The 70,589-nt window shown below is 53.5% G+C and overlaps 1 protein-coding gene across 4 annotated transcripts; it reads right to left on the reverse strand.

Annotated features, from left to right (window-relative positions):
* Positions 1-5,460: 5,460 nt before the first annotated feature.
* ADCYAP1R1 (ADCYAP receptor type I) lies at positions 5,461-45,174 on the reverse strand. 4 transcript variants are annotated; one of them, XM_059932733.1, is made up of 16 exons: positions 45,109-45,174; positions 43,494-43,599; positions 31,824-31,931; positions 29,646-29,666; positions 28,361-28,402; positions 25,936-26,045; positions 25,197-25,294; positions 24,583-24,715; positions 23,582-23,735; positions 23,089-23,149; positions 22,418-22,487; positions 18,540-18,631; positions 11,684-11,767; positions 8,340-8,469; positions 6,875-6,916; positions 5,461-5,649 (listed from the first exon to the last, which is right to left on the reverse strand). In XM_059932733.1, the coding sequence occupies exons 1-16, from the start codon at positions 45,157-45,159 to the stop codon at positions 5,461-5,463; spliced, it is 1,491 nt and encodes a 496-aa protein (XP_059788716.1). In that variant the 5' UTR covers positions 45,160-45,174. The 4 variants fall into 4 exon arrangements, with proteins under 4 accessions (XP_059788716.1, XP_059788714.1, XP_059788717.1 ...); XM_059932731.1 differs by having other exon boundaries at positions 11,684-11,764; positions 45,109-45,159; XM_059932734.1 differs by lacking the exon at positions 11,684-11,767.
* Positions 45,175-70,589: the final 25,415 nt, after the last annotated feature.

Here is a 70,589-nt window from a genome sequence, read left to right on the forward strand (position 1 = left end):
GGCAGCAGCAGCAGGCAGCAGCTTTGCATCAGTTCCATGACATCATAAGGCCTGAGACCCCTTTTCTGGTTCCTCCAGCCTCAAAAGAATTCTATGAGCTGCCCAATCTCTTCTTTTCTAAACTTATTTTCTGATTCATCAGCCAAAATGATCTTCTGTAGCTAGCAACTAAAAATTCTAATATAAATATGGGTATTGGAAGTTGTGAAAAAAATCAATAGAACCTCAAGGAAATGGGGGTTACCTGGAATTGGTTATCTGGTCTGGCAGGGGCTGATGACTCGGAATGTCCAGAAGAATTAGGGGATGGGACTCTGGCAGCCTGTGGTTACCTGTGGAATGAAATGCTCACTGCAGGCAAGCTTTGGGGATAGCCGGTGGCCACTCTCAGAAAACAGTATAAAGGCCATGAAGCAACAAAGACTATGAGGTGAGCTGCTTCCATTTCTAGGAACCCAAAACATCCAAGTGACCTCGATTCCACTCAGGTTGCATGATCCTTGCAGGTCCTTTTGAGGTCAGGACTTTACTCTTCCAAGTCCATTCTAAGGTCACTCAGGCCCATTCTCATACCCTTCCCTTGGACTTGAAAAGGCCACAGGACCTTGTAGACTGGATTACACTGGGGGATCAGATTTCCTCCCCTTCCACCTCCTCTCCTCCCTGCCCTCCACTTCTGCCAAGTTACAGCCACCAGGAAAAAATGATAAGACATTTATTGAATCATCTATAGCAGTTTGACATTCTTAAAATCCCAGACAAGGTTGTGAGCACAGCGGTAGCAGTGAGGTCTGTGGGGCTTATCTTTATTGTGGGAGATGAGACCCAGGTGGGCCCGGCTCCCACAGCGAGCCTGGACCACGTCTGGGATGCCAGAGGCGTCCCCACTCCAGCCCTCATGGGGGCAAAGCTACAGAAGACAGACATAAGACAAGACACACATGGCCAAGCACAGACACATCCCAGGACATTGAGTTCAGGAAAAGGAGAAAGATGGGCACACAGCCCACTTGAGGGGTGTCCCAGATTCTTGAAGGATTCCCATGGGGGTGGCATGGAAACACTAACATTACCCACATGGAAGTCTCCTCATTCTATCCCAAGAACAAACGCCCAACTAATGGGAATAAACCTGGAATTCTGTGTCCATCAGAGCCCACAGGCCTCCCCCTCCACCCCCCAGTGCTGGTGGTTTTACATATGGGGCAAAGGTTAACCCAGGAGGGCTCAAAGCAATTGACAAACAGCATGGGGTCCCCCTTTCAGAGGTCTTCACCCCAGTAACCAGCTCACACCTGTGTAGTTTCCAAAGCCCTTTCACATACAAGGGCATCTCACCTCAACCTTACCCCTGACCTGTGAGGCAGACTGAAAATCACGTCCACCCATTTCTCAGATTAGGAAGCAGAGGCCCAGAGAGGTTCTGTGCCTTGGAGCACAGAGCAGGTGGTAAAGTCAGGCTAGAACGCAGGTCTCCCCTCACCACACCGACTCCACTGTTCCTCCTGCAGTCTGGAGTCCTGACAACCTCTGTAACCAGAGCCCTTCTCCTGCGCAAGGCTGAATGTTTTCTGGTCGGAAGCTTTATTGGGTGTCTTGTTCAGGCTCACGTGCAGGGTGGCACATATTGGCAGGCCCATTTCCCCATTCAGGTTTGTAAAGCATACTGGGTCCCCAGATGGTGCAGGCACTGTGCTAAGGCCACCTGTCTGTGTTTTCTCATCAGCCGGATGGGGAGGTTTGACCTGCAGGTCTCCAAGTTTCCTCCCAGCTCTAGTATTTTGTGAGTTTCCCTAAAGATACATGAAGGAGTCCAGGCCAAACAACAGATCAGTGGCAAAGCTGGAAGACGCCCAGGTCCCCTGCTCCCAGCTCAGGGCTCTTCCAGAGGCATCCATGGGCACTGGGCCCAAGTAGGAACTTACGATGACGAAGCACTCCTTGCTTTGACTCTGAAGTGGCCTTGAGCGGATCAAGGGTACTCACAGAATTACAAAGAAGCCTCCTGTAGCTTTCCTTCTGGGAAGGGAGAGGGTCAGATGAAGGAGGTGGGTGATAATGGACTTGAGGGTACTTCAAGGCTTGGGCCCCGGCTCCAGCTCTCTGGCCCTATGCCCTAGAGAAGCCGGTTCAGGGAGGGGTGTGGGTTAGGGAAGGAATCACTGCAGGCTCCTGGATATGTCAAGGAGGGTCATGGAGCTGCTCACTGAGACAGAGAACGTGGCCTGGCCTCAGGCACGGTGGGAAGTCATGAAGTCTGTCGTGCTGGGGACCGCCAGAGAGCCCCTGAACCCCGATTCCCACACTCTGACCCCCTCACAGTTTCCCTGACAGGCTCAGCATCTTTGACTTGGAGTCCCATTTCCCCCAGGGCTAGAGTCTCTCTCTTGACACTGCGTGACAGGACAGTCATGACAGAGGATGAGAGATTTCTTCATCCCAAGGAACACTCGGCCTCCCCTGGGTGGGTTCTGTCCCTTAGGATTGCACAGAACAAAAACAACCCCTTTCTAGAGATACGGAGTCAGATAACTCTGCTCCTCTCCAGCCCAACCGTTCCCAAGGCCCTTCGGCCCCTCCTTACTCAGCATGATTTCCTACCTGTTCCTGGTCCAGGTGAATACTGCAATCCTTGCCTGGGGCCCATTCCCAGTAGATGGCTGATGTTTAGACGAGAATCTCAGAGATACAGTGGGCTCTAAAAGCTAGCTAGTCTTATTGCCCATTTTACAGATTTGAAAAAACAGGTCAGAGAGGGAAGGGTGGTACCCAGACCTTATACTGTCCCCCCACTGCCTGTGACCCTGAAGGACAGCTGCCTAACCTCCTGGAGCATTCAAAATACATCGGGTGCATCTGCTCACAAGGCTGGCAATAATTTGTTCAGAGACAAAGAGCAACCAACAGGAACCTGGAACCTCTACGAGGATGCGGGCCCACAGCTCAGGGGGCAGCATGGCATGGAGATTCGGGGTAGATTTTGCTTTTGCTATTTTGTGATGATATATATATAAAATCAAACCCTCTTCTTCCACAGTGAAGCACACCTGCTGGTGGGGGCGAGGATGAAGAAACAGGGTCCAAACTCAGGGTACCGCTCCTAGGATCTGGGGGTAGCCATTGCCCACCCAGACGTGGCACCCTGCTCCAGCCGGGACACAGCTGGGTCTGCACATCATGCCCTGTCCAACTGTCCCTGGCCTGAGCCTTCCCTCTCACTGTGGTGTCCAAATGGAAGAGACAGATGTCCCATTTCTAAGAAAGGGAAAATACACAGCATCCAACCTCCCTCCACTCACACACAAACACAGATGTTTCAGAACTGTAGATGATACACCTAACAATGATGCACGCCCTTTTACCCGCCTTGGCTTTGAACTGGAGAATTACTGAAGCACAGAGCCTGGAGAAGCACTAGAAGTCGCCTCATGTCACAAATGGGGAAACTGAGGCCCAGAACTGGGAGCACTGTGTCCACTATCTCAGCAGTCTGAGCCCAACTGGGGCAGATTGTGTGTCTCTCAATCCAAGCCTGTGAGTCCTTCCAAGCAACTCAGGTCTCCCAACAGGATCTCAGATGCAAGGACCTCAAATGCAAGGACCTCAAATGCAAGCCACGTGTGCAAGGTAGTGTGACCTCAAATGCAACACACGTGGCTCCCAGACAGAGGGAAGGAGATCATGAGGCAGGTAGGTGTAGGGTGGGAAGGCCGCCACACACTCCATGGCCAGCCTGAGTCACCGTGTGTGCCTGGAGCAGGGAAAGCAGGCCCTGTCCTTCTCTGGCTTAGCCAAGACCCAGGGTCCACAGTGCTTCACTGGACATGGGGCTTATCTCTAAACCAAGCACTAGGCCCTTCTCCAGCCACTTCGAAGGCCTCTCCGGGAACACGTCCCTAAGTCCCCTGGGCCTCTTCCTCTTTATAAAACCAAGCAAAGCAACATTCCCCATCCTCCCAAACTCTCCAAGTGTTCCAGAACGTGCCCGTGAAACAAGCCCACAAATACACTTGGAAACACCACAAGCTGACACAGATGAGGTAGGCCCCGCACATGGGCCACGGCATTCTAGCACTTTCCTCCACCTGCCCTGAACCTGGTTCTGCCCCGTTTTAAATTCTTAGGGTGTGGTCTGGTAACTTGTGGCTGGGCAGCCAGGACAGGAGTTGGGGTGCAGCCGCTCCTCCCATCAGCAGCCCCTGCTAACAAGCACGGCAGGTGTGGCTTCCCCTCCCAAACCCTAGGACACCTGGCATCCATGCTGACTCAATGTCTAAAGCACACAGAGGGAAGTCTTTGCAGAGGTCTCTGATTTCAGTAGCTGAGCCCAAGCCAGAGAAAGCTGGTGACTGGGGTTCCTCGTGGTCCATGGGGGCGGGGGATGAAGGGGAGCCCTGGGCCCTGGGCACATGGAGGTGTAAGGTGCTTCGCGATTCACTGATATCACAGAAAGGTGGCTGGTTCACCCCAGTCATGGCTTTGACTTCAAGGGGAACTGGGAAGGGGGAGGGCTTAGGGGCTCTATATGGTGAGTGTAGTTGGGGAAGAGTTTCTCTGAGGCATCCACCTCTCAACGTTCTGCAACTGATGCCTGGGGACAGGAGGGACAGAAGGGAGGCCACCAGATGAACCCCCGCCTACCTTGAGTCAGGGGTAAAATAATGGAGGTGGTGAAGGTCTTCTTCCATGGGTCCCTCCAAACTCTTTCCATCTCCATTCCAATCACATCCACTTTTCTGGCTCCTGGCAATATTTCTTGGGCCAAATGAAAAGCACCAGAACTTTCTCTGGCCTTAGCCCCACATCCAAACTGAAGTCTCTGACTGGAAGAGCCCTGGAGCTTTCCCACTGTCTGATACCCAGGAACTGGGCACCTGGACACCAAGATGGTGGGTGAGCACGGGTCTCGCCTGCACCGAAAAGCACTCCAAGCTGGACCTCTGGCAGCCTCAGGGACTGGGCCGGGCCTAAAAAGGGCCGCGGGGTGGCGAGTAGACTCAAAGAGTCCACACCGAGAGTCAGACACTGCAGGGGGGCTGTCGGGCAGGGCCCGCCCCACATCCGCCAAAGCAAGGTCACCAGCCTCAGCTCAGAAGGCCTCCCACACAGGGTCAGGCGATCACTGAGGCTGGTGGGGATGGGGTGGGGTGGAGCTGGGGACCTGCCTGAGGTGAGCAGGGACACAAGGTAGAGGGGTAGGGATGGGATGACTTTCCCGAAATTAAGGAGTATTTACATGTCTGGGGTCAACGCCCAGGGGCCCACGGTGGGCGGGGCCAATGCCAAAACGGGGAGGGGAAATACCCATCTGCACCCTGCATCCTCCTCCCACCTCGGGGAGCTGGGCTCCCAGCCCAGGGCCGGCCCGAAGGGAGAGAAGAGGCACAACACGCGTGGGCCGGCGCCCACCCACCCGCAGCCCCAGCCGCTGTTCCGAGGAGAGGAGGGGGCGGGGTGGGCTCAGGTGGCCAGGTTGTCGGCTGGGAGGCCAGACATGCGGATCTGGGAGCTGCTCTTGCTCAGGATGGAGAGCTGGGTGCCCCCATTCACCCCACTGCTGGCCAGGGACGGGTGCCGGTGCTTGAAGTCCATGGTGAAGTAGCGGTTCACCTTCCAGCTCCGCCACTTCCGCTTGATCTCCGCCTGCACCTGCGGGGGGCAACTCGGGCGGTCACTTCTGGGCGGACACCCTCTCACACCTCACCTGCCCGCCTGCCTGCCCTGGGGTCCCTCCCAGGCGGGCGCTCCCATTAACAGTGGCTGCAGATGAGGATCGCCTGGAGAGCTTTAACAACCCAGATGCCCAGGCCATACCCCAGAACAATGACATCCAAAAATCTCTGGGGTAGGGCACCCACATGTTTTAAAGCTTCCCAGGGGATTCCAATACGCCGTTAGGGTTGAGGATCACTAAATAAAGCACCCTTCTGGGCGAAAACCCCCCCGTGTTGCTCTCAGCATGGTGTGTACAGGGCATGCCCAGTTTCAGCGTCCACCTACCCACCCCCTTCGCCAGCACCTTCGTGCGGTGCAGGCACCCTCCACCTCCAGTTCCAGCTCCCACTTCCACCGTCGGTCCTGACAAGCTACTTGTACTCCCAGCCACTCCCTGCAGGGCCCTGTCTGCCTCTCCATATCTACCCCTATCTGACCCTTTTGTAGGTGGTCTGAGCTAATCTTCTTATTTCTCAGACGCAAAAAGAGGAGGAAGCCTGCCATGGTGACCCAGCCAAGGCCCAAGCACTTGGTGCAATGACTTCTGCCCGCTCTCCAAAGCCATCCACCCATTCAGCCCCCATCCCCATCTCAGCATCTGTTCTGCACTCTGCTCAAAAGCCTCACCCTAACAGGCCTGGAAATGGAGCATTACTAGAAGGTTCCAAGCCGCTCCCCAGGGTCCCTCAAGTCCCACTCTTACAGGGGATGGGTTTGGACAGGCAGGCTGGCCTGCTGGGGGCAGTGCTGAACTTTGGATAGTTCCCCACTCAGCACCCCTGCCCATCAACAGCCTCAGAAACTGTATGTACCATTTCCTGTGCCTTGTCCTTCCTCACTTTCAGTTCGCCCTGACTAAGGTGTGTCTTATGGTGAGAGCCCCCCAAGGTGGGTCTGCACTCAACAGTTGGTGCCTTTATGGAGGGAGCTCGGCTCCGGAGGCTGGGCCTCAGCTGCACAGCAGGCAAAGCGGGAGAGAATCTGGCACAGGGTGGAGGCCGTCGGGAGACGCCAGCACAGCTGCCGCCCCCCTCCTGTAGGTGCTGGGAGTCTGGCAGAGTCCAGGTCGGGAGGATCAGCCCTGTGCGCCCAGCAGGCCACAGCCCTGTCTGCTCCCCAGCAAGCTGTACCTCCACTGCTAAGAAGGCCAGGATCTTACCTCCCCATTCAGAAAACAGTAGAGAACAGCCACCACAAAGCCCTAGGGAGAGAAGACAAACAAAACCTGAGAATGCCAGCAAGGAGCCCTCCACCCGGGGTGTGTGGGAGGCCGCAGCAGCAGGGAGTGACACCAGGAAGCAGAAAAATAAGATGATCTGAATGCAGGCACCTGCCTGGGAATCTGCGGTAAGATGGGAAAAGTTCTGTTCCACCAAGATGGCCACACCCATGAAGCCAAGTGGCTGGTGGGGGCATTCCCTCCCACCGACAACCCTGGCTTTGGATCTCACGTTCCCTTGGTCAAATCCTTCCCATTCCCAAGGGCCAGCTCTAACCCACTTCCTAGAGGAGGCCTTCCCTGCATGCCCAAGAGTGTCCTCTGGGCTCCCCAGCCAGCCCGCAGGCCCCCTGAGGGCAGCACTCCTACAGGACAGAGCAGACCTGTCTGTATCCACCACCACCTCCCCACTCCACCCTCCCTCCGCCACACACCCTTGTACGCAGAACACACAGAACACCACGGAAGTGCCTGGGGCAGAGTAGGTGTTCGGCTCTTCTACACATATTCTTGACTTATATTCTGTGCATTTAGAATTCTTGTGCTGAGACAGGAACCCCAGGCTCTGACTCCCAGGCTGGGGCTTTGTCAACAAACCTCCCAGTCTTCCCCAGGCTAAGAACCCGAACAGGTAAAATGGCTTTGAATTAAAATGGGGGAAGGGAGAGAGTCCAGTCAGATACACAGAATAACTTCGTGACCATCAAGGTCAAATACTCCTCTAAACAGCTGGGCTAGGGAGAGGCGCTCTATCCTGGGGACTTTCAAGAGAGCCACCCACCGCCTTCACTGCCCCACTCACGCGCCCACCTGTTCATTTACTCACTATGCATCCTCGCACTGACTCACTCACCCCTTCACTCACTCATTTACAGCCCCGTTTACTGATTCCTTCATGCACGGACTTACTAGTCTCTGGCTCTCTCATTCCCTGGATCACTTATTTACATATCTGTTCGCTCATCCCCTCTGTTCAGCTCATTCAGCTCCCTGTGATCAGATCCTGTGCTGGGGATCTGTCTTACTTGGGTAAGACAAAGCTCCAGCACTCATGGGGTGCATGTTCTACAGGCTGAAGTCAGAAGTGGACAGAGAGGTCTCTTGAGGCCACTCCGCCCACCCCCGGGGACGATGGTGAGGGGCGGGGAGCTGCCGCCTTTGATTGCCCAAGGGAGGCCTGGCTCAGGACACCCAGACGCAGCAGCAACATGAAAATATCAGCATGTCTTCTCGTGGGAGCCTAGAGGGTGGACAGTAGAAAGGGCTCTCCCAGCTCCCTTCTAATCTAGTACTATTATTCCAGAGGTGGAACCTAGAATAGGTTAAAGACGTAGAACCACCAACAAGGTAGAGGCCAGGGCCCTGGCTCCCCGTGAGTTCTGCCCTCCACACACACCACGCCTACCTGGAAGGAGCCCAGCCCCAGCTCAAACACAAGTCTCTCCCTCTTGCTGACGTCCTCTGGGGAGAAAGCAAACACCGTGTAGTGGATTCCAAATAGTGGGATGAGCAGCAGGGTGGACCGGGCGAGCCGTCTGTGGGGAAAGAGCAAGACATCTGCTTCGGGGGCCGCCAGGGCTTGAGGCCAGAGCCATGGAGGGCAGAGAAGCCCAGTCCCAGCCCCTACTCTCCCCCAGAGCTGGGGCCCCTATCCATGGGCTCCCTCAGGATTCTCTCCCGGTGCGTGGGGCCAGGGGGAGATGGTAGCCAACAGAGCCCAGGCTTCCAGAACTCCCTGGGAAGTGCTGGGGAGACATCCCCCTGTCCGCAGGGCACCCATCCCTCTAGGCCATGCCGGTATCCTGTAGAACCACTAAACACGCACACGTGAGTATGTGATTTACACAGACCCTTTTTGGGAGGTGCGAAACCTTTGGGAAAAGTGAAGTCAGGGCAAAACCCTGGGATGGGATTTGGAAGGACAACATGATGTGTCCTCAAGCAAAACAAGCATTCTCCTGCTCTGAAAAGAAGCTCCCTGTGCCTGGAAAGAGCAGCCCCTAGGGGACCACAGAGACAGTCGGCTTTCCTGAGTCTGGGGCTAGCCAGGCACGCTCGTGGAGAGTGAGGGAGAGGCGCTGATGACAGGGAGGCGGGTGGGGAACACTGGGTAGACCACAGAAGGAGAGACTTGGGAGGGGTCCTAGGAAGGATTTACTGACTCCGAGCATAAACAATCACCATCTAGCAGGAGGAACCTGCCACCTGGGAAACTAAGTCGGGGGAGGGAAGGCTGTCTGCTCAGGTGGGAGTAGAACGGGCAAGGGAGAAGCGGCCCAAAGGACCTCAGTACTCCCTGAGGCCACCTCTTCTGAGGTTCCTCTGACTGCAACTGGCTCCTAGGCCCAGTGGGGTGGGGCTCTGGTCTGAGAGGGTGGGGCACAGAAGCCACTGGAAAACATCAGGAGTAGGCATGGCGACATGTGCTCTTGTGGGTCCTGCTCTGGGGGGAGGGCGGCTCCCAGAGGGTCTCCAAGAGGGGGACCCCGTCTCTGCCCACCCCAGCAGACTGGCTCCCTTTGGATCTCCTGGAAGAGCCAGCCCCACCCTACAGGTGCAGTCCGCCCCCTGGGCCCTCCTAGCAGAGCTCGGCCCACCAGGGTGGGCAGCGGGGTATGGAGGTGGCCGTTTGACTTGGGGCAGTCACACCGTGTGCCCCTCCCTCCCTCCTCTCCATCCCAGCCTTTCTGGGAGAGAATGTTCTACTGAATGTGGGGCCTCCGGATTTCAGGAGAAGTAGAATCCATGGAGTCTGAGTGATGCCCTTGGCTTACCAGCATCTACTGAAAAGGAAAGGATGGGGAAGGGGAAGAAAGAAAAGCAGGGGAGGGGACACCGCGGAAGGGGAAGGAATAGCCTGGGGAGACCTTCAGGTGGACCAAGGCTCAGTCCTGGAAGGAAAAAGCCCCTCGAGTGCCCAGTGCCCACCAATCCTCCCCGTGCTCACAGACTGCCCATTCTACAGGACCTGGGGGTGCCTGGACCAGAGCGGGCGCCAACAGGATCTGATCGGGTCCAACTCAGAGCCCAGCTGAGTTTTGGGGTGGTCTAGCCTTTCATCTGTCTGTCCTCTCTCGGATGTGGCTCTTTGAAGGCAGGCATGGTACCTCACTTAACTGTCATCTGCCCTGGCCAGCACATGCCATGCACAGGGCTCACACTCGGAAAGTGCGCGTCCATGAAGGGATAACCACTCGGGCCCGGGATGAACACCTTGGAGCCCTTGACACTGAGCATGACCTGGGAGCCCAGGTCCTGCTCATGCTCATCTCCAGGCACCCAGAGGGCAGCAGGAAGTGTTGGGTGGAGAATGAAAGTCCAAACAGAAGAGGAAAGTGGTCTGGAAACGCAGGCATGTGGACATCTTGGGGGTGCCTCTGTGACCCTGCCTAAAGGGGTTACTTTAAAAGAGCAGCTTAACTGAAGAAGCTGGGGAGGGAAGGCAGCCCTGGGATGTGCCTGCGGTCCCTGCCTTCTTGCCTCCTCTCCCCAGAATGGACCTGTTTCCAGGGATCTGCCCCTGAAGTTTGAAAAGTGCCCTGGAAACCAAAAGGCCAAACTTCTCCAGCTTTTGTGGTGGTGGTGGATGGGACGGGTTTGGTACATGAGAAACACAACCTTTCAGGTCCTTCCCAGCCCCAGGCAGATGTGGCAAATGCAGCAGGGCATCCCACAGTATAGTGCAAGGGCAACACTTTCCCTCCCCTGTGGCCCCAATGCAGCCCAGGAATAATCAGGGACTTCTGCCAGGGACCCAGGGCATCCCCATGACTCCTTTTGGTAGATGGGACAGTGGAGGCAGGTGAGGAAGTCACTAGGTCTCAGAGTCCGAGGACCTCTGTCCTTCAGAGGCCTTGGAATGGGAACATATGGTGTGAACCTTGGAACCCCGCGTTGAGGAGTCACAGACTCACGCTACGATCTGATTAACCCAGAGAGACCGCGGCACAGGGCCTTAGCCTCTGTCTTCCTGCCCCAAGCAGGCATCACTGGGCAGAAGAGGCCTAAAGAATACAAAGAAGAGCTCCAAAGGTCAGAGCCCCCCAAATTCCAGTGGGCTCCCCCACTTAAAGGGATGTCCAAGTTGGAGCTGAGGCTCCAGCAAGAGATAGATGCCCCAGGGACTACTGCTTAGGACTCCCTGGGTCCAAATCCTCACCCTGCCAACTGTGTGGCCTCGAGCGAGTCATTTCACCTCTCTGTGCTTCAGTCTCCTCACCCGTAAAATGAGGATAATACAAGTACCCACCTAATAGGCTCGTGTGGGGAGTCAGTCACTCAGCACGTTCGGTGGGAGTGAGGTGCATGAGGTGAGGGTCCCGCCCCCTGCAGGAGGACGGTCTAAATGAACTCAAGCTCAAGGCCCTTAGAAATAATTTGGCAGTTGCAAAGATTGAAACCCAGAGAAGTGGGGATTTGCGGAGGACCACACATCACGACAGCAGCAGCGGCGGAGGCTTCAAAGCTGCTTCCCGCTCAGCACCGGCCGCGCCCCAGCTGCCCCACAGTGGCCACAGCCCCATGCCCGCAACCTCCCCTCCTGCCCCAGGCCACGAGGTTGCAGAGAACTCACAAGACACACAGATGTCAGCATGCAACAGCTGGGAAAGGGCTTGGGGCTGGAGGCACAGGCTCGCTCCCTGCTCTCCTCCAGCCTGGGCGGACGCAAGCTCCGGGCGGTGGCAGCAGCAGCATGCGTCCCCCTCCCGTCCAGAACAGCCACGCCACAGCCACGCCACGCACACTTACAGAGTAATGGTGGACAGTTCTGACATCTTGCAAGAGTGCTGCTGAGCCCGCTGTGGCCTGCAGTAGCATTTCTGCACGCAGCTGCTGGGTGTGACAAGATGGGCATTTCTGTCAGCTGCGGGCACTGGGCAACGAGAAACTGAGGTGGGACTTAGGGTGACACGGCTCACAGGGCGGGCGGAGAGGCCCAGGGTGTAGAGACAGGGCCGGGGCATCACGTGAAGGAGAAGGGGGAAGCCAAGGGCCGAGACGTGGTCAGCTCTGGACATAGAAATACACACCTCTACACATATACGTGTGTGCACGGACACACAGGCACATGTGAGCCCTCACACTGGGAAACCGACAGGTGGTGGGGTTCGGGAGGGGGCGAACACGTGTGTTTGGAAGGTGGGGCCTGACTGGGGCTCACGCAGGGGACCAGGAACTGTCTCCAGAGTCAGCTCCAGGCACAGAGCATGGCCTTGACGGAGATCCCTCAGCAAGATGGGCAGCTGGAGACTCACGCCATGGACCTCACGCTGGCCCAGCCCTGGAATCAGGCCATTTCTGCACTTGCTTGTGAAAACCAACTGGAGCGTCCACTGGTCTTCCCCCACTCCCTCCCCTCCCGCACCTTCCTCTGACTGAGCCCCCGGGTACCTCAGTGTGGGCCTAAGGGGAGCAGAGGTAGGATGGATGGAGCAGACCCATGAAACACTACACATCCACCATGTAAGTTAAAATTAAGTGAAAAATCCACTTCCTGGGTTGCCTGAGCCACACTACAAGGGCTCAACAGCCACAGGTAGCTACTGGTTCCTGTGCTGGACAGCACAGATCTGGGGCATTTCCAACACTGCCGAGAGTTCTACTGCACAGTGCTGGCTAGACTTCTCGATAAAAGTTCAGAGGGCAGGGGCTGAAGGCTGAGAGAGCACCTTTCGGGCTCTGCCCCACCACCTGCAGAAACGAGTCACCTTAAGGAGCCACCCACAGGTGGGCCCAGGATGCTCGTGCAGCTCTACCTGGCACTGGGCGAGGCACAGAGCTCTGCCTCCTCAGAGAGCTATCAGGCTCAATCTCCACCTCTTCTAGCCCCTCACGGTCCTGCTTATGCTTCGGTTGGCCCAACTCATTTGTTTCCATCTCTGACAAACATGGAAGAAATGGAGTGAGAGCTGTGTCATCTCGTCAGACTGCAGGAGAGGTGCCCATTTCACACACCCTCCTCAGGCACCGTGTGGCCGAGCTCCTAGTAGCTGCCGGTGAACTGATCAACCTGAGGGGGTCGGATGCAAATGAGAACAGATACGCACAAAGAGGCCAGACCTTTGGCATCCATGGATTCGTAATTTGTGATTCCCACTCTTTAAGAGTAAGTCTGAAGGTCCTTGACATGTAGTGACACGTCATTTTGCTGAGGCGAACATGTGAATCACACACTTCAAAGATGGGGCAGGCCGAGGTCCACCCAGCATCCTTGCCTCAGTTATGTCTGTGGTTCTCTCATTTCATTAACAACATGCTTCAATTCACACCAGACTGTGAGATGGGCACTAGTGAACCATTATACAGATGGGGGATGTTATGACGCTCTGCTACCCAGACCAGCAGTATCAGTACCACCTGAGAGCTTCTTAGAAGTGAGAATTTCAGTGGCTGGCTCAGACCTGCTGCCTCAGAATCTGCATTTTAACAAAATCCCTAGGTGCTCCACCTGCAAATCAAAATTCCAGGAACACTGTTGTGAGGAAGTCATGTATTTGAGAAGTTTTTCATGTGCCTCAATGAATGTCAAAGGTCTGTTTTGTACACATACAAACAGACAGATGGACACATATAAGTATGTTTTCCTCAATAATTAAAAGAGCTTAATTGGGTATTTAGGAATGGAAGCCATTCTAGTCTTCAAATTTATTCTCTACCTTGCCCAGATTGAAAGGTTGACTACTCTCTCCTACAGCCAGTGGCCTGACCCCTCAACCTTGGCCTGGGTGAGCCACAGAAATCAGGGTCCAGGAGCCCGAGAGCCCAAACCTCAGATGTCACTTCCTACACACCCAAACTCTAAAGCTTCAGCTGTTCTCCTCTGAGACCCCCTTTCCCCAAACCTCCAATGTGACTGTTCAAAAGGATCCAGTGAAAAGAAACAAAAAGGAAAATGGGTGGCAGAAAAGCCAGAGACAGGCATGAGAAAGAAAGACGTCAGAATCTCTGAAAAGTCCCTTGTTAGTGAAAAATAGAAAAGAAATTCAATCAAGAGGAAGAGATAAACCTAGGCTGGTTGATCAGCTCAGTTCTTATTTGGATCCAAGGGAGGATAAGAAACTCAGACAAGGGTAGCGGATGGGGGCTGCTTGGAGAGCAGCGTCAGCCTGAATGGGAAGGCAGGAGAACCCCACAGTAGGGGCACGGCTCACACCCACATCTGGAAGTCAGGGAGCCCTGGCTCCCAGGCCTGACTCCGCCAAAGCTTTGCTGTGTGTCTGCAGGAAGGTCAAAGCCATTTCCAGGTCTCGACACTGCCATCTATAACCCAGGGATGCAGCACCTGGTTTCTTCTGACCCTGCTTTGGTCTCAAGCTAAACTCCACGAATGCTGCAGTGCCTTCTGCGTTCAAGGCTGCCTGGGCTGTAGCCCCAGGATGCTAGACAGAGACCCCTGCAGGGGAACCCTTTGTGGGCAGCACCCGTCTATTTCACCCTGATCCTAGTGGTCAGCATAGCACTGGACACTCGGCAGGCCCACAGAACGTTGTGACCTGAGCTAAACATTCTCCGTAGGGTCCCTCCTGGTGCTAAGATGCTGTGTACCCCCAGAGCCCCGGCCCAGTCCCCAGGGAGGCACTCCCCACCACACTGGTACTCCAGCCAGCAGCCCAGTTCAGCAGATCTTGGAGTTTCCCTGCCCACCCTCCTTCTCCCCCACCACTGAAGACCAGCCAGCCCTCAGTGCCCCTTGCCTAACCTGGGGGGTCGGGGCACCTGAGCTCAAAGCTTTGTTTGGCCAATGACTTGCTGATTTTAGGTGTTGCCACTTTCCTTCTCTGGACTTCAGTTTCTCCATCTGCAAAATGGGGGCAAACATTCCCTACTGCCAATCCCTAACAGGAGCTGTCAGGATAGGGTGCTCCCAGACAAGGGAGAGAGTGCTTTGGAAGGAGAAGATAGAGCCCCATGTGAACTGGGAGCCTTAGGCTGTGGGCTGAGTTCCTGGACTGAGAGCTTCCCAGCTGCACTTCTGCCTAGACATGGAAGAGTCTGTCTTCACAGGCGAATGTCATCCCTCGACACTGGGTAGGTCACAGCCCTGCTGAGCTATATGCTATTGGGTTGGCCAAAAATTTCGTTCGGGTAACATCTTACGGAAAAATCTGAACAAACTTTTTGGCCAACCCAATACATCACGGTGTCTGTTCTCCTTCCTTTACCCCAAGGTGCCGTGGGGACCTGCTCTGTGGGGTGCCTGAGGGAAATACAGATGGGGTTTCCCTCCCCGACCCCAGACCCAAGAGGCAGCTCCCAATGCCCATGGTGCAGCAGGGAGAGCACTGGGAATAGAGCCAGCTCCCTACAGGGCCAGGCCTGAGATGCTCTCAGCACAATCAGTGTCTGCCCTGAAACCTCACCCTCCTTTTTCTCAACCAGTTGGCTTCTCACAGAGGTAAACTCTGGTCCCCAAGACAAGGCAGGCTAACCCTGACCCCAGAATGGGGCTGAGCCCAAACCCTCTGCCCCAAACCAAGTCAAGCCTAAGCGCAGGCTTAGCCCCGACCCAGGCCCACACTCCATGCCTGGCCACTGCCCAAGTCCTGAGCCCAGCCACTCCTTCTGCCAGCCAGTGAGAGAATGGAGGTGGCTCAGGGCCACTGTCCCCCTGCAGGAGCCCCAGCCCCCAACAGGTCCCTCTGCGGCTGGGTCAGGAGCGCCGTCTTGGTCTATGGAGAAGGACAAACCCTTATCATCTGAGCAGCTGGAACCAACCTACAGGAAGGGGAGTGAATGCTGGTCTGAGGGCACAGGCAGGGGGTCCTCTCGGGCTTTCTTGGGGATGCCCAGGCTTAAATTTGTTCTGGAAACAGAGGAAAAAACCGGAAAGCTGTTGTGGGCAGATGTGAAGGGATATCAGCCCAACACATAACTCTGTTGACACAAGGGCACTCGGACGCAGCCCTGAAATCTCCCTCTCCTACCATGTCATGCTCCTTTTTTAATCCCCCTCATTGTCTACCCACCTCCCCACCAGCAGCAGACACCTCCCAGCTCAAGGCACTCCAGGTGGGGCAGTTTTTTACAAGGCTGGAACCCACTGGGGCCTCTTCTTCCAGGAAGTCTTGTTTAACACTATCTTCTTGCCTGTAAAGTCTTTGAGGGTAGAAATGATGGTGCAGTCAAGTTCGAAGTCAAGGATCTGCCTGCATTGTGGCTATGGCTTCACTCTTTCCTGCTGGATTCATCTACCTTCACTGATAACTAGTTCCCTTGGCTGTAAAATGGGGATTATATTTAATCCAGATTTGCTGTGTGGGCATTAAACGTGCATGTACTGAATGGCAAGTGTTTTTAAATGCTCTGCAGTTCTTAGCGGCATGGCCACTTTGAATGTCCCTCACTTTCGCCAGTAGGGTCTCCTTGACCCTGGAAACACTCAAACATGTTGCTGCATTTAATGGGATCAAGCTGATCCCTTGTCCTGTGTCAGCCTTCCCACCTGGCTTGCAGACCACATCCACCTGAGGTTTAATCTTTGGGGCTTGAGACGAGCACAAGTTTAGATTTCTCTTAAAAAAAAATCTGCTGAGATTTGAGGGGATTTTTTACATGATAAAAGTAAACCAACTACAGCCATACCCCTGAGATACTGTGGGTTCAGTTCCAGACCACAGCAATAAAGTGAATATCACAATAAAGCGAATATCGCAATAAAGCAACTCACATCAATTTTGTGGTTTCCCAGTGCGTATAAGGGTTATGTTTACACTATCCTGTAGGCTGTTAAGTGTGCAATAGCATAATGCCTAGAAAACAAATGTACATACCTTAATTTGAAAACACTTCATTGTTAAAAAATGCTAATCATCTGAGCCTTCAGTGAGTCATAGTAGTAACAAAGATCACTGATCACAGATCACCACAACAACTATAATAATGAAAAAGTTTGAAATATTGCGAGAATTACCAAAATGTGATGCAGAGACAGGAAGTGAGCAAATGCTATTCGAAAAATGGGGCTGACAGACTTGTTCAACACAGGGTTGTCACAAACCTTTAATCTGTAATAAAAGCAATATCTGCGAAGCACAGTAAAGTGAAGCGTGATAAAACGAGGCATGCCTGCAGCTGGTTCTTTAAACGTTTGTACTTAAATGTATAAACCCTGTGCTAATTACAGATGGTTCTTATCTATGCATTAGGAAGGCCTGACAAGACTCTACAGCTCCCAGTCTACAATTTACCTTGAAAACCCTGGCTCCACACTTCCCTCCCTCCAGACCCTGGGGTTCTTGCTGCCTGGGGCGGGATGTCCAAGCTGGTAAAGTATGTCCAGGGGTCGGTAGAGTGTCCTTACTGAAGCTGCAGCTGAGCCACCATGTGTGTCCCTGCACAGGCAGAGTGAGGGGAAGCTAGGAGAGGCCCCAGAGGAGAGTCCCAGGGACCTCAGAAGAAGAAACAGATCCTACCAGGAAGCAAGGTGGGGTGGGAGCTGGGGGAACCATGGTTGCTTAGAGCTCAAAGGAGAGACAAGGCCGACTTTGCTACCCACCAGCTTCAGAGGTCCGAGATGACTGCTGGCGTGGGAACCAAGCCACCCTCAAGCAGGATAAGCAGGCCAGACTTAAGGACGTGGTTTCTGACACTGGACCAGAAAAGGTGAGGGGAGTGGCGGGGCCCTGTTTTGTGGCTCCTGGAGACGAAGGCAGGAATGATCTCTCCAGGGCAGTTACTTGCAGAGAGCTGGCCCTACCAGCCCCTCAGGGCAGGACCTCCAAGAGTTTATGACTTACGTGGATGAACAATTTTCAGCTACATAACATACGCGTATAAGGAAAGGTTGGTAAACATTTGCCAAAACATGAAAAAATAAAGGACAATAAATGGAGAGCCAAAAGAAGGAGGGGAGGGGCGGTCAATGTAATCATCCTACACGTGGGGAGAAACAAGCCTGACGGAGCCAGGCCCTAGGCTAATCCCTGCCCCCAGCGGAAGGGCTGCCACAGGAGAGGTACTCAGGCTGAACAGAGACCAAGGCAATCTCCACTGACCTGGGGAAGCCTCAAGGAGCCTGAGGGAAGGATCTGGCGCTGGTCCCTGAGCAGTTCCTGCCTCTCTCTCTCTCTGGGAGAATGGCAGGGTGGCGGAGCCCTCTGCTGGAGTCTCTCTGCTGTCCCACTTGTCCACTGGGCAGCCATCAAGGTTCTGAGCCCCAGGTTGCAGCCTCTGATGGAGGCTGGACCAGCCCCTTCTGGTGCCATGAGAGCACTTCAGCTCCTTCTAACCTGCTCTCTTCTTAAACTGAGGACGCAACACATACGGCTTCCACGGCAGAGACTGTCCTCAGATTCCCTGTGCCTATCTGGCCCCTCCAGCCAATCACAGGGGACCAACCTGCCTCCCCGGGGCCGGAAGTGCCTCCACAGCACACACACCCAGCTGGTCATGCTCCTGACCACGAAGCAAAAAGGGTGAGATGGAAGATGGCTGAAGGAGAGGTGGGCAACTATATTTTAAAGGTACTTTAACCCAAAAGAATTCTTGCCAATGCCCATGCTAGGGTACCCCGTCAGCGACACCCAGGCCTTCTCCTCCTGTGTCCTGTGTGCAGGGCCCATACAGCTGTTGGACTTGACCATGGCATTCACCTAATGGTACTTACAAGTAGATGCTGGACTCATTGCCTCCCATGTCTGGAGACTGAAGTTTCTGCACGAGGATGACAATGATGCCAATGAAGAGCACAAAGTTAACCTGAAAAGCAAAGAAAAAACAGATGAAAATGATTGTGAGCAAAGACTTTCCACGTCCCTGCCTCTGCACTGTCTGTTATTCCCCCAACAGGGCCCTCCTCCCATCCAGTCAAGATCCCATCTAGGCTTATAATCTAAGATGGCAGCATGAGAACACTCATTCACCCCCCAGCCTCCCTCCATATCACTGAAATGACAGAAGAGAGAGATGAAGAATTCCATAAGAGTACTGAGAAATAGCAAAGATTATCATGAGTGAGCCGGAAAAGGGAGCAATTTCTGGAAAAGAAAGAGCAAACAGTGTCAGGGTGATGGAAAAACTACAATGCCAACCAGAGAAGAGGCTATCGCAGAGGTGAGAGCCGTCCTCTGGAGAAACTCCAAGTCCAGAGTCATTGAATATGGAAAACCAGAATGGACAACCATAAGCATTATTAATTAAAGGACTGCCTGGGAATAGCAATAGCGTTTACCTTCAGACAAAAGCTCTCTAAACAAAGTGGGAAGCTGTGTGTATGGTGAGAAAGGAGGAGGGAGGGGAGCAAATAAAAAGAAACAAGGTGACTACACAGCAACATCTGGCTGTAGCAAAGCAGCACTCAAGGAGAAAATGTAGAGCCTAACACTAACTTAGGAAAAAATAATAAATATTGAAAATAAAATACTTAACCATTCAAATCAAAATCTAGGGAAAGAGTACCACAAATTTAAGTTATACAAGAAAGAAGTTAAAGATAAAAATTCATTAAAGAAATACAGGGCTTCCCTGGTGGCACAGTGGTTGAGAATCTGCCTGCCAATGCAGGGGACACAGGTTCGAGCCCTGGTCTGGGAAGATCCCACATGCCGCGGAGCAACTAGGCCCGTGAGCCACAACTACTGAGCCTGCGCGTCTGGAGCCTGTGCTCCGCAACAAGAGAGGCCGCTCGCGATAGTGAGGCCCGCGCACCGCGATGAAGAGTGGCCCCCGCTTGCCGCAACTAGAGAAAGCCCTCGTACAGAAACAAAGACCCAACACAGCCAAAAATAAATAAATAAACAAACTCCAATCTCTTTGGGAAAAAAAAAAAAAGTAGCCTTGATAGATAAAAATAAAATTTTTTGGTTTTGCTCTGCTTGTTTTCACAGATCAAGTAGAATGATAAAGCATCCTCCAGAGGGCAGGATGTCAGTCCTGCTGTCTACTGCATGCTCAGTGTCTAATCAGTACCCGGAATTTAGCACAGTAAATACTGTTAACTGCATATGTTAGTCCAAAAGGAGAAAATGCAATTAAACACATTTAGGGATGAGAAAGAGGACAACAGATGTATAGAATATTTTAAATCATCACGAGGAAAAAAATCAAACAAAATGGGAAAATATAAATTAATAAAATTAAATCAAGATGTAGAAAATCAGAATAGAGCAATGACCTCAGGAGAAATTTAAAAAGTACTCAAAGATGTATGCATTAAAAGGCACCAGCCCAGATAATTTTACTGGCCAGTTTCATAATACCTTTAGGGAGAATGTAATTTACATACTACTTCATTATTTAAAAGCTTATAACAAGAAAACCTCCCAAATTACCTATGAGGCTAACAAAACTCTAGTACAAAACCTAGACAAGGACAGAAAGTGTGTGTGCGCACACACACGCACGCACACACACACACCTAAAACCAGAGAACTTACAAAGAACAATGTAAAAACTATAAACAAAATATTAACAAATAGAATTTAGCAGTGCATTAAAAGAACAAACACATCACAGCCATAAAGGTTTTATGTCAGGAATGCAAAAAAAATCTACTAATATTTGTTACATTAACAGATTAAAACAACGAACTACCTTTATCCCACATAAGATTGGTGAACAGTTCAGTAATGGAAACATCAACAAAAACATAAGAAATGAGCACTTTTGTACTCTGCCTGTGGAGGGCAATTTGATATCCATGAAAATGTTAAATGTATACATCCTTTGTCCCAAAAATTCCACTCCTGGGATTTACTCTAAAGCATATTCACACGTAACTCAAGGGTATGCACAAATATATCCACCACAACACTGTTCATCATGAAGATAAACTGGAATATTATAAATGTCCATCACTAAGGGAATGATCAATTAATGTCTCCAAAACACATTTGATAAAATTCAACACCTATTCCTGATTTTTAAAAAATAAACACTAAAACAAGCCAGGAATAGAAACTTTCCTAATTCAGTAAAGGCAACTGCCCAAAACTATAGCAAACACCATCCTCAAAGAAACCAAGGAATAAACAGTATAAATATTGGAAATGTAAAGTAAAGAGTATTTCCATTTATAGATCATGTAATTTTCCATGAGAACCAACTGAAAATGGATAAGAACCAATAAAAGAGCTTCAAAAGGTAACCAAGAAAAGAAAAAAATACACAAAAACTAGTAGCTTCCCTAAGTCCCAGCACAAATACACGCACTAGAAAATGTAACGAAAGAATGATTCCTAGACACAAGACGAGCACAAACTGAAAGACACCATAAAGGGAAAGCTAAAAAGACAACTAAAAAAAAACTGTCAAAAATGACTCTATGAGAAAGACTGAATAAATGGAGAATCATGCCATATTCTTGGAAAGGAAGACTCAATATTTTAAGAAAACCACTTCTCCAAATTTGTTTATAAATTCAATGGAGTTCCTATAAAAATCTCAACCAGCTTTTTTTGCAACTTGACAAATTTGCAACTCGACAATTTTGAAAGTCCATCTGAAAAAGTAAATGTGCGAGAAAGTTTGGAAGGGGAAAAAAATAAGGAAGGGGATATGAGCACACCAGATATCAAAACATGCTGCCAGTTTACAGTAACTTGCCACAGGAACAGCCAAATAGATTAGTAACATGGAGTAGGAAGTCTGGAACTAAATACAAGTAGAGTACATTGAGTGTTTACGATAAACTGGCATTTCTACATAATAGAGAAAGAAGGACCTATTCAATAAAAAGAACTGAGAGGGTGGATGTCCACCCATTGAAAAAAAATTAGGTTAGATATCATTTCAGATCAGACAGAGAAATAAAATTTCAGATGGATTAAAGGCATACATGTAATAATGCAATCTACAAAATTGTTATAAAACAATTAAGAATACTTTTATATCTTAAGGTTGGGAAAGACTTCCATAAACGAGAAGTAAGGCTCAGAATTCATGATGAGAAAGCCTGACGGCTTCACTATATAAAATTATGCAATCTTGGAAGTATACTTACAACATGTATAACAGATGAAGCATTACTATCTATCGAACAGTAAGATAACAACTGGACTAGAAAAATGAGCAAAGAATAGATAATAACCAGAATAAAAACAAATTGTCAATAAATATTTGAAACAAATGCTCTGCTGCACTAGCAATGTGGAGAAATGCACATTAAAACAATAAGCTACCATTATCTCCCACAAGGCTGTGCAAAAATTTAAATGATTGAAATTACAAGTGCAGACAACGATATGGGAATACCCTTTGTGACCCAGCAATTCTACTTCTAGGGATTAATTCTAAAGAAATATTCACACGTTTTCAAAACTACGCACAGAACCGTTCCTAGTAGCATCTTGCATAATGAGGGAAAACGGGATAAAGATAAATGTCCAACACTAGAGGAAGAGCTGAATAACCTGTGCGTCCTTTTTGAAGAATATAACACAGCCACGGGAGGTTGCTTTGTGTGGCGACCTCTTTACTTCTCCTCCCCCCCTGCCTTTCAGCCCAGGCCTCTGTTTCTTCCCTGCTTCTTGTCCCAAGGACACTCACCATTATGGAGCCAACTACAGGGGCTTTGATCACCCACCACAGAGCCGTGTTGTCATTCATATCCCAGCAGCTGCAAGACAGACAGAAAGAAGAGAGACGATGCTTGGGGGCATCATTCCTCCTGGCTGGCTGGAAGGGATGGAAGGGCACCATCGTCTCCTTCCAGCCAGCCCCTCCTGCAGCTCTGGAAGGAAGGAGAGCTCTCAGGCGGGCTGCACACCCAAGCCCAGCCCTGGTTCAAGTTGCCTTGGTCCTTCCCTCTGCTCCCCTGTCAAGGCAGGGATTGGAGCCCAGGAGTGAGGGCACCAATGGGCTCCTGGGCAAGGGCCATGTTCCCCCCTCAGACCTAGGGCTCTGGGGGATGCGACCTCACCCTTGATATTCCTCCTCCCCTCCCTAAAAGGAGAAGAGCCACTCAGAGTTGGGCCCAGAAGCAGAGCAGGACTCTGAAACCTTGCACATTCCCTCACTGAGTCCCGGCTGAGATGTGGCTGGGTGGGTCCACCCGCAGTGGGGTCAGGGCACAGTCACTGCCCAGGGCTGGGGGTGCAGCCATGCCCGGCATTGGATGGTTTGTCTGAGACAGTTAATGGGAAATCAGGACAGCCGCTGACAACCATCCGTAAGAGCCTACGTGGGGCTCCGGCCCTGGCTCTCAGGCATGTACTCACCCTGTGTCATCAAAGTAGAGCCTCAGCACAGCCCACACGGACACACACACAGTGGGGGTCCCTGGAGAGCAAGAAAAGGAGTCCTGTGATAACTGGAAAACCAATAGGCCCGGTGTCACCCTCAGACTTAGTGCTTCTGGGGGCCAATGAATGCCTCAGAGGTGGGGTCCCGACCCATGGGGCATGTCTCCCTCTCAAGCCTGGAGTCCTGGGGACCCTAACTGTCCCTCACACCCAGGTCTCCTGGGGGTCCATGTCTCTCCCAAACCCTGGGCTACCTCGCCTCTCAGGAGGACTCTTGAGCATATCCCCTCCATCAGACAGTGGGCTTTCTACGAGAAGAGCAAGAAAGGATCCAAGAACCGGGAGTGTGTCATCAGCTGCGAGGCAGGGCAGTGCCTCCCTCCTCTGACCTGACGTTCCCGGACGGCAGGACCAAGGACATCCCTGGCCGTGAGGCCTGAACCTGTCTGGGCGACAGCCAGTGACCTACCCCAGCCAATGATGATGTACCAGTAGAAGTATCTCCTCTCGGGGAAGAAGGTCTCCACCAGCAGGGTGAAGAGGTACAGGCCCTCAATGAAGAGCCAGAAGTAGTTGGATACGACACAGTAGTGGAAGAAAACCATCACAGCCTTGCATTCCACCTACAGGGAGAGTGAGGAGGGGGAGGGTGGCACGAGTCCCCACCGAACCCTGAAAATCCAGCCCAGCAGGACCAGACAGGATCCTGAGGGCCCTTCAGCTGAAGCATGCTCGGGCTTAAACACCCCGTGGGTCTGAAAGACTCAGCATTCCTGGGTTCAGAGTTTAAAACTGCAGCATCCTATGAGTCTGAGTCGAAGTTGCCATGGAGGCAGCTCTGCACAGGTCAGAAAACATGGAACCCCCTTTTCTCCCCAGGCTCATTCTCCCCGACTTTCCCATCCCGTCCCCAGTCCCCACAGGAGAGGCGAATAAGGAGGACCCTGCAGGAGCCTCCTTGGTAAAATAAAGGTTTCAGGCATCACACAGGTTAGGGGAATACCCCTGGCCCCCCGGAAATCTCATAGATCCCCCTCCAAGTGAGCCCTTTCAGGTCAAGGTCTTGTGCTCTGGGCTGTTCTTTCCCTCCTGCCGCATCAAAACCTATCTTTTCTGCTTACCTCCAAATGTATCAGAACTGGGGAGGTGGTCTGGAGGGAACCCCAGCCGATCAGCCCCTTGGCTCCATCTTGGGTCAAACGACCCGCGGCCAAGCCAGCCCTCTCTCTGAGCCTAGTCAAGTGGGACTTGACATTTCCACCCAACCCTCCTCAACTGCTCTGCCAAGGACACACAGAGGCCAAGGGACAGGAAGTGAAGTCACGCTGGGGTCTCACTGGCTGCTAGTAACCGCAAGGTCATTCCTGGGTTTCCGTGTTCACTGGGGTCGATGCCTTAACCTGCAGGAAAACACCTGGACGGCAGGGCGTCGCAGGCAGGGCCAGTCCTGGCAGGGCTCCGCGCACTCACAGTGGAGATGAAGCAGTGGTTGCTGTCCTGCTCAGCGTAGAGGATCCAGTCTTTGATGAAGACGGAGATGGCCCTCAGCATGAACGACACAAAGAGGTTCATATGGATGAAGTTTCGGGTGCAGTGCAGCTTCCTACACCAGCGGGCCAGGGAAGCAAAAGGCTTTGAAGTAAGGAACTCCACAGCCTTCCACCCTCCATCTCGGGGTCTGCTTTGGGCCGACTCCACGGCTTTGTCTCAAGGGGGTCCTCCACCTAGACCACCCCCTTCTTCCCACCTAGACTCTAAACCCTCGCTCACTCCCAGGCCCCTGCCACCTGGCCCCACTACTCCGTGACCTACTCCCTCCTGTGACCTCCCTTTATCTAGACCAGGAAGATAAAATGAGGAACGTAGGTCTCCTGCCCAGGGTCTTCCTTGCTGTGTGGCCCTGGACAAGTCAGTTGCCCTCTCTGGGATCAAGTTTCCCATCTCTTATCCTACGGGTGGGGGAAATGTCTTCCAAGGGACTTCCAGAGCTGACATCCAGGGAAGGAGTGGGAGGTGGGAGGGATGGAGCAAGGGCTCTGAGCTGGGGTGGGCCGCGCTCGCTCGAATGCTGCCCAGGGTCTCACCGGAAACGACACAGGATGACCATGGCAGTGGTGAGGGTGACGAGGGACGTGCTGTAGCCAACTGTGTACAGGGCCTTCACCGACAGGTAGTAATAATCCTGGAGCAGAGCACAGGACACGTAGGGCTCCACATGGGGCCTGCCCCCGGCCCCCGGCCCCCACGGAACTGCATCTGATCTCCCAGGCCAGGGCCTGCTGCCCAGCTCCTCCTTCCTCTCTTGTCCTGTTGATGGCCTCTCCTCCACTCCCCCATCAGTTCCTCCACCACTCCGACACCCCCAGCCCCCACCGCCCCGAGCCACCTCATCCCTCTGCAGGGTCCGCACTGTGCAAAAGCTGAGTGCTGGCAGAGTGCAGGAGCACTGACCAGCCAGAATGGGGCCCAGCCTCATCCTGGAGGAGGAGCCAGGAGGCCCCCTGCTGGGCCCCACATTAACCCTTCAATGGCCGGGCCACAGAAAGGCTGTGTATCCTGAAAGAGTAGCTAGGGAGGTGGAGGACCCGGGCTGGGGGCCAAAGGAGCTCAAGCAGCAAACCAGTTGTTTCTCAGCCCAGAATGAGCGAATGAAAGTCCTGCCCTCTCATACAGCAGGCTACACAGCAGGTGCTCATGAATGCTGCCTGGGGACCGGAGCTTCTGCACGTCCATCAGGAGGAGTCAAGGCCTCTGGTAGACACACCCTTCCACCCACCTCCTCAGCCTCATCCCTCCACCTCCAGGTGAGGAGCAGACACTCACCTGGTCCCCGGTCTCAGACTCGTACTCATCAAACCCACAAGCATCGAAATAATGAGGGAACGGCTCCGACCATCCATCCTCTGTGCAGTTCCGGCTCACCACCCTCATGCCTGCAGCAGAACAAAAACTCAGCGAGCCACTGAAATGATTTAAAAGGGCTCCAAAATTCTTAATCGAAAATACTTCTTAAGTGGGAATTCCTGGAAATCCACATGCCCATCTGAGAAGCATGGCAGCTGAAGGTTCATGAGATCCTCCACTGTCCAAGGGAAAGTAGTAATTGCTTACCCTTTATACAAAGGACGAGGAGGGTAGGAGGACAAGGTGCAAGCTGATCTCTAAACAAGGGGTGAGGGGACTGAGCCAGAACGAATCCAGCCTCCTTCTCCCTAAGGAAAGGCCTGAGCCCCTGCCCTGGGTCAGCACTTGCCAAACTTCAGTGAGCAGAAGAATGACCTGGGATCACAAATGCAGATTCCAGGCCCAAAGATTCTGGCCCAGGAATCACCTCAGGTGGTGGTGCAGCAGGAGTCCTCGTCATACCTGGAGCTCTAGGTGATGCCTTTACCGGGAGCTCTGGGCCTTCCAGCAGCTGCAATATCCCATGTCAAGGGGACACGTGGCTTGCTTAATTAACAAGGACCAGACCTCCATTAACCTAGCATCAGATCTTATTAAGATACATATTTAGGCTTAAAAAAAAAAGACTTTGCCTTTTCAGGTTTAGAGGTCTGTTTCCTGTCACTAATACACTTTAATTTTCTTTTGCTCGACTTTAAAGGCCATTTTGCAGGACACCAGAGGGGGCAGGAGTCATTTGCTGGCTGCAGAGTGCAGTCCAGTCTGGCTTTCACACCGCCTGGGTGCCTTTTGGCCTTTAATGATTGCTCGTTTCATCTTCCCCGCTCCTGATTGTCTAAAGGTGAACCACGGATGTCTGGGGGAAGGCAGAAGGCAGCAGCCACCTCTGCCTCCAGCCCAGCCCCTGAGTGTGGCCCCAGACTGACCCCTCTTCCCAGACTGGCTTCCTGGGAGTTTACCTGGTGTGTTAGGACACCTGGGGTTGGCTCTTCCTTTCAGGATTCAGGGGCCAGAAAATCGTATACAAGAGACATCTGCATAAAAGAGGCTCCAACACCCATGTTGTTGGAAGAATCCCCCCCCTCTGTGGCCAAGGCCACCTCTGGGGCACTCAGGAAGGGGGCAAGGGCAGAGGCCAAGAAAGGAGACCCCTACACTTTTCCAACCTCGTGTCCTGCTGGTTGAGTTGGAAGATCTAAGGCCAGTTCTTTTTAGGCAGGAGTCAGAAACGCACTTCCTGGGACTCTGGGAAGCAGCGGAGGGTGAGCTATCCTGCCATAAAGAGAGCTCTGCCCAGAGCGGGGAGACTGGTCTCCATCGCTGCTCAGATTCTGAGTCTTATGACCCAGGACAAAAAGGACATCTGGCAGGCCCAGGGAGAAAAGGGCTCACTTCTGTCCCACAGTTTGATGCCAAATGGTTCCTTCTTCCAGCAAATCTGTTTCAGGCTGCTACTGGCAACCTCTTTCCAAGTCCCTCTGAACGCTTCTTTCAGAAAGTCTGCACGTCCTAGGGGACCACGGCCTTGGCCAAGCCCTTCCCTTCCCTGGGTCTCCTCTCTGCTTTGCCCACATCGGGGTGGTGGGAAGATGAAAGGGAAGTCGCTTTGAAAAACATTTTTTTTAAAAAGTATCCTGGAGATACAAGCCATTTCCTTTCTTTTATTTTCCTTCTTTCTCTTTTTATAATACAGCGTGGGCTCAGAAAAGTATAAACCTTTTTGTTCAGAACTATTCCATGAATCTGCCACTCTACTGTTCTGATAGAAATCTCCGGAAGATGTAGTACTCTCCAGATTGTCAACACCCTGCAGTGGCTGCACCTACTTCACTAGGCTGTTTTGCCCCAGCAACTTTGTAGGAGCACAGAATCTTAGGGCAGGGGTTCTCAAAGTGGGTGCCCTCCCCAGACCAGCCCATCAGCATCATCTGGGAGACTGGCTAGAAATGCACGTTCTCAGGTCCCACCCAGGCCTGCTAAATCAGACTCTGGGAGTGAGGTCCAGGAATCTGCTTTAACAAACCCACTAGGTGACTTTTAAAGTATGAGAACCACTGTTCTACATATGGGAGTTCAACGCTATCAGAGACCACTTAACCAAGGAGCTCTTTCCCGAGATCTGTGCTTCCCTGAAATTGTATGCACAGTGTCCTGTCTGAGCACTTGCATGCAAATTTCCATGGAGAAAATCCACAGCTTTATCAGAGAAGGAAAACGAGCTGCCAAAGATCACACAGCCACAGAGAGGCATAGACCGGCCTGGAAGGAGGGGTTCCCCAAGTTCACGGGTTAGCAGATGCCCTCCCTCCAGCCAGCCCATGGTAAACCCCAGCTCATCCCTTACCTGAGAGATCCAAGGAGTTACTGTCAGCAAAACCAAACTCTCCTGCAAAACAGGCGTGAGCATGAGTCGGGACACCTGGCCATCAGCTTGCCAGGGCTATCCACTGCTTACTCTGCACCGTGGAAGGCCAAGGCTGCCCCTGGCCTGAAGGATGGGGGCTGGGGGGAGGTGGGATCTCAGCCAAGAGGCTGCATCACACAGAGCACCCACACACACCTGTCTGACACACTGCACCTTCCAATGCCATCTCATTTGCTTTGTATTTCTACGATGCTAATGGTGGCCCATGACTCAGTTCTCCGCACTGGACCACAGGGAGTGGAAATGGGACACTGTCGGGAGGATGGGAGGGCCTCTGGAGTGGGAGAGGACTGGAAGAGGGTAACTGGGCCTTTCCTCTTTGTTTGTAGGCCCTTGTTGTTTATCTATTTTATATAAAGTAGTGTGTATATGTTAATGCCAAACTCCTAATTTATCTCCGCCCCCGCCTCCGCTATCCCTTTTGGTAACCATAAGTTTGTTTTCTATGTCTGTGAGTCTATTTCTGTTTTGTAAATAAATTAATTAACTGGGTCTTTTCAAGAAAAGGGCAAAGAATAGCAATATGTGTCCTGGGCTTGCATTTTTTCTTTGGTGCTCAACCCTCGATCTCAGCCCACAAACCACTCCCATCAAAGGGAACCCAGAACTCCAAAGACTTCCTCCTCAGACATTCTTTCTCTTTCTCTCCTGACTCTTTATTCCCACCTCCACCCTTTCTTTAGCCTGTATCTCCTGTTAGCAGTGAACCCCAATTTCCCCTCTACTTCTCAAAATTCTGTTTTCAAGGTTCAGCTGACATGCCACCTCCTCCAGGAAGCCTCCCCGACATCATCGTTATTCTGCCTGAATGCCACCTGGTTAGGTCTCTTCTACTCTGGAGCTTGCCATACATTCCAACTCCACATGTGGGCTCACTCACACAATCATGCCTGTATGTGTACATATGCACGTGCCTATGCACACGGGTGGGCTTGTTTGCTAACCCCTCCACAGGCAAGTCTCAACTTCCCAAACAAGCTCATGAGCACCCTGAGACCAAGAGCTCCATCTTCCATCCTCCTGTGTCTCCCCCACCTCCAGATGGCCAAGGAGGGAGGGGGTGGGGGGGAGGTGGGATGAACCCAGCCCCTGATGAGCCTCTCATTCCCCCCACCACCCACTCCCAGCAGTCAGAGCCAGGCTCCTGCCGGATGGACAGATGGACAGATGATCAGCAGTCTGTCCTCTCCAAGGTTCCTCTTACCGATGGTTTCCGTCTCCCAGACTGAAACAGAGAGAGAGAGACAGACAGACAGAAAGACAGAGAGAGAGAGAACACAGAGGTGAGCAAGGGGGCTAAAGTCAGGTCTGCTCTCTCTGGGCCCTGCTGATGATTTCCTCCTCTTTCCCACTCCCAGACTCTGGAGAGAGGCTCTGCTGGGGGTGGCCAGAGGCATAAGAACTACAAGCTGGGGCTGGACCAGACACTGGAGACTTCTACGATTCCCTCGAGAACAGGACACAGTTAAAGAGAAATATCAGAGGCGTGTGTAAGGAGGAGAGCGATCAACGCTCCTGTCTCTCCAATAGCCTGCAGAGCAACAACTATTACAATGAGCATGAGATTCAGCCCTGGGAACCAAGAAATAAAATGAAAAAACACCACCTTCAGCTTTCTAAGTATTTAAGGCAAGTCTCACTAATCCAGCTTTGTGAATGGAGATGCTAAAAAGCCCTGCCTTAATGAACCATTGAGAAGCAGGGGTAAATAACACATTCATTGTGCAATTGCCAGAGGGAGGCATAGAGTCTGAAGGAAAGTTTATCTTCAGAAAATTTTATTTTACTGCTGATTCATTTTACGTTTTTTTGTGGTTGAAAAGAAGTAGTCCTGCCATGGTACCTGACCCAGAGTAGCTGTTCCGTCAACTTTAAATAAACGACTGAACGAAAGGAGTACGTGAGTGGAGGAAGTGATTAAGTCGGTTTCTATAGGAATGAATTAGAACCTGGGCTGAATCAGCAGGCTGCCACCTCGCCTGACGTCCCACCATTCATACTGTGCCTCTCGCTTCAGCACTTCCCATCCTGCCCTGGGTCACACCCAGTCCCCACGCTGTCAGGATGGAAGAGTTCAACTGCCACCCTCCTGCTGGGCTGGCTGGAGATTCTGGAGGTGGAAGGTGTGGCTAACAGGCCCCGCCCTGGAGGGGAAGTTGTGGGGAGGCGAGGCAGGGGTGCGGTGCAGCTAGACCCTGCCTCCTCTGGTCCTGGGCAGGGAGGCAGAGATGGGGCCCTGGCACCCCGATACAATGCCACTACCTCCCTCCACCACCTCTTGCAAAAGCTCCTTCCCCTCCAGGCACAGTCTAGGTTGCTGGACTTACAAGTGTGAAAGACTTTGCCGCTGCCTCTCACACACACATTAGGGACAGCGGCAGGCAGGATTCTGTAGTGAAGTGGAGCTTGGAGACTCTCCACTTCTGGAAGGACACTGGCTGAAGACTTACGCAGGTGAAGGACGAAGCTGAGACCTAGGTCTCAAGGGGCCCGAGCATGGCCGCACACACGTGTCTCAGACTCTCTTATCTCCTCAGGAGCCCCACCCTGTGTCCTCCTCAAACCAAGGCCCCAACCCAGGGCTCAGCGGTCCACGGGTGGTTCTCAGTACATCACCGGCCTGGAGCCCAGCCCCGCCATCTCTCCCCACCCAGCCCAACTCAGCGCCCCTCAGCTTGCCACCCTGCTTCCGGTGACACCCCCAGGGTTGGGGTAGAGGGCCAGTCTGGCTCCAGGCCCCTCCCAGTGTCAATGTGGACTCATCAGCTTCCAACCTTCTTTAGGAGTCCACGAGGCCTCCACCAAAGACAGGAACAGGCCTGGAGAGACCACCAGACTCACATTCAAAGGGGAGACTCCCCAGAACCCCTTCCCCTCAGACCCCTCCCCACGGAGAGGCGGTCACCCAGGCCTCTCTGAGTGAGTGATAATGGTGATAACATCAGCTAACACTTACCACTGACCATTAAGACATGCCCAGTCTCGCTAAGGGACTTCCATCTGCAGCTTCCACCTGGTTCCCCGGTCACCATGCCACATTCCCATTTGACAGACTACAGACTAGGAAATGGGGGACAGAGGGGTGAATGCCCTGCTCAAGGTCCCCGGCTGGGTTAAGTGATGGAGTCCAAGTTCGAGAGCCCAGCCACAACGATGCACCTCCACGTGGACTTGCCACGTCTGAGGGGTGCTTCTGTGTCCCTGTGTGCACGAGGGTCCGTGATTTCATCTCCCCACCAGCGCATGAGCTCTGGAATGGGAAGTATCTGCCTGCAGGGCGCCCTATGTCTCTGGTGCTTGTCTCTCAGAAAAGCCTGAGGTCCGAATATGGGGAGCAGGCTGGACCCAGAGTGGCCTGAAGAGGCCCCCGGGGGGAACCCACCTTGGTCTGGGTTGAAGATTCGGAAGAGCTCGGGGCAACTGACGAGGACCATCTCACCCACGTGGGCAGGCTTCCAACATGTGATGTTGTCCCACATCCCAGGGCAGCCTGTGAGGAAGGGAACCATGGTGAGAGGGCATCCAGACGCCCACATACACACACACACGTAACACGCACACATCACCCTGCGTGAGCTCTTCCACGTCCCCAGGCTCCACATCACGGTGGGGTCCCACTTCACATCGACCTCCTCGGTGGGCCCTCCCTCTCCCTCAGGGGAGGGGCAGGAACCGTCTGGCCCGAGGATGCCGCTCCACGCCCTCCCCCCCAAGTCGCCCACCGCCTTTCAGGGCAGGCCTGGAGCAGGAAGATGACACGGAGCTGGGACCTGAAGAGGAGCACAAATTGGCCAGATGGGGGATGGGGAGGAGGGGAGAGGCCTGCAAAGCCAAGGCCCCGAACTGTGAAAGGGCTCGGAGCACAGAGAGCCAGGAGGCAGGGACCCCCTCAGAGGCCACTGTGGTGGCGAGGCGCACCCGGATCAGGCGGGCACCGAGGGCTGGAGAAGAGCGAGGACAAACAGAGCTATTTAGGAATCGCCAAGACGGGTGACTCGCTGGACATGAGCCTGTGAGAAGGAGGAAGACGTTGAGCTTGGCGACCAGATTTTCAGACCTGGGGGGCTCAGTGGACCCTCCGACCCCTGTGCCTGCTCTCCTTCCAGCCCTTGCCAGTCTCTCTGTGGAGTTCTCTGTACTCCCATCACCACCTCCTCACCTCCCCTTCATGCTTCCCCCCTCGTCTGACTCCGGCCCTCCTCTCCACCGAGAGGCCTCTTGCCCTTACTGACCTCTCTGCCCTTACTGAGTGGGCCCCACCCTGCCCACCCCGACTGCATGCAGGGGCTTGTGTCTGCCCTGCCCTCGGCCCCTTGCCCCACTGCCCTTAAAGGAGACCACCAGGCCCAAGGACTTCAGGAGAGAATTACACAGACAACTCCCAACCCTGACTCCTGCACAACATGGGGGCTGCCTTCCATGGCCAGGGGCCTGCTGGATATCCCCACCTTGAAAGGCCCAAGACAATCCACACACAGCGTGTCCAAGACTCAACTCAGCATCTCCTACAAAACCCGATTTCCTGTCTCAGCCCCAGCTAGAACCCTGGCGTCACTCTTGCTTTGTCTCCTTCTCCTTCATGCTCCATAGCCGATTGGTCACCAAGTCCTGCTGGTTTGACCTCCGAATATTTGTGGAATCCACGCCCTACTCTCCATCCTTGCACTCCCACCTAGCTAAGCGCTGACCACCTTTCACTGGGACCATGGTTACAGCCTCCCCAGTGGTCTCCTCACTCAACCGCACAGAGCTGTGACCGTGAGCTCTTCCAAAGGAAGATCTGGCTGGGTCACACAGCCGCCACCCCCAGTGAGCGCCATCCAGTGGTCCTATCACCTCAGCTCCTTAACGTGGTTCCTAAGGCCTGGCCCTTGCTTCTCACTCTGGCATGTGAGGCATGGGTGAGGCCCTGGGATGAGAGCTCACCCAGGGAAAGGACGTGATGTGAGAGGAGCATGGAACCCCACATTTTCCAGGCGGGCAGAGATGTAATCGTGACAGGGGGGGCAAAGGCAGAGAAGGGAGGCAGCAGTGTGGCGTGTCTAACGGCAGAGTACAGACTTTCAGAAAAGGGACCACATGCTGCTGAGCAGTCTGTAACAAGGGCTTTGGAGGGCTTCTCTGCCATGTGTGGGGCAGCCAGCGCTTGTCCCACCCCACAGGACTGCTAGGAGGACTAACGAGTTCATGTAAAGCTCGTGGCGGGCTCACTCAATGCATGTTTGCCATTGTTATTACCATTAATTTCATTATTTCAATTAGGTGTCCCTGGGGATCATTCCCCCAAGAAAGAGAGATGAAACACAGCCCTACCAGGTGAGAAGAAAGGCCAGTGGAGGGCCACTGACGGACACAGAGGAAGCCCGGGCAAGTGCTGGGCAGGCACTGGGCAGGGATGGGGGCCCGGGGCGGGCCTTGTGAGCTCACAGCCTCTCTGTTGGGGTCCATGACTGACTTTCCGGTCCTGTTTGGACCAGAAGGCGCCCAAAGCTTCCAGGTGCAGAAAACCCTATCTCTCAGAACTCAGACCTGGCTACTTTAGAATTCACACCCAGTCACATTAGCCTATAGTATCCTGCTCCCAGAATGCCTGAGTTTGGGAGACAGAAGCATCATAGAAAGCTCTGAGGACAACAAACCAAGAAGATGAGGATGCTGGGGCCACATGAAGGGAGATGGGTCCCAGGTCTGTCACTGATGGCTCCTGTCCACCCATCACAGCAGGACTCCAACCTGCACGTGGCTGGTTACGACAACGTATCCTTGAAAAAAGACCTAACGGTACCTCTTTGGCCGCCATGGCCCGTGTTGACCGTGGAACGGTCATGGAGCGTGGCCGTGTCTGGCCCATGCCCTGGGAGCCCCAGTCAACAGATGTTCCCTTAATGTGGAACATTAGGCCCTGGCACGGCCAGCTGCTTCTGCCAGCTGACGTTCCTAAGGCCTAGGACTCGTTATAGAGCGAGCGAACAGAGTCACAAGGGCCGAGGGGCAGGGAGGGACACAGGGCTCAGGTGGGGATGGCACAATGGGGAGGGGCTCCCAGGTTGGAGGTCAGAGGTGTGGAGGCCAGGCAGGGATCCATCCTCTTAACAACTATTCACTGAGCACCTACAGCGTGCCAGGGCCCATCAGGCCCAGGGCTACAGAGGTCGAAAAAACAATTTGAGAAGTTTGCATTTGAGGGCAGGGGGAGGGAAAGGACAGGGTGTCCCCTTCACACCTGCAGGGCAGCCACAGACTTGAGTTGTTTTCTTTCTTTTTAAGTTTATTTATTTATTTATTTTTGGCCGTACCGTGTGGCACGCATGGGGATCAAACCCGTGCCCTCTGCGTTGGAAACGCAGAGTCCCAACTACTGGACCACCAGGGAAGTCCCAGACCTTCTGCCAAGGGCTCACTGCATGATTCTGGTAAGTCTCCATCCCCCCCTGTCTTGATTCAGTTTCCCTCTGTGCACAGCAAGCGCTGGGTGTCTCTGAGGGGACTCCCAACTCTCAGTGATTAGAACTCAAATCGGGAAGAGATTGACTCAGGATATGCTGGGGCCCAGAAGGATGGCTGGGAGGCTGGGGCTGCCTTCCCTGGCCCCACTGCCAGGACAGACATCCTCAAAGGGGCATCTGCCAAGGTCCCCTCACCCTGCCCTGTGGCCTGCCACACTCTGGAAGCCCTCCTGGTTCCTAGCCTGAGTCCCCTCCATAGACTAAGGATCCTAGGGGCAAATTCCTGTAGCACCAGGGCAGGTATGAAGCCTGAAACTAGAACCCATAACTCCAGGGCCCAATCCCAGTGTCTGGGTTTAGGAGACTATGATATTGTGATATAATAAGAATTATGCATTTGGCCTTCATCCCGGATTCCTGGCACAGAGCTCCTAAAACCCTGGTAACATCCTGGGTGATGGTGTCAGAGGAGTATCTTTTGTTACTCATAAGCCCCTTTCAGCCATATCTGAGAGTATACTAATGAAATGACTCTTGGAGGATTGGGGCTGATCCCTAGAGGAACCAACTATGTGATTAGTGAATTGGAATTTTCAGCCCCACCTCTCAACCTTAGGGGAGGGGAGAGGGGCGGGAAATCGAGTTAATCACCAATGGCCAATGATTTAATCAATCATGCCTACATAACGGAACATCCATATACCCCTAAACAATGGGATCTGGAGAGCCTCTGTGTTGGTGAACACATCCATGTGCCAGGAAGGTGGCACACTCCAAACTCCACAAAGACAGAAGCTCCCGCACTTGGGATCCTTCTGGACCTCACCCTATGTACCTCTTCATCTGGCTGGTCATTTATATCCTTTATAACATCTTTTATAGTAAACTGGTGAATGTGTTCCCGAGTTCTGTGAGCCATTATAGCAAATTATGGAGCCTGAGGAGGAGGCCATGGGAACTCCTGATTTGTAGCCAAGACACACTGAAGTGTGGGTAACCTGGGGACCCACGACTTGCAATTGGCATCTGAAATGGGGGAGCAGTCTCCTGAAGCTGACCCTTAACCTGCTGGGTCTGTGCTAACTCCAGGTAGTTAGTGTCAGATTTGAATTGACTTGTAGGGACATCCAGTGGGTATCCGGAGAAAACTGGAGAATTGCTTGGTATGGAAAAGCCACACATTTGGTGTCAGAAATGCTGTGAAACAGTTTTGCTTTATGGGACAATGTCCCCTACCCCATCGGGAGCTTTCAGCCATCCACACACCTCTCTGGCCTGCATCACTGGGGTCAGAGGAGACGCAGGTCACCATCTCGGGGCTTCCCAGGATGCCCTGTGCACACTTCTCCTGTAGTTATCACCTCCTGGCCTGACCCACACAGGAAGAGAGGTGGGGTCTGTCTCCTCTCCTGTTCTTGATGGGGTCTGCTCTGGCCTCAGGAGCCTTGGAGCTGAATCCTCCCAGGAACGTTTTCCAGGGAGATGAGGATGGGATTTGGGCTCCTGAGAGCGCCTTGGGTTTTTCTAACTAAGGACAGCAACTCATTTTCCTTCCACGCCCACAAAACACATCCAGTTTCTCTTTCCCCATCTGCTCCAGACTCCAGTCCCAACAAAGCTTAGTTCTGTTGAGGCCAGAAGATTTCAAGATGCCTTTTCTCCCCCGCCCCCCTTCTCCTTTTACCTTTTTTGTGTCTTCTCTTTCCCCTTCCCTTCCCTCTTCTTCACTCATTTATTCAAGAAATATTAAGTGCCTGTTACAAGTCAGACACCGAAGAGCAAAACTGGGGTGAATAAACCCCCCTGGTCTGTGCCCGCACAGGGCTTATAGCCTGTGGTCATGGGAATGAGTTTGGATTTAATGCCAAATGCTGAGAAGACCTTGGATGTTGTATTACTTTCCTGTTGCTGCTATAACAAAGCAAACTTGGTGGCTTAAAATGACACAATTTCTTATCTTACAGTTCTGGAGGTCAGAAGTCTCACTGGGCCAAAGTCAAGTTGTCAGCTTTCCTTCTGGAGGCTCTAGAGGAGAATCTGTTTCCTTGTCTTTCCCAGGTTCAGGAGGCCACCCACATCCCTTGACCTGCGGCCACTCTCCCCATCTTCCAAGCCAGTAACATAGCATCCTCAAAGCTCTCTCCTCTTACCCTCCTGCTGCCTCCTGTCACCCATAAGGACGCTTGTGACTACACTGGATCCACCTGAATAATCCAGGCTACTTACTCCATCTTAACTTAATTATACCTGCCAAGTCCCTTTTGTCATGTTAAGGCAACACATTCACAGGCTTTGGGGATTAGGACGTGGGCATCTTTGGTGGGGGCATTATTCTGCCTCCCACAGATGGGTTTGAAGACGCAGTCACGTGATCTGATTCAGCTGTGTGGGAAGGTAATGTATTTCAAGAGCAGGAAAGCAAACATGGAGACATGTCTGTCAGGATATGGCAGCAGTCCAGAGGAGGGTGGTGGGGCTCGATTAGGAGCCATGGCAGCCAAGGTAGAAAGGAGTTCTGCATAGGAGAGTCTGTAGGCAGGACTGACAGGACTTGGTGACACACTGGCTGGACCCAGCCGGTGAGTGTGCCAGGGAGCGTTGTGAGTGAGTGCTCACCCATGGCAAGTGGGGGGAAGTGACGAACAGGTCTCAAGAACATCCCTCACAGACTCCATACCCTTTCTCTCTCTCTCTCCCCTCTCTGCAGCATCCCTGGAGGCCGCATATCCAGGGTGGCAGTGTTGCGAGATGAAAGGAGCCTGGATCTCTGAAGGACCGGGCAGAGTGGAACTCCACCTCCCACCTCTGCTGACCACGCTGGCTGGTGACGTGTGCAAGCAAGAAATGTTACGGTGCTAAGTCTCTGAGGTGTTAAGGTTCATTTGTTACCGCAGCATGGTCTAGGCTACCGTGACTGATGGACGGAACGGGAGAGAGGGGCCAAGGATGGCACCTGGGTTTGAGTGTCTAGATGGCTGGCTAGCTGAGCCACTCGCCACAGTGGGGAGGGCTGGATGAGAAGCAAGTGGCGGAGGGAATCGGCAAGCTGGAACTCAAGAGTGTCATCTGGGGTATGTTTAGCTTGAGATGATGCGAAGCGCCAAGTGAAGCTAGATTTCAAATAGGCAGTTAGACAAATTTCTGGCGTTCAGCGGGGAAGTTGGAACTGGAAGAAGAGAACGGGAAGTGGTCGGCACAGGGAGGCTCTGTAGGGCCGTGGACCCGGATGATATGTCCAGTGAGAGGGCGTAGATTTGAGAAGAAAAAAAGAGAAGAGACTAGGGCCTGGCCCCAACAGAAGAGATGCCACCACTCAGAAGAGGAGCCGGCAAAGAAGAAGACTCAGGAGGGGTGGCCAGAAATACAAGGAAAACCAGAAGACGTTGGTGACACAGCAGCAGGAAAGCCTGCTTCAAGGAGGAGGTGGTCAAGTGCATCAGACACGGCTGCGGGGTCGAGAAAGTTCCTGTCCTCTTCTTCCCCGTGCAGAGGAAATAAGAACCGTCCCTCTTCCCTGGGAGAACTCTCCACTCTGACACCCCAAGCACCCTTCCGATCTACCCCCCTTGTGCCCCAATTCTACACGAAGCCTGCCTGTGCCCTCCTGGCTCAGTCTGTCCCGCCGAAAGCCTCTATGGGACTTGACGGGAGGAATTCAGGCACCGGGGGATTCCCGCTCGGGGGGAAAATGCTGGGCACACTCTCCGGGGGCTGCTCCCACTAAGATGCTGACACACAAAGCAGCCAAGGAGAGGCAGTGCCTTGTGACAGCAGGAGGGGAAAAGACCACTTGCGCAGGTTGAATGGAGAGAGAACGCAAGAGCCATTAGCCCCGACTGGAACAAAATAAGGAGCTAATCTCGGGTTGTCATGGTGATGATTCTGTCCAGTTCCACACAGTGTTCAAAACTCATGAGACCAGGGGCGCCAAGGGGACTCAAACAAAGGCGCAGTCCTCTCTTTGAGAAGCTGCCTGAGGATGCCTGGGTATTGTTAGAACAAGCCCCTCATTTCGGCCTGCGATTCACGGGTAAAAAATGATTCGATTTACTGAAATCTACTTTACAGCCAATGTTTCTGGTCCATAAAATGAGGACCAGCTGTGAATTCCGTGCTGGGGGAAGGGAGGAAGGACTAGAGATGCAGCCCTCCCCTCTGCAAGTCAGTGGTTCTCAAAGTGCGGACCCCAGAGCAGGGGCGCCACCGGGAGCTTGCCAGAGATACAGACACTCGGGCCCCATCAAACCCACTGAGTCAGAAACTGGGGCTGGGCCCAGTAATCTGGGTTTTAACAAGCCTTCCAGGAGGTTCTGATACAGGCTTAAGCCTGAGAACTACGGACCAAAGGAAAACAGGTTTGGACAGAAACAGAACCCTTTGTCAGATTTGGGGAGCGAGTTCCACAGAGGGAGGGTCCCTACAGACCCCGCCCCCTCCCCACACTGGGGGTCTGTTCGTTCTCAGAGCAGCTGGGAGGCACAGACAAGAAGCTGATCGTGCTCCGAGGATGGGGAGCCTGGGCCCAGCCTTGCAGTGGTTCCCCCACCCTCCTCCAGGCCTCTCTTCTGGTGAGGGTGGAGCTGGGGGCTAGGATACACACTCTGCAGCCTGGACAGGCCTCAGAGGCTGGGTCAGAATAGCAATGAGCAGGCTTTCTTGTCCCTCCTCCAAGCCACTTCCCTCCTGCCCCTGCCAAGGCTCCTTCAGGCCTCCCTCTTCCATCTTCTCCAGAGTATGGGGCGTGGGACCCCCAAGGAGGACCACACCTGACCAGCCCACTTAGATGCAGGGAAGGCCTCCAGACTGATGCAAGCCCGCAGTCCCACAAAGAGGACGTGCTGGCAGGACTCACCCTGGGCAGGCAGGCTGGCCGGGCTGAGCCGAGAGAACAAAGCGGCCAGCCCAGCAGGCAGTGCCTGTGCCCTGTGTGGGTCTGGGGACGCTCCAGAGAGGACGCGCTGGTTCCCACGCACAGGAGTCCTTTCTGCTTCTCTCTGGGCACAAGAGCACTGCAGCACAGAGGGCCCTCCCTGGCTGGGACAGCAGACCTGGGTCCTGTCCCAGAACTGGCTCTGGCCCTCGGTGTGACTTGGCCAGCGACACCCAACTCTGGCCTCAGCCTCTCCGTGTGTCACATGATACAGCCGGACTTGGTGCTGTCTCAAGTTCTGTTTAGCATTCAGGAGTTTGGAATGAGGGACAAAAACCACTAAATATATCACCTCAACAACGGTCCCAATAAACATCTTTAAAACCCGCCAGGGACGCTGTGGACAAAACCACCCAGTCAGAAAGCTTGCTTTCACCCTCCACTATCTTACCTATATTTTCTACCCCCTTCCGCTGCCTGCTGAGCACACCTCTGTCCCTCGGCTTCCATTCTGAAGGCCCCTATACGCATTACGGTCCCACGTTCTCTTTGCGGTGGAGGTCCCAGGATCAGTGAGGGATATGGATTTGAGGGGATGCAGGTGCCCTCCTGGGAACCTCTCACCATCCCCCCCAACCACACGTACATGCCACAGACACGCCTCCCCTCTAACAGATCAGTGTCTTCATTCCAATGCACTCACTTTATGGGATTTAAAAGATCATGGGGACATACAAGTAATATATATATATATATATATATATATATATATATATATATATATATATATATATAAATACATAAAAATATATATCCAAGCATTGTTGTGAATACACACTCACAGTCACTGGAACAAGCTGACAGATTTTCTTTTTCAAGTGTGTTTCCGGGACATCGGCTGACCCCTGGCCAGCGTTCTGTGCATGGTGCATGTGCTTGGGACAGAACGGGCAGGGGAGGCGCAGAGAAGGGGTACAGCAGGAGGGCTGGCCTCTCTCATTTCACCCCAAGCACAGATATTAATACCATAATGCTGATCCTTGCTTATAGTCAGATTGGACTCTTGGCTCCCAGCCGGGTTTGCCTGGACGCTGGGGGCTGCTCTCTGGCCCAAGTTGACATAAGCACCCTGGTGGAGGCTATTCTCTGGCCAACCCAGTGGCTCTCAAACTTGGATACACTTTAGAATCGTCGGGAGGCTTTTAACACGTGCTCTCAACAAGTCCCCCTGTCCAAATGCCAATCACGCTGGTGTGGGGAGGGCCTGGCCATCAGCCTCTTTAAGTTCTCCCAGAAGCTCTGCAGGCCCCGCCCCTGGCTTTGCCCTCACTCCGCTCGGGCTGGACACCTAAGATCCCAGCTCATCATGTGAGTTGAATGAGTGCAGGAGAGCGTGAGGGGATAAGTGAGCCAATGAATGAGCAGGTGGATGGGTCACTGAAATTCTTCCACGGGCTTAGGGTCCTTTGACCAGGTTCAGGTTTGGGGGTGACCGGACTCACAGGGCCCCCGAGGCAGGGCTAGAAGAGGGAGGTCCAGGCAGGGTCCTGGGGAAAGCTGGAGGGATGGCAGCTCAGGGGAAGCTACCACTGCCGTCCCCTCCGACCTCCGACTCCAGTGGCGGCAGATGTGCAACACACAGATCCCTGCTCCCGGGCCCTCAGTCACACGTCCCTCTAGCCCATCCCCACCGACTCCAATGCAGGGTTCCAGACCTAGGGGCGGACTCACTCCCCTCCCCCACCCGCCTCTTGCTGCTGTGGTTCCCTCAGCCCAGAACGTTCTCCCCAGTCATCCATCCCTCAGGTCTCACCTGCCATCAAGTGCCTCCTCCTCCTCCCTAGGGCCTAACTCAGGGGTTCTTAGCCTAGTTTCTCGTCAGAATCGCCTGGGGAGCCTCTAAAAATCACGGTGACTACAGTGGAGTGAGGTTCTGGTTTAAGTGTTTTGGACTGTGTCCTGGGTACATTTTCCTCAAAGCTCCCTGGTGACTCTGACGTACGGCCAGGTCTGAGGACCAAGGACCTGATGTAAATGCCACCTTCTCCATGAATCCTTCCCCACAGAGAATTCCTTTCATCGTCCTCTCCTGAGCATGCCTGGGGGTGAGAGCCCCTCCCGGCAGCACTGGTCTGCCCCTCCTGGGGTGGTATCCATCTTTCCATCTGCCTCACTCATGCTCACACCTCCGCCTGGATGCCCCTGTGGGGGAAGGCGGGGGGGTCTTGTCCTCTCCCTGCCCAGGGCTCCACAGGTGCAATTCGCCTGCATGCCTGCTGGCCCAGTCCCGGCCCCACATCCCACCTCAACCCATCCCTACAGACGCTTCCTACTACTCGATCCCAAGTATATCTGAGACCTGCGAAGCAGGAACAATGGCCCCGGGTTGGGAGGGAGGGCACCTGGGTTCCAGGCCCACCTGAGCCTGATACTCCCCCTTCCCATGCTTCTAAAGAGTCACTGCCCTCCAGGCTCCACATTCCCATCCCCTACACAAGAGGCCTGGACAAGATATTCTTTGAGTCTCCTGCAATTGTGCACCCATCTAGGCCCCCTGCCTCGGTTTCCCTGGCTGGTGAGGCCTCAAATCCACTTTTGGCCTCAGTTAGAGCTGAGCAAGAGCTCACCTGGAGGGAAAGGCCAGCATGGCTGGGAGTGACTCCCTTACCAGTTAATGCCTGCTGAGCTGACTGGCTAAGGAGCCCAGCCCAGCGGGACGATTGCATTTAACTGGGCTGCAGACTAATCAAGCATTTAAACAGATGGTGCTCAGAAGAGCTCCCTGTAAATGGGGAGGATCGGGGGGAAAAGTGGACCCCTCCAGGGTGGGTGGAGAACCCCAGCTCCAGTGACTGAGGCATGAGAGAATCTGGCGAGTCCTCCAGTGACGCCCCCTACCCCCAAATCCCCAACTTCCCGCACAGACCCTCTCCCTGGCCCTGCTGGAGTCAGGAAGCTGAGGGTACCCTTGCTCTATGGGCCTCAGCGTCCCATCTGCACAGCAGGGGAGTTAGGAGGAAAGGGGTTACACAGGACCACTGGTTCTCAGCCGGGGCCATGCCACTCCCTTGGGACATCTAGAAAAGTGAGGCTTTTGGGACTGTCATTGAGATCAGGGGGTGTTAGGGGTATCTAATGGGAGAGCTAAGGCCACTAAATGTCCTGCAGTGCGTGGTACCATCCAGCACAAGGAAGCGGCATCCGGCCCCCCATGCTGGTAGCAGCCCCAGGAGAATAGCAGCACCAGACACGCACAGGACTGGGGTTCTGCTGCCTTGTTCTCTGCCTTCTGATGGAGTGAGCCAAGGAGACGGGAATGATCCCACACCTCATGCTCTGGGGGGACCAGGTGCTCTCTAGCTCGGCCACCAGCAACAGCTGTGTCCCTTCCACCACCAGGCCCAGGCGGCCTCCTAACGAGCTCTCTGACAGCCACTGCTCAGCCCAGGCACCAGCTCTATCCCAGCTCCCATGGGAGTGAAGGCGGCCACGTCCAGTCACCCGGAATAGCCCCTTCCAGAGGGAGGCATCCAGGGCAGGCCATCCCCAAGGAGGGCAACCCCACTGTCACTGCCTAGAGCAGATCCAGGGCTCCATCACCCCAAAGGGCTTTCTGAAGGACCCAGGGACCTGTACCCTCCACTACTTTCTATAAGTTGGCCAGAGGCTGGGACATGACTTCTAAGGCTGGCCTGGATGTGCCAGGGGTGGTGGCCCTCCCCGCCACCCTCCTCACCTGGGGAGGAGTCATTCAAGCCCAGCAGCTCGTTGGCCCTCTGGATCTTCTCCAGGCACATGGCTTGCTCCTTCTTGAACATGCAGTCAGAGTGCATGGCGGTAGCCTGCAGGAGGCACAGGGGATAGACGGTGAGAAGGAGCAGGGAGGTTCACCTACAAGCCCTGCTACCTAAGCCTCAGGGGCAGCGGGGGAAGGGGAGCGACAGAAGCAGGAAGACGATAGTGACAGAGAGATTTCAGAGCCAGCGGGGACCCTGCCTCCACTTCGTCACAGATGCCATGGGGACTCTTCCCCTTCACCAACTCAGTGTGGGACCTGGGCAGATCCCACCAGCTTCCTGGGTCTCAGTTTCCATGTCTTATAATAACATTAGCAAGCACACACAGAGCACTGTACTAACTGAGTGCATTACTCTGTCATATGCACGCATATATATATCAAGAGTATTACAAAGCAGGCACTATTTTTACCATTTCCCATTCTACAGATGTGACACTTAAGCACAGAGACGTTATGAAACTTGCTCAGGGTCACACAGTTTAGTAGTCTGTACAGCCAGGATTCAAACCCATGCAGTCCAGCTCCAGAGACCACGAGGCTACAAGTGCACTTTAGGGGAGCAAGCAGGGGGTGAGAGAGAGGAGGGGCTGAGAGAGCTCATCCTCTCTCTCCTCTGGGGGCCCAGGAGCTGCAGGTGAAGGACAGTGGTAGCATTCCGTGGGGCTTAGTAGCCACTCTCATGTACTCCTGCCCCATGTGACAAAGGAGGAAACTGAGGCTCAGAGAAGTTTAGAAACTCCTGCCCAAGGTCACACGGCTGGTTAGTGGCAGATACTGGATTTAAGTGTAGGACCAAGTAACTTCAAAGCCCACGGATGCTATCAGGACAGCTGCATCCTAATGTTGTCACTTCAACTCAAAACTCCAGGGCAGGGATGGTTCCATAAGGGGATGCTGGCGAGTGTGGAGGCAGGCACAAGGCATCCCGAGCTGCCGAGAGCAGTGCTCAGGGATCCAGTCTAGCTCTGACTGTTCACAGATGTGCACGGAAAGGGATGAGCTTGTCTGTGGTCACACAGTAAGGCAGGGGAGAGGCAGGACCGGCACCCAGGGCTCTGAAGACAGCTGCATCCATGCTGGCCAGAATTCCCAGGTTGAGGGGCAGGGGCCAATGCCTGGGCACCCTGCACCCCATCCCTCTTGCTCAGAGACATGAGCAGAGAGCAGCCTTCTGAGCTGTAACCTGCCAGAGACTAGTGAGCTGGGGACCAGGATCACAAGAGCCTTCCGCGGCCTTGACGAGGGCCCCTGCATACAGTTGAGCAGGTTGTGTACTGCACAACTCTAAAGGCTGCTGCATATGTTACTATCATAATAGATTTGTAAATTATGTAACAATTTCTGGTCAAATCGGTACAGGGTCTTGAGGAAGGGACACCCTTTTTAGTTCACACAAAAGCGCCAGATGGTCCAGGGGGGTGCTGGCAGAGATACCAGCCATGGGAATTGAGCTTGGCTGATAGCACACAAAAGACACAGGTTATCTGGGGTGGGAGCTCAGGTGAGCCTGGGGCTCCAGCCGGTCATGGAGGGGAGGGTCCTGGGCCCTTACCATAGGCAGCAGCAGGAGGGCAGCCAGGGAGGCCTGTACGACGCTGGCCATGATGTTTCTCAGCCCAGAAGGAGGCTCAGGCCACTGCTGCCCGCCTCTCACTCACAGCAGCTGCTGCTCAGCCCCAGGTATCTACAGGCTAGAAAGAAAGGAAAGGCATGAATCCTGCGGGTCCAGCGGCATAAGAGGGGCGGCGACAGCCCCCCACCCCTACCTGCAGCAAAGCCTCCAAGGGTAAACCCCCTCCATGCCTTTGTGCTGTTCTTTATTCTTCTATCCCACAAGCATCTGCCGAGTGCCTACTCACTACCAGACACTGGTGATACAGCAGGGAACACGCTGGGTCGGGCGCCGTCGGACTACAAGAATGGTCTGAATGGCTTTCTCCTCTGCAGCAGGTGACTGTGTCCCCAAATCTCCCTCCACAGGAAGAGAGTTTTAGCTGGCACATGCGTGCCCACCTGGAGAGGACATTTCCAGGTCCCTCTTGCTCTCAGGTGTGGGCATATGATGAATTTCCCACCTATGGAACGTGGGTGATAGTGACATGTGCCACCTATGCACCACCTGTCCCTAAGGCATCACGTTTTCACCCCTGCTGCTCTTTCCCCCTCCCCGATGCCGGACCCAGGTTGGACAGAGCAGCCAGGACAACACCGAGAGGTGGGGAGCGACACACCAAAAGGAGCCAGGATGACTGAGTGCACCCGCGGTGCTGAGCCAGCCCGCCAGCCTGACAGCCTACCTAGCTTCAGGCTGCTACGTGCCCTTCTCTCTAACTCACTCACTCATACAGGGCCGCTTTGTTCCAGCAGCCAAGCCTGGTCCCCAACAAACATAGCCCACTTTCACCCTGCCTCAGCCCACTTGGCCTCCAGGATAAAGCCTTCACCAATGCAACAGACAAAAAGACTACTGAGGAGGATGTGGCCAGACCTCGAGGACCTTCCCCCAAGAGCTCCTGTGGCTCTGAGGCCCGAGTCACTACTAAGGACCAGAAAGGGCACGGGCAGTCGAGTGAGGAGCCTGAGGGAGCCCCAGCACATGCCCAGAGGAAGAGTCCGGTCTGCTTCTAAAACTGATCGTTAACACATATTCCTTGCAAGCCAGCAATTCTGCATCTGGGTATCTATCCTAGAGAGATATTTGTGCTTACACAGAAAGAAGCATATGCAAGGATATTCACTGCAACATCATTTAAAATAGCATCAACAGCAAAAAATGCGGCAGCCAACCATCCATCATGCAGGCACTGTTAATAGGCCCCTGCGTAGCCATACAATGAAATACTATACAGTAATTAAAATTGTTTGTTACTATTAAATTATTATTAAAAAGATTGAGTAGGCCCATGTCAGGGCCACCACTAACCCACAGGTGCCTGGTTTAAGAGGCCCATGGGGGCTGCATCCCAACCATGAGTCCTTACACACACCCCATCAATGGGCAGAGCAGCCAGTACCCTGGGGCCCTTTGTGCCCCCAGTGGCTGCCTCCCACGCCTCCCTCCCTCTCTCCTTGGCCTCTCCAAGCTCAATCTGGTGACAAATGAGCACCCGAAAAGGAGAAAGAAAACCAGCTGCAGGAAGGTTCAAGGAAAAGGGGGTCCATTTTATCTACCCACTGTTCTGCCTTTTTGGCGCCCACTTGGAAATACTGAGGGATGCTTTGGTATCCCCAAGAGATGCTCTGAGAAGCCCAGGGGGGCCATGGGGATGCTGGCCCAGCCTCTCCCCCAGGGGTCAGGAAGGGCTGGGCAGGCTGGGGAAGCAGTGGCCTCAGCACCCCCGGGCACCCCAAGCACAGGCTTCAGCCTCTGTACCCACTCCCAGGACCTTCCATACACCTGGTGGCCACAGGCTGCCTCTGGCATGATGTGACACCAGTGGTCTGCAGGGGGGTTGGCCATCCCCACTATCCCTGGGGAGGCCAAGGCCCTGTCTGCAGAGAGCTGGTGCTCCCTACCCACCCGGTTGGAAGAGAGGAAGGCCGGGCCCACAGCTTCTCAGCAGATGCTACAGACTGAGGGCCTAGAGAAGCTACTAAGGCAGAAGGCCTCCGAGACCTGGATTGACTCTCCCACACATAGGACAATGTCAAGCCAAGGCCTGGTGGGGTCTGGGGCCAGGGAGGCTTCCACCCAGGACAATCCTGGGTGCCCCCAGCACCTCCCTTGACCCTCCTGGCAGGGGCGAAAGCAGCCACAGCCTGTGGCCTGGGCCTGGGTTCTGGCCTCAGCACTTGGCCACAGTCAAGACCTTTGCTTCTGCGGGTCTCAGCCTTCTTAGCCGAGAGGAAGGAGACTCACCATGTCAGCTCCCTCCTTGGCCTGCCTCACAGCCAGCCGGGCCCAGACAAAGCCAGAGGAGGGAGATGGGTGCATGGCCTGTGTCTCCAGGTGGACACACGGCACTCCTTCCTGGAGGCCGTCGCCCTTGTACTCCCAGCAACGTGCCACCAGAAACACATCTCTTGGGAGAGACCTCTGCCCTGGGACACAAAGCAAGCTTCCTGGAGGAAGAGGCCTGGGAAGAGGGAAGAGTGCTCAGGGCCCCCTGAGATGGCAAGAGCACTACCCCCTTCCTTCAGGACTGGGTCCCCACAAGTGGAGACTCACGGCCTCCTCCCCCGAGCCCTGACCCGGGACGCAAGGTGAGCTCTGACCTCTTAATAACACAGTCCTCAACATGGGCTGCTCAGCAAAACCACCGAGGACTGTTTAAAAATACCCCTGCCAGGGCTTCCCTGGTGGCGCAGTGGTTGAGAGTCTGCCTGCCAATGCAGGGGACACGGGTTCGAGCCCTGGTCTGGGAAGATCCCACGTGCCGCGGAGCAACTAGGCCCGTGAGCCACAACTACTGAGCCTGCGCGTCTGGAGCCTGTGCTCCGCAACAAGAGAGAGGCCCGCGCACCGCGATGAAGAGGGGCGCCCGCTCGCCGCAACTAGAGAAAGCCTGCGCACAGAAACGAAGACCCAACACAGCCATAAATAAATAAATTAATTAATTAATTAATAATAATAAAAAATACCCCTGCCCAACTAAGTCGGAATGCCTTGGGCTGGGGCCCGGGTATCAGTGTTGTTTAAGCTCTTCAGGTGATTCTCATGTACAGATAGGATTATAAAGCCTCCATTTTAACCTTAACTTATTAGGACCAAGAGGGCTGGCCTGGAAGAGCTAGTGGCTTGCCCAGCTGGGGGTGCTCTGGAGGACAAGCGGGTGGCAGCGGGCAAGCAGAGAAGGAGTTTGTGTTTTGAGGACTGGCGCGCTCTCTCTCTTTCACACACACACACACACACACACACACACAGCCCAGACTTGCAGGATGCTTATCCCTGCAGCGGATTAAAAACAAGCTGGAGCAAGCAGAGGTCCCCGCCTAACCATCCCCTCGCTCTCTGCTTTGTCACCAGGCTGCTCAGACAACGCGGTGAACCAGGAGAGCAGCGTGCCCCCAGCCCAGTGCCCCAGGGTGGAGGGGTTGGGGTACTCTCAACACGAGGCCTCCTCTGGCACTAGACCCGGGTTCCTGATTCCCACTTTTGCCCCCTCTTGTTCACCTTCCCCAACTACAGTCCACCCTCTCCCCGACAGGACACAGACACTCACTAGCCAAGAGGTGGAAAGAGGGAAGCTGGGAGCTCCCAGGCCTTGACCTTCCCACTCCCGACCTCAGCTGGAAACCTCAGGGACGACCTCCTGCAGCCTCTCCAGGATGGTGATCTCAGCCCCCAGCTCTTCTCCCCTGACCCCCGCCCCGAGGCCACTGGGCACAGCCCCTGCGGGACAATGCTCAGAGCTTACGGTCTGAGGCCACTTGTCCCAAACCTCATGCTCCTCTGGACCACATGCCTGGCTCCTCTGTCCCAGGAAAGCACTCTGAGATGTGTCCCCTGGGTCAGCCACTCCCAGCCCTGTCCCCTGCGCCCTGTCCCAGCTGCCTCTCTCCTCTGGACTCCCCCAAGCTGCCAGTGACCCTCCTAAGGGCCAGGCCTGGCCACTGCAGCCTGGGGTTGGACTCTCCCCTCCCTGAGGATGGATGCTGGGCTCTTTCAGCCCAGCCACGCGTGTGGCTCTGGATGACCTGGTCACTGATATTCCCAGGTGCTCTCTCTTGGGTCCAGGCTCTGCTGGGATAAACTGGCTTGTGCAACTAATCTGAGGACAATTAAACTACCTCCTGGCATTTAGTGTGGTGGACTCGTGAACCATTTTGCTAGGGTTTTAAGCTTAAAGACCTCAGGGAAGCCACTTAACTTTTCTGTGCCTCAATTCAATTATATGTGAAAATGGAATAACAGTAATACCTACTTCATAGATGTTCCTGGGAGGCATCAACCAATTGATATAAGTAAACTATGGAGAGAGGAGCATAGCCTGGCTCCCAATAAGGGCTATACATGTGTTAACTATTATTATTATCTTACCACTTTGTGTTCAGGTTTTTCCACCTTCCTGCTGACACCTCCACCACCATAAGCCCTCCGTCATATTCAAAATAGGAACATCAGGCCTGCTGCACTTTTATTTGCTAATGGCTAACATTTATTAACCACTTGGTACATGCCAGGCAGTCTTCCAAACAATCAATATGCATTAACTCATTTCACCTGCCCCAAACCCAGGCAGTCGTTCCTAGCATTATCCTCATTCTAGAGCTGAGGCGACTGAGGCACAGAAAGGCTAAGCAACTTCCCCAAGGACACACAGCAAGCATGCGGTAGGGCTGGGAAGTGAACCGAAGCAGCCTGGCTCCAAAACTTGCGCACTCCACCCCTATGCCCCTGCCACTCTCTGTTACTGGTAAAAGGAAGACCAGCTCAGAGTCCATTGGTACCCTATTAGTACCCCCTCACATCCCTGGGGACTGGCCAGGCCCTCTGCTACCCCTCCGCCCACACTCCTACATCTGAAGCACCCTCCTTAAGAACAGTGAATTATAGACACAGCATTTCAGACCTGAAATGGACTTTAAAGGTCACCTCCCCCACAGTACTGAGTTTCCTGTGGGGAAACTGAGGCTGGGGGGGTGGGGGAGACACTTCCCAAGGTCACACAGGAGACAGTCCTGGAGCCCTGCCTGGCGGGAACGCACGTGTCCCCCTTACAGACTTGGGAGGACCTGCCCTCCTCAGGCCCCATAAGCCCAGCGACTGGCCTGGGGCGGGAACAGAAAGAGCAGCTGTGTCCTCCGGCGAGCCACTGCGCCAGGCACGCAGGAAGACGGCGTCATCAGTCAGCACACCGGAGCCGGCGGTGACTCACCGGGCTCTGACTTTCCGCGTGGAGTGGGAGGGGACTCGGAGACCCTGCAGCCACCTCCCACACTGCCCCACACCCTGCAGGACCCTTTCTGCAGCCCCCCAGCTGAGGGTGGTCCAGCTCCTGGGCTGGGGCGCTCACCCCTCTCCAGCAGCTAGTGCAGGGCCCTCAGGGGAAGCTTTGATGTCTCTCTGCTGCACCCTCCCAGGCCAGCCGTGAGCAGCACAGTCTCCTTTGCCTCCTGGGAGCCCCCCACAGTGGGAGCGCAGCATCTCACTCCTCCTCTCCATGGGGCCACACAGCCCTGGGTCCCTCTTCTGCCCTCATGGAGCTGAGGCTTCTCCTATTGGACTCCTCTGGCCGCTCAGCATCCCTCTCCACCGTGGGGCAGTGCCAAGCCTGGACACCACACCGAAGATGACCCAGGCAAGGTGGATCGTTCACCTCCCTTGCTCTACACACGCTCCCTTTATTAACGAAACCTGAGCAGCACCCACCTCCCACTTCCTCCTCGCCCGCCTAGTACAGAGGACCAGAGAGGGAAGCCTGAAAGATGAAACACTGCCCCTCCAACTCACCCCTCAAAGGGAGGGAACCTGACTTCTTTCTGGGAAACAAGAACCTCTTTCCTCCTCAATAAGGTCAGAGCTGATAAAGGTCAGTGTCCAATGCCGGAGTGAGGGGTGTTCTGGCAATCAACAGATTAATCATTAACGCTGACATTCCTCTTTGATGTTCAAATGTTCCCCTTTCAAAGCCTGGTCCCCGGAGTCCTGTGCACAGCAGGTGACAGAAGCCAGGTCCCTGGAAGGCCTACGATGATTCCACCCAGGCCCTGCATTTTACACATAGGGAACCTGGGCTCAGGGTAGGAAAAGGCTGGGCACACATGCACACAGGTAGTAATATCCCATTTCACAGGTGAGGGTTTGAGGCCCAAAGAGACCCAGAGCCCTTCCCAAGGTCACGGTGCAAAGCCCTTCCACACTGGCTAGTTCAGGCACATCTCCTGTGCTGGAAGGGTCCTGGGAGTCCTCTGCCTGGGACTGCCCCCCAGGGCCTGAAAGAGGATGAGGGGAGAAGAATGGGAAGGAGGAAACAGAAGATACCAGAAAGGGGAAAGGAGGGACGGGAAGTGATGGAAGGCGGTGGGAGGTGTGTGGGGAGAGGGCGGGAGGGAGGGCACAGGAAGCAGGCTCTGGCTTGTGGATAGTTTACTGAGCACCTCCCAGGCGGGGGGTGAGGCTGGGGCAAGGTGGGATGGAGAGCACTACCACCTGCGCTGACCCCTGCTAGCCAGCAGTCCCTCCAGAGTAGCTGTGAGTCCCTGGAAGGGTGGGCCAGCTCTGACTGGCAGGTGCCCTGGCACCTGGCACAGGTAGAACATGTGGTGGGGACCCTCAAACCCTGAGGAGTGCCAGGTGGACGGGTTTAGGAAGGTGAATGCGGGGTGTCGAGGGACCCAGCAAGATACCAGGAGTTGGGGGTGGACGAGAGGGTGGAAGGCTGGTGCTAGTCTGCGGATGCCAGGGACACTGCAGCCTAGTTCCATGGGAGAGGGCTGGGGTCACTGAGGAGTGTTAAGCAGGGCAGTGAAGTGCTAAGCTTCCCATTTAGGGAGTATTCCTCAGAAGGCTGGTGAGCTGAGTGGAACGAGAAAAGCGCAGGCAGAAAACCTATCCTGGATTCAGGGTAGAGGTGATGGGGGCCTGGGCAGGGAAGGGCAGCTGGAATGGAAAGTGGGGGACAGAGTCCAGAGGCTTGGGCAAGTGGGAAAAGAAAGTCTCCCTGGCCCACCCCTCCGGGGAAATGGCAGGAAAGAAGTGTCAGAAGAGTACAGACAGGAGGGATAGGAAGAAACCAAAGGCAGGACCCGACTCACCACACGACCTTAAATCAGAAACTGGGACATCGGAAGTGCCCGCAAAGGAACTGTATGTTTATTTTTTTGTCTCAACCACCCTTCTCTGATGCCCATTTTTCACGAGGGAAAGGTGACAGCTAAGGCAATGCCTGGAGCTGGGATGAGAACGTCAAGATATTCCACAAGGCCAATCCAACCTCCTACCACCACCTCCAGGAAGCCCACCCCAGCTGCACCCACCTCCACTGGCCTCACCCTCCTCTAAGAACTACCAGCCCTAGATGAGGAGCCCCTTACTCCTGCCTGGTCTGTTTCAGGTCTCGTCCTTCTCTTCGTGAGTTTGAAGCCTGTCTGGGAACAAGGGGCATGTCCAGGTTTCCCTGAGGTTTTCCTACTGGTGGAGATGGGCATGCCCCTGGCCAAAGAGAGTGAATGGGAATGGGGGCTCAGGACCTGTTTGGTGAGCTCAGTGACACGATGTCCTTTCATTTTCAGGCATGAATGTTGTCTCCGGGTGTCCTTAGTGCAGGAGATTTATCACATGAACACAGCAGAGTCCTGTCTAAGGTAGGATGCTGAGGCCAGGCATTAAATAGATGGGCACCCTGAGCTCCAGGCAGGGTGAAGGGAAGCATCCAAGGCCCCCCTTAGGGCGGCTTGGGCCCCCAGGACTAAGCCCCTCCCTTCTTCCACCTCTTAAACCACTTCTCTTCGCTAACCTACAGCCCAGGGGTTCACAAACCCTTCCAGCAGGTCAGATCTGGCCTGTCACCTATTTTTGTACAGCCAGTGAGCCAAAAATGTTTTTTAATTTTCAAATGGTCAGGAAAAAATTAAAAGGCTCATACTTCATGACACAGGAAAATTGTATGAAATTCAAATTTGTGTCCATAAATAAAGTTGATCAGAACATAGCCCTGCTCATTTGCATAAGTATCATCTATGGCTGCTTTTACGTTACGACAGCAGGATGAAGCAGTTGCAACCTAGTGTATAGTCAGCAAAGCCTAAAATATTTACTATCTGGCCCTTTACAGAAAAAGCCTACCCACCCTCGTTCCACCCTCACGCAACAACACACACACGCTTTCTCCACTCAATGCAACGTGCATCTGGACGCTCATTAAGGAAGACTTTGCGATCTTCGTTGGGCAGACGTCTGAGTCCCCAGGTGTGTCGAGATCTGTGTGAGAGGGTGTGTCCCATTGTCCGTATGTATGTCGTGCTCTGCTGTTGTATGTTTGCCCCAGCTCTCTGGCAGGTGTCATGGGAAACCTTTATGCCACCCCGGCAGTGTGTCACTCCCTCTCTGTGTGTCACTGTGGAGGTGGCTGTCACCATGTGCCTCTGACGGCATCCAGGGCTCAGTACAAACACGCCGCAGCTGAAGAGTTTCCAGCCTGCATGTTGCCAGGCAGCTGGACCACTAGGCCCAGACCAGTCAGACCCTGGACTTGTAGATTCTTCCATTCAGAGGTGGCCGAGGCTTCCAGGGCCTCTAGTCCCACCTGCCTGGGGCATGGGACCTCTGCTCACATACCTCCCCAGACAGGAAACCCACTGTCACCCCAAGTGTCGGCTCCACACTGGGTAGCTCTTGGGGAAGCAAGGCCTTCCTGGCACTGAGCTGAGCTCGTGCTCTGTGCTTGGCACACCTTGGTTCTGCCCTCTGGCAGACAGCACAAGGTGTCCTCTGCTTAACAGTGCCAGCCCTGGGTCAATGAAATCTTCACCCCTAAGAGGCCAGAGACCTGGGACACTGAACCTGAGGCCACATCCCCAGGAAGAAAGCCACCTCATGGCCTTAGCTCTTGTCTTTCCTACCCTCTTAGGTGTAGATACTGATCTCTAAACACCCATTTTGTTTTGTTTTGTTTATTCAACACAAATTGAGGAAGTGTCCCAAAGTAGGAGCATGGCAAAGAGGGGTGGCCGCACGAAAAAGGATGTATTCCAAAGTGTTTCTCCAATCAACGCCCTGCCAGCCTAAACCTTACACAAAACAGGACCTTAATGAATCTTTTAGCCTGATTAGTTCTTAGAATGTAGGAGAGTCCTTCAAGAGGCTCCCCAGAGATAACCCCTCTCACTGCACATAGGGGCAAACAGAATCACATGGTCTTGTCCCAGACACAGAATCATGGATGAACTACCCACCACAGGGGAGGGAAGGCACCGGGTTCGCCTCCCTGGTCACCCCACACACACTTGTTGATGAATTGTTTGAAAGATCTGGACAGGGCCTGCCCCAGTGTGTTCTATCTCTAATTCATATACTCAAATTTTGACTTGTGTCCAGACTGGCACCTCTGCTTGCCCTCCCCAAAGTCAGTGGAGAGCAGGAGCCCCAGATTCATCTGGGGACTGGGGGTTCTGCCAACCCAACCTGCACCCAGCACCAACTCAGACTGGGCCCCTGAGAAAATCTGAGTGCTGCTACCCCCCAACCAAGGCCCACACATAGTTTTGTATCCCCTTCAGAAGCCCACAGCCTCTCAAAGCCTCTAGCCTGACCTTCACAATGCTTGTCTGCCTCTGCCCAAGAGGGTCCCAAGGCAGGGTGCCCTCCACAGACTGTGTAGCCCCCTCCCATCCCCCAGCCGCCCCCCAAGCAGTGCTGCTCACTAGAAAAGCCAAATGCTGTGTATTTTCTTTTGGTGTGTGTGGGAAGGCGGGGGGAGCGGATAAAGGAGACAAGCACCTGCACTAAAAGCATAGAAATCATCTGGAGAATTTAGCAGGGGTCCTCCATCCTTCCCCCAGCAGCTTTCAAAGGGGCTCTGAGCACGGGCCAGGGTGAGCTTCCACTCCCAGCTCCACGTGAAATACAATCAGCTCCTGGCTGGGCTCTCCCCTGAGCGTCTAGCTCCATCCATTGGCACCCTGGCCCCTTCGGACCACCCCCCACCCAAACTGCAAAGGTCCTGCCTGCCCAGGATGTGGGCCCTAGCCTCCCACGAGCACGAGCCTGTACCTTTAAGGCAGCGGGCAGGGGTCTCATCTCAGGCGAGCCCGCTTCAGCCAGGGGAGGCCAACGCGTTTCTCCCACACGCCCCCGTGGGGCGTTTCCTCGCGGGACCGCAGAAGCCCAGGCATCCGGACCCCCACCTCTCTGCGCCGCGGGAAACCGAGAGACGACGCTTTTGAACAATCCCGAAGGTGTCACTACAGGGGGACATTCTCCGCCGGCCCATACTCCACCCTCTACACAGCACATCGCTTGCCCACCCCTCAAATCCCGTGAGGACTGCGGTACCCAGCCCCCTGGGGACCCTCCAGCTTCGCCTAGCCGCGTCCGTCTGCCCTGGGAGTAGGGAGACAGGTCCCTGTGGGTCCCTCCGGCCGCAGTGCCTTCCCTGCCCCTGGTCCTCCCTTCTGGCACGGAGAGGGGCACGAGGTAGCTAGCTGACCCCACCCCCTGCGAGCTGCAAGGATCGGTCGCCCCTGAGCATGATCCCAGATATTGGGAGGGCGGGGGGGGGGGCGGCGAAAGGGAGGGTATCAGACAGTCGCGCAGGATGGGAGCAGCGGCGGGAGACGGCTACATTTAGGTTTCGGGAGGTTGGCCCCGCTCTGGCCCTGGCCCGCTCTCCGTCGGTGAAGGACGCTGCTTGCGGAGACAGCCGAGCTGGAGGAGTGGCTCCGTGGTCCCCAAGGGGCGAAGGTTCTGGAGTCGGGGGAGGGCGGACAGGGCTTAGAGGGGCAGGGGCTGCGGGGCGGCCCTTACCTGCTCACAGCGGGGCCTCGCCGCGGGGCCGCGGGCTGCGGGTCGGCCCGGGGCAGACTCCGCGCGGAGGGCGCGCAGCGGCGAGTCCGCGCCCCGAGCCGCCCGAGGACGGAGAGCGTGTGCGCTCAGCAGCGCGCGCCGAGCCCGGGTCTCCGCGTCCGTGTGTCCGCCGGCTGCCGGTATCCGTGGGTCCCTGCGCGGCAGAGTGAGCTTGTGCGCACGCGGGGACCGCGCTCGCCTGGAGCCGCCGCTGCCGCCGTCAGTCGCCGCCCGGGGCCCAAACGCTGCGCCCCCCGCCTGCCCTCGCCCGCCCTGCGCGGCGCGCCCGCCCAGCTGGGTCTGCGCTGCGGGAGAGGCGCCGCCTCCGCCGCGAAGGCAGGCCGGGGGCAGGAGGGAGGCGGCCGACCACCGCCTTCCCCCGCGCACTTCTCAGGCTGGGGGTGGGGTACAGGCCAATGGGCGCCCGGGGGAGGGGTTAGGCCGGGGATGGAGGGGAGCGGGACCCCGCCCGCCGCACATGGGAGCAGGAGCTTCGGCGCAGAGACCTGGCGGGGAGGATGAGGAGGCAACAATTCCCCTCTGTAGTTCGGCTTCCGGGGCTCAGCGTCGGGCCTTCGCTTACCGCCCTCCTTTCAACCCTCCCAAGGTAGCCAGAGCGAGAAACCCTCTGCCTTCTCCCTCCCACGTCCTCCTGATTCCCTGTGTGAGCCAGCTCCTCCTCCTCCAGGAAGCCTTCCTTACAGGGCAAGTCCCAGACTCCCCTTGGGATTTTCTTTGCCCACACAGCCCTGGCCTGGGAAAGTCAGCTAGCTCCAGGATGCCTGCCTGGATGTCTTCAAATGTGATCCCCTAGAAAACGCCTCTATGGCCAGAAAAGGGAGGTGGGGGCCTTACCGGGGCGGCCTACAGCAACTTAAGATGACAGTGCTCTGGAGTCAGACTGCCTGGCTTCAGTCCCTGCTGTGCCAGGGCTAGCTCTGTGAGCTGGGGCAGGGGACTGGGCATCTCTGAACCTCAACTTCTTCCCTGTACGTGGGAATCATAGTACCTACCCCCCACCTCTTAACAACAGCATTAAACAAGAATGGTACACACATCCCAAAGTAGGTTTTCACTGATTTTATTTCCTCACTAATGAATTAATACCTATTGCTACTGTTATTGTAGTACCACTCAGCCTCCTCCTAGTACAGATGGATAAGTTGAGGCTTAATGTGGGGAACTAAACAGGTCAAAGCAATGTAGCCAGTTGGTGGTGGAGCCAAAGCCCAACAGAGGACAGTTACCCTCTCCCACCAGCCAACTCATTGCTCCCACCTGCCCCTGCTCACAGCTTCTGGTCACTACCCCAGGTGTCAGCATCCCAAGGCTCCCTCCATACCCCCATCCACAGTTCTGCAACCAGGCTCTGTCTTTCCTTATTCAAGTCATTGTTCAGCTTCCCTGTGGGCCTGAGTTTTGGGTGTGGCCATCTTGTTGAGGAAGCTTCAAGGAAGAGGAGGGAAGAGAAAGAGACTTAAGCCTTTCCTTGGGAATTCTAGTCCAGCTGAGGAGGAGAGAACTGGAGCGTGGAGCAGGACTCCATAACGAAAACGAAGGAAGTATCTGGAAAGATGCGAGGAGTTCCCTGGGTCCGCTCAGTGAGTTGATGATTTTTCTTTACTGCACAGTGAACCCTGCCCTCCTCTGTATACCACACTGTTGGTCTTCACGGATCACATTTCTTTCAGTCCAGAAAAGCTTCCTGGAGGAGGAGAATGTTAGTTCTTCTCTGTATCAGTATAGGGTGAGACCCCTCTGGAAAGAAGAGGGCCTGGTGCCTTGCTGGAGTCAGACAGACAAGATGGACAGGACTTCCCTCTGGTCCTGGGTACACCCCTTTCTAGATTGTTGCCATGACCCCTGGGAGCCTACTCTCATCTGTCTCCAGCCCGGGTATCTGAAGATCAAATGAGATGCTGTGTGTGAAAGTGCTCTGTAAACTGTGAAACGTCGTGAGGGGGAAGGAGGGGCTGCCGCAATCTCTGAGTCAGGAGAGGAGCATGGGGCACGGGTCGTTGGAGGCATGAAGTGTGAGGAAGGGTGGAAATCAGAGTCACCTGCAACAGGCCACCTGTCCCTGGGAATGTCAATGGTTGGGCGGCCGGATGAGGACCCTTGGCTCTGAGTCAGCCTTCATTTCCAGGTTTATTCCCTTTTCCATACTCCAGGTCCCTCTCTGGGCTCTGGATCCCCTGCCCTCTGTTCTGTGTCCCGGATGTATGTCTTGGTGTGGGCAGTGAGCAGGTTGGGCACCCCTTCCTCTCTGCCTGGGCAGCCAGTGGACAGGAATGAACCCGCCGTCCTCTGCTCACACCCCTTCCCTTCACCTGTTCTCCCTTTGCTGCAAGGTCCCTAGCCAGAGGGTGGGCTCTTAGCTGACCATAGCTAGGGGTCAGTCAGGGCTCCAGGTCCCACTGTGCAGTCCATTCCCTGCACGGGGCAGGTAGGGGTGGAAATCCAGCTCCTGCTCTGCCCACTTCCCACCAAGCCAGGAATGCAGAGTTCACCAAAAGGGGTGCTTTTTCTAGCTGGTCCTGGACAGGGCACCTCTCTAATTTTCTCCAAGGTGTTGCAGTCCTTGTAGACGGCTTCTAATCCCAGCCGTACCTAGTAGCATCAGCCTGGATGAGGCACAGGAATGAACATCATCAGAGCTGGGATCCAGGAAGGCTGGCTAGTCCCCTTCTCTATGAATGAAGTGCCCAAGCCCGGAGGGGCCACAGGACTAGCCCAAGGACACACTTTTCAGACTAGGGACTAAAGCTTGTGTCCATGTGCCCAATTTAGTGTAGTTCTACCTAGTGGGTTACCCCTATCATGCTGAAACAGGCTGGGCTTTCATGCCCCAGACCGTTCTCTGCCCATCCAGGCATATGGCTTTGGTCTCTCCAAACAATCTTGCTTCTCCTTGAGCAGGAGCTATGCCAGGTCTGGTCCCCCAGACTGAGCCTCCCCAAGGACAGGAGCAGAGTTTCCTTCTTCTTCCAAGATAGCCAGCCCCTCCTCACCCTGCCTGCCTGGCTTGAGGGAGACGGGAGGCCGAGGGACCACCCCTGGGAATGGTCTCCTTCCAGAGGACCCCTTGAGTTGCCTTCTTTCCCCTAGGGTGGGAGGCTGGGGCATCTCCTCAACAGCTTTTTCCTGCCCTGAGGTGCTCACTGCCTCAGCTCGCTTCCACAAGCCAGCCAGCCAAGCAGGCAGCCGCCGAAAAAGATGGATTTTAATTCAATTTTCTGAGATGTGGCTGAGGGAGATGGATGTCAGGCTGCCCTACCCAGCATTCCTCTCTCCTGAACAGCACTTCCCTCCGTGACTCCTGGCCCCCACCCCGCTCCAGCCACACCAGCCCAGCTGCGCAGGCAGGGAGAACAGCACATTCGAGGACGCCAAGGAGTTTTTATTGTAAATAGCTGACATTTGCTGAATGTTCACCGCGTCTTGAGCCAGGGCTTCTCAACCCTCCTGCGCTACAGAATCCCTGGGGAGCTGTAAAAATGTACCCGTGGGGGCTTCCCTGGTGGCGCAGTGGTTAAGAATCCGCCTGCCAATTCAGGAGACACGGGTTTGAGCCCCGGTCCGGGAAGATCCCACGTGCCGCGGAGCAACTAAGCCCGTGCGCCTTAGAGCCCGTTCTCTGCAACAAGAGAAGCCACCGCAATGAGAAGCCTGCACACCGCAGCAAAGAGTAGCCCCCGCTCGCCACAACTAGAGAAAGCCCGCGCGCAGCAACGAAGACCCAACGCAGCCAAAAATAAATAAATAAATTCATTAAAAAAAAAAATGTACCCATGCCTGGGCCTCACCACCAAGATCAGTAGACAGTTGGTCTGTGGTGAGGCCTGGCCAAAAATATTTTTTTAAAAGCCCCCCAGTGGATTGTAGTGTGTAGCCAAGGCTCAGAACCACTGCCGTAGGCCCTCTGCTAAATGCTTTACCTGTGTACGTCCCAAGGTGGCATGCTCATATGTCCAGAAGCCATGAGAGGCGTGCCAAGGTGCTGTCCCTCAGAGCCCTTGGTAACCATAAGCAGCCTCTTCTACTTCCTCTGGGAGCTGTACACAAACGTTTTTGTTTTCTATGTGCTCCAGGACATGAAAAGGATGCGAAATAGCTGCCTTACGGGCATTTGCCCATTTATTTCATATTTGGGGAATGTCCTGGGCATTCATTGAATGGCAGTCTATGGAGTATGGGTTTCTTTCTATGGAGGAGCAAAATGCTGACCCTGGGTCACTTCTCACCCAAGCCAGTGGGAGCCAGAGTTCTAGATTGTGCAGCTCTGGGGAAAGTTTGATTCTGAAGGCCCTCTGGTCACCTCCTGCATCTGTGCTGGAGTCAGACAGCCAGGCAGGCTCTGAGAAGGCCCAGGTGCATCAGGGAGTGCCCACTGGAAGGCCCGGAAACACAGCAGGGTGAGCAGCAGGGAGGCTTTGGAAGGCTCAGCCCCATGAAGGTACGAGGCCAGGCCCATTGCCTCATAAAGGTCCCCTCTCCCGCAGATACGCAGGCTGCAGGGGCATTCCAGGTAGCAGGGCCTGGCCTCCCCTGGGCGAGCACCATTCCAGAAGTAGGCCCCGTGCCCACTCACCCGGAGGCAGCATCCTCATCAGATAAACCAATACCCTCCAGAGCCTTTTCAGCTACCCCACGGACCCTTGGAATTTTCTAAGAAACCAAGGCAATGAACATCAGGCTATTTAGATCCATGGTTTTCAAACTGTATTCCAGAAGCTCTAGAATACTTGAAGCTGCCTCACCAGAAACCTGGAGTACAGAAGGAAGGGGGACCTGTCTTCAGAGCTTCCTGGGAGCTCCTCAGAGCTGAGGAGTCCCAAGTCCTCTCTGTTCCGTCCCCCACAGGGCACGGCAGTGGATAAGGCTGAGAAAGGGGAGGACTGTCAGAACAGGGGGAAGGGACCAGGGGGACAGGGATCTGGAATCCTAAATTCTAAGTGCAGACTTGACTCGTTAAGCACCCCATTTCACAGAGGAAGCAAAGGAGGCTCAGAGAACAGGAATGGTTGGCTCAAAGTTATAAGGCTAACTAGTAGCAGAGATGGGGCCACATACCAGGTCTCTGGACTTCAAGTCCTGACTGAGTTCTGTCCCCTGAACCATAACTCTTAAAAGGGAAGATACACTTCCCGGGAGCTGGAACGTGTGGATGTAATGGGAGTAGGTACCAAAAGAGGTAAAAGTGAGGGATACATATGAAGAGCCAAATGCCCTGTCTTCTTCCCCCATGTACATAAATACTCAAATGCAGCCTCTGGCCCGGAGAAGCATACACCCAAATACACATACTGCTGCATGCGACTATACTCTGCACACACGCACATGTGCATTTCTATCCATTATGTATGCCCAAATGTACATTCACATAGGGTCCAAGCGTGTTCACGCACATACACAAGGGCACCTTCCAAAGATCTGCCGTGTGAAAGTACATCGTCTCTACCAAGAGAGGTGTTTTCTCTCTTGCAGAATTGAACCAGCCAGTGGGCCACTCTGCAGCAGCAGAGCTTCATTGCTGTCAGGCAGTTCTCCTCAGAGAGCAACGTTTCCCATCCACCTTCCGTAGTCCCCTCTCCAGGGGACTCAGCTGTTTACCCCTGGGAGCTGAATACCCTGCAGGGAACTCTGGTTGAAGGAGAATGTGCTATTTCCATTCCATTTCCAATTCTCCTCTATCCACAGGGCTTTCTTTTTTTCCCCCACCTCCATCCTCTCCAACATCTTCAGCACACTCTGGAGTTGGTGTGTAGAATTCTGCTGCTGCAAGAAAGGCCCCCTCCTGGGCATCCTACAAACGGGCCACATTGTGTGTGTTCGAGAGCCGTATTGCTCACACCTTGCCCTCTGATTGCTAGGTGCTAGCTCACTGCCCTCAGTCTGGCTCCAGCTCCTGTTGGGGTGGACACCCACACCCCCTCTGCCTGCCCTCCCCTCCCCCCTTGCAGGTCCCACAGTCATGGCCAGGTTCCACTTGTTCTTGTTTCAGTTTCCTCAGAGCCTGACTTGGCTGTCTTGAAAATCACAGTGCGCCCGGCCCAGCACAAGTCCTTGCTTTTACAAAGGACCTCAGCAAGCAAGCACGGAGGTGTGGAAATTACAGATAATTCATGTGGGAGGAGGCGGCAAGCGTGAGGCATGGATACAGCCGTTCCCAGAAAAGCAGCTCGGGATAATCGGGGGCCTGTGACAGGCTGAGCCCTGACTCGGTGTTGTGCAAATGATGCTGATAATTATATTAAAAGTAGGGCAAATAGAACATTCTTTGACGACCAACTTTGGGAGCAGGTTGGCAGCTGATGAAACAATTCTTTGCCATGGCTGATGGGAGCATTGTCTGCGGGGAATTCACTGGGGCACTGAGGGCTCTAGGCCCTGAGCAGGGGCTGGGAAGATAGTTGGAGCCAGCAGGATGGCACTGACCCAAGGCCTTGCATGCACTCAGGGGCAGGGTTTGTAGATCAAGCTTCTATTGCTGGGTGACAAGTTCCCACAAACTTAGCAGTTTAAAACAACGCACACTGATTATGTCACGGTTTCCCTAGGGCAGGAGTGCAGTGGGGGGATCCCCTGCTTAGGGTGTCATAAGACTGCAATCAAAGTGTCAGTCAGGCCTGGGGTCTCGTCTGAGGCTTGGGGTCTTTTTCCAAGGTTGTTGACAGAGTCTGTTCCTCATGGTTTTGGGGCTGAGGCCCTCAGCTTCTAGGGCCCCATCTGGCCCTCTCTACCACATGGCAATTTGCTTCTTTAAGGCCAACAGGAGAGAGACTAATGCCTCTGTCTTTGAGTTCTAGACCCTCTCTTAAAGGGCTCATCTGATTATCTCAGGCCCTCTCAGGATAATCTCCCTTTTGACAAATTTAAAGTCAATGCATTTAGGGACTTTAACAACCTCTGCAAAATCCCTTTCCCCTTTGCCACATAACTAGCCTAACCAGGAAAGTAAAATCCCATTATATTTCCAGGTCCTGTCCACATCCAAGAGGAGGAGCTTGTGTGGGCTTGTACCCCAGGGGACCTTACAATCCTGTCTACCGTAGTCCATATCACCTGGAGACTGAATGTGAGGGATGGGGTGAGAACACCCTATTGACCAAAGCTCTCTGAGGTCAGAGCCTGTGTCAGTCTTGTTCCATCCAAGTGCTTGGTATGAAGTCAGTCCTCAGAAAATATTTTTTGATTGAATAAGTGAGTCACCAACTCCTACCTCCGTTGTACAAGTGAGGAAGCCAAGGCTAGAGAAAGGAAAGTACTTTTTCAAGTCATCCAAGGCAACAGATGACAGAGTTGGAACAACAATAAACACTACCATTTATTGAGCACTTACTGTTTACCAGGCACCATGTTTGGTTATTTTACCAGCTCCTCGAATTGCCATAAAGCTGTGTGATTAGGGATGATGAATACCCCAGGTTTACACATGAAGAGACCAAGTCTCAGGGAGGTGAAGTAACTTGTCCAAAGATGCTGCTGGCACGATCGCAAAGTCAGGACTCAAGCTCACTCAGCTTGATCCCAATGTCCCCAGTGCTCCCTTTTCCATGCTGACTTGCCTATGTATGCAGGCGGGACAGACTGAGAGCAGCATCAGGAGGCCAGGTGTGTGGGGATGCTTGGCGATGCTTGGTCACCTTCCCCCGTACCTCTGCCCACCGCTCCCCCTTCCTTCCCAGGAGGATTAAGTCATCACTCTGTTTCACACTGGGCCACCCAGGGCCTGACAAGGCGGGGAGGTGTTTCTAATTACTCATAATTAGCAGGCTGATTAGTCCTGTCACATGGGATTGTCTATTTTAGCTCTTTCCTTTGCATTCTGGGGACACTTCTTTGGAAAGGAGGGGACCCGTCTGCACGACCAGGGAGGAGAGGATGCAGGGGAATCTGATTGGGATGGGCAATCAGGTCGTTTATGACCACAGAGGCAAGCATCTTTCTGAGTTTACCCCTCCCACCAGATCCCAATGGGAGCCTTTTTCCAGCCCCGAAGCACAGAGAACATGTGTCCTCCATAGTGGAAACGGAACCTGGCTTACTCCCCAGGGGAGTGTCCTTCCCCAGAGATGCACATGCATTGCCACCTTGCCGTCTGTAAGGCTCTGGTCAAATGTCACTGCCCTCCCTGTGTGATAGCATCCTCACTCCATCACTGTGCATACCCTTACTCTGCATGATAACACACTGGTTAAGCGCAGATTTTGGAGCCAGACTGCTGAGTTCCAATCCTGGCTCTGCCACTTGGACAGATAATTAACCTTCTGTGCCTCAGTTTCCTCATCTATAAAGTGGGACTAAACAGTAGCATCTACTTATTAACATTATTATGAATGTAAATAAGTTAATATATTTAAAGCATTAGACTTCCCTGGCAGTCCAGTGGTTAAGACTCTGTGCTTCCACTGCAGGGGGCCTGGGTTGGATCCCTGGTCGGGGAACTAAGATCCCGCATGCCTCATGGTGCAGCCAAAACTAAATAAATAAATAAAGCATTAGAACAGTATCTAGCACAGAATAAATACAATAAAGTATTAATAATTCCTTTGTTCCCTCTTTTTCTTTGTAGCTCTTATCACTATCTGATATCTGACATGTTGCATATTATTTGTCTATTTGTTTAATATTAGTCTCCCCTAAGAGAATGGAAGCTGCTTGAGGGCAGGGTCTTTCTTTGCTCATTGCTCTATTTCCAGCACCTAAAGGGGTTGGACAATATTTGTTGAATAAGTGAGTGAATCCCACCTTCCCTCTTCCCAGGCAGAGGTTTCATTTCTCTCTGTGCTCTTCAGAAGTTCTCATTTAAAGAGAATAAAAATGCAACTTCCATGCCCTCATCATCTTCCGACCTCTGTCACCCTGATTCATGACCACAGTCTCCATTTCTGGAACCACAAGACCCCTTTGTCCCACAGTAACCAAATTCTAGCCTACGATGAATGGTCTGAGACCCATAAAATCCTGGAACTCTAGAACTCATGGATTCCTAGAATGGACTCCAGGCCTTGAAGAATTCCAGAATGGAACTCTGGAATCTCAGAAAGTAATCTGAGAATTGCTGAGACTAGGACCCAGGAATCTTGCAGAGGAGCCCCAGAATTTCAGAAGAGACTCTCAGAACCGGGTCATTGGGAGAATCTGGTGAGACCAGCTGGCTCCACGGTGTTGACTTCTTTGCAGAGATAAAAACACAAGTGATGCTGGTGCTCAGAGCTGGGGGGCAGGGGGAGAGGCCAGGATGGCAGTGGGAAAGGGCTCCCCTGTGAGGGTTCCTAGGCGCTGGCACTGGCCGAAGACAATGAGGCTGGCTGGGTAGGTAGAGCCAAGGGCTGCATCCTAATCAGGAGCAGAGGAGAAAGGGAGGGAGGGGCTTGGGGTTACAGGCAAAGGGTGGGCGTGGCTGGCCCTAATCCCATTACAGCTGGCCATCCAGCTGCCAGGCCTGGCTGGGCCCCAGGCCTGGCTCTGCCCTCCCCTCCAAAGGCAGGCTCAGGCCGCGCAGTGCTTGGGTTTCAGAAGATATTCCATCTTGTTCTGAAGTCCATACCCTAGAGCAGGAGTGTGGTTGGGTCTTGAGCCCCAGGAGACTCAGGGCTAAAAGGAGGATGTGGTGAGGGGTCAGAGGATGGAGGAATCCCTTAAGAAAATGAATTGACCCAGAGTAAAATGGTGGTACTTGGTGAGAATTCTGGATATAAGACAAAGGTTCAATTAATGGGCACCTGACACTACTTCTACCCTGAAAATTGACTCAATCCCAGTCAGCCCTTTGACCTGGGCTGGACACTGAACCCTGAACTTGTCTCAAATTAGGTCCCCATTCCAGTCTCAGAGGACACCCCTGTCCCAGCTACAAACTAACCTCTAGACTGAGCCCTGGTCCCAGCTACAGATTCTTCCGAACAGTGCCTCATGAGCCCACAGATCTCTGAAAATAGGATTCACCTCAAAGAATCCAAAGACCAGTAGGATTCCTTAAAATGGTAACGTAGTCCCACACCTCTGAGACATGCTGGCTTCTAGAAGCAGCTACAAAGACCCGGGCTGAATCCCTCTCAAAGCCCAGAGCAAGCGGACTCTCCCCTCCCTGCTGTGGGAAGGTCTTCTGTTCAGATGTAGCCCTGCACCATCCTGAGCTCTTTCCAACATGAGAAAGAGAACCTGGAAGGAGGTCAGTGGACCAGGGGTTAATCTGACCCAGAGTCAAGACGCTGTTGGAGATAGAGATACAGACTGTGGCGAGAGAGTCGGGCGAGTGACCGTGGAGGTGGTATCTGAGGTGGAGATGGCCACGGGGATGCCTGCCTTGGTGAGCTTGGCAAATGGAGTTGGTGACATAGATGAATATTTGTAAGCCCGGTGATAGCCACATACCCCATGCGGGTCTCCCAACTTTTCTGCTCTTCCCTCAACTGCACTCCTTTCTGCCCTTCTGCCACCCACTGTCTTGGCCTCGACTTGGCTGGTTTTAGTGTCTTGGAATAAGTCACTGTTTTTCCTTAATGAGCCTAGAGCTTTTGGAGGAGGAACCCTGTAACAATCCAAATAACAAACAAATTGGAGTCTTTGTGTGTTCCCTGTTTCTCCTTTCAGCATCTCCAAGGTGGAGGGACAGCTGCCTTCTTCCCATCAATATGGTGCCGAGCAGAACTGGAGGCTTCCCCCAACAAGGCACTTAAAAATGTCTGACACACACACTGCTCACTCCCAGGAAGGGAGGTGGTCCTGTCTGGAAAGGATGGATGGACCCACCGACCTCTCAGAGCTGTAATCACCTGGACGAAGAAGCAAGAAACCATCACCCATATCCAGGGGCTGTGCCAGCTGCACTACTAAGGGGCAGCTTGTCCAGCCTCACTTGGCTCAGATGACCACAGGAAGTGAGATCACAAGGAAAGGCCCTCTATCCTCTGGGCGATCTTCTTGTTCAGTGCTGCACAAAAATCTCTCCACTGGGATGCATTTTCTTTTGGGGGGAAGTGGAAATATACAGTGCAGGGAGCTCTCGTGTGATGGGGAGAGAACCTGCATTCTAATCTGGGTCACAATGCTGCTTCTAGCCCGTACTGGTGCCACATAACCCCACACTGTGAGCATTCTTGTTAGGATACTTCTTCTTTATTGCCAGGCTGTCCATTGCTACTCAAACCATTAAGCATTAGTCCAGTCTCCAGGTCTAAATGCTAGTGGCATTGCCTCATCATTGTGACATTAAAAACACTCCTGTGCATTCCCACCACTGCCCACTCCCTACCCCCTTGAGAAACTATTCAGAGAGATTGTCTCTGAAGGACTTGCCAAGGGAAGAGCCTCAAACCTGCTTAGCCAACATCTTCCCACCACTTCCAGGCTATATGAGAGGGGGTAAGGAAGAGATGTTCAAATTACTGAGGATGCATTTGTTGGGGGTTCCCAAGGGAAGGCAGGTAGAGAAGGGCACTTCCCTCACCTCAACCCACTGAAAGGAGCTTGAAAAGACTCACTTGGAGAGGTTGGCAGTTTTTGCTGAAATTGGGTGGCGCAGAGACTGACAGCTGACTACCCAGGGACATGTCCCTGCACAAGGTGCAGGAAGAACTATATCAAGAGATTGGATTTATCTGTGGAGGTTGCAGAGCCAGGCAAGGGCTTAAATCAAGGGATGCTAAACAGAATCATTTGGGCAGCTGGACAGAGGATGTATGGGAGGCACTAAGTAGGTAGTTAGAAACCTACTTCAGCAGTCCTGAGGACAGATGTTGAAGGGCTGAACTGAACTAAGGCAGTGGCCACAGAAGGAAAAGTGATGGTCTGGATCTGAGGAAAACAATAAGATAAATGAATGGTAACTCTTTTTGAAAACTCCAAGAGGCAGAACCCGTAAGAGGATCTTTTGTTATTGTTATTATTCAATGTTTTAAAATGTAAAACTCTCTGGAGAGGGAATATATTGAGTGTCATTATCAGTCATTAACACTTCAGCATGAATTAGCTGATTCATCCATGGAGCCATTGAAACTTAGCAGAAGCAGATTTTAAACAACCTGGTGGGGAAAGGCAAAAGGAAAATGAAAGACCTAAGTGGGAACAAATCTGGACACTTGGAGAAGGTGATGCAGGCGGAATTGATATGAAGTGACTTCAGACAGACTGCTTTGGACAGGGGGTCTGGAGAACAAAGTTTAAGTTTCTGTCCTATCCACAACCTACCAGCCCCAGGATCCTAGCAAGTCACTTAACCTCTCAGAGTCATATGTGACTCATGGATGATACTATTTATCTCACAGGGTTAAGTTCTATAAAGGAACTTTTTAAACTACCAAGCTCTGTGAAGGGGTATTATTCCACCAGTGTGATGAAAGTTAACCTTGACAATGGTTACCCATCACCTTTCACTGAAATGCAGCCAGCCCATCAGTTGCCTGTCTTCTTAAAACCAGTTTTGTGTCTTCCGAGGAAAACTGGATTAGTCCTAACAGGTACAAAAGGGAAAGGGCTAGAGAAAGGCAGAGAGAATTAGTGCAGCTAGGAAGTGTTATATTCACCAGATCGTTTCCCCCATCTATCTAATGGTAGTGATAATAGCTAGCCTCACTATTACAAAATAATCCCGCACCTCTAAGCGTTTTTAAGCAAAGGGGCTATAGTTTTCTTCTTTTTGCCACCAAGTAGCTGTGATCTTGTTTTGACGTTTTTGTTGCTTTGGCTTCTCCAGCTGTAAAATGTGAAAAATAATGACACACAGGGCTGTTGAAAGGATTAAATGTGTTTCAATATATAGTGCCTCGGTAGTGTCTGGTATGAGTACGCTATAAACAGTAGCTACACTACTCTGCTACTGCCACCACCATCATGATTGATCCCCAGGGCTCTGGCATTCAGTAGACAACACGTACGTGTTTGCTGAACTAGGCTGCTCGTGGGTGTGGAGCCGGAGGGGAGAAGTGTGCCCTGTCACACAGGTGAGGGAGTGCAGGTTCCAGCCCTCCCAAGCTCACTGTGCTTGCTGCTCAGAACCTCAGCTTCCCTGACAACCAAAGGGCTCAAACAGTCCCTTCCAAAAAGAGAACTCAGTAAAGAAAATTGCAGTAGAGGGTTTTTCTGGTACTTCCTTCCCAGTTCCTCTCCTCTGAAGTTGGACACAAGACCAGGACCCCTATCTTTACCCCCCAAATGGCTGCCTTTCTGGCCTCCTTGACCCACAATAACCTTGAGCCAGGTGGAGAATCCAATGTCAGTTGATTCAAGCAGGACATCTCCCCGGAAGTCCAGGGTCACTATCCAAGAGCTTAGTTGACATCCCTGGCCCAGGATTTCCAACATTGAACACAGGATCCTGCCCCAATCTACACCCACCTCCTAGGGCCCTGTCTGCACAAACGGCACCACATTCATCTCCGTGGTAAGCCAGAGACCTGGCAGTCATTCTTCACACTTTCCCCTGCCTCACAGTTCACCCAGGCAACCAACATTTCATGAGGACCTGCTATGGGCCAGGCACCATGCCAGGCATGGGGGCTGTAACAGTCCCTGCCCTCCTGGAGCTTACAGTCAGATGGTGTGCACAGAAGTTAAGCAATGATCACACAAATAACATAATCCAACCTGTGATATTGAAATAAAAGATAAGGTACCATAAGTCTATGTAACAAGTGGCCTGATCTTATCCACTAGGTCAGAGAGGCTTTCCAGAGAAAGAGTCCACTTACCTTAGATCTGAGGGACAAGATCTGATGGGGCTGGGAGTGGGGGGATGTGGGGAGTCGGGTGGGGAGAGGATACTGCAGCGGAGAAAGCAACAAGAGCAAGGACCATGAATGGAGAGTTGGAGCCACCTGCACTCAACCCACTGGCCTCAGACCAGTGCGGCTGGAGGACAGACAGCCAGGGAGAGAGGCTTGATCTGAGGCCAGAGGACCAGGTCAGATCATGAGGGACTATATCCTGAGGCAGTGGGAAGCTGCTAAACAGGTGATCAGGTCTCATTTGCATTTAAACCAAATCACTCAGGATGCAAAGGAAAAACCAGGTTGGAGGATGTGGGGAGACCAACTGGGAGGCTATTGCAGTAGGTGAGGTAGGAGATTATGGTTTGGACTAAGGGAATGGTGGAAGAGGAAGTGGAGGAACCCAAGATCATCTGAGGAGATGAAATCCATAGGACTACATTTCCCAGTTTTCCCTGCAGCCAGGTGTGAGCCTGTGTCTAAGTTCAGGTCAATGTGATGTTCACTCAGTGTGATGTGAGCAGAAGTGATGTGAATGACATCCAATTTGTGCCCTAAAGGAAGGGCCATGACCTCCCCTTCCTCCTTGCCCCTTCCCACTGGCTGGAATGGGGGCGTGACGGTGGGAACTAGAGAAACCGTCTTGGACGAAGAGAAGAAAGCTGCTTATGAAGGAGAGCAAAGACACGTGATTGAGAGGAAGCCTGGGCCCCTCCGTGATTATGGAGTGGCCACACCAGCCCTGAATTTCCTACCCACACTTTTATGTAAAAAATAGGTAAGCTTCTATTTTGCCTGGGCACGGCTATTTGTATCTCTCTGTTACAGCTGCTGATCAGATCTTCACAGTGAAGGATTAGGCATGAAGAATACGGA

Source organism: Balaenoptera ricei, chromosome 9 (genome assembly GCF_028023285.1).
Source record: "Balaenoptera ricei isolate mBalRic1 chromosome 9, mBalRic1.hap2, whole genome shotgun sequence".
Taxonomy (NCBI): domain Eukaryota; kingdom Metazoa; phylum Chordata; class Mammalia; order Artiodactyla; family Balaenopteridae; genus Balaenoptera; species Balaenoptera ricei.

Coding starts and splice junctions, on each gene's coding strand:
- ADCYAP1R1 (XM_059932733.1), bottom strand. CDS start 45,159: ATGGCCAGCGTCGTACAGGCCTCCCTGGCTGCCCTCCTGCTGCTGCCT. Junction 23,736..24,582: donor ACCACTGCTTCATCTCCACT/GTGAGTGCGCGG, acceptor CTCTCCCTGTAG/GTGGAATGCAAGGCTGTGAT. Junction 18,632..22,417: donor CTGTAGTTGGCTCCATAATG/GTGAGTGTCCTT, acceptor TTTGCTTTTCAG/GTTAACTTTGTGCTCTTCAT.